Source organism: Fusarium phalaenopsidis, assembly GCF_050370095.1.
Source record: "Fusarium phalaenopsidis strain FUZ10S chromosome Unknown contig_32318, whole genome shotgun sequence".
NCBI classification, from domain to species: domain Eukaryota; kingdom Fungi; phylum Ascomycota; class Sordariomycetes; order Hypocreales; family Nectriaceae; genus Fusarium; species Fusarium phalaenopsidis.
In genome coordinates, this window is record NW_028145398.1 from 545,011 (window position 1) to 611,702 (window position 66,692).

The window sequence follows — 66,692 nt, forward strand, 5'->3', positions numbered from 1 at the left end:
ACTGACTTGACTATGCCAGGCTCCAGTACTTTCAGGCCGCCGAACAGCAGTTGAATTGCCAGACAGAATCTGCATCATTGACAAGTGTTCAAGCGCTTTTGGGATGCTGTTTCTTTGTCCTAACGTGTTCACGACTGAACCATTGTTGGAGCCTTTTCGGGACGACTTCGAGACTCATCCTGGCACTTGGCCTACATCGCAGAAAGACCCAAGGGGCGCAGCTGTTCCCGGTCGATCACATCGAGACAGAGTCTCGGAAACGACTTTTCTGGTGTGCATACAACCTAGACAAACACCTAAGCGCTATATTCGGTCGACCTTGCGCACTCCAGGATGACGATACAGACCAGGAACTGCCTGCTCTTGTGGACGATAGCGAATTGACCGTGAGCACCATGAGTGCTACGACGGGAAATAGTATGAACGTAATGTTGTGCCCCCTTCACAGTCAAAAACTTGGTCGGATCCTGAATAAGATCCTGAGGCGTCTTTATGGGATTCGAAACCTCGATCGGCCGATGAGGGGTCTGGCGATGGCAGAACTTGGCTCAGACGTGGATCAATGGAGGAACGATCTGCCTGCGTTTCTTAATCCGAATAAAGTGGACTCGCGTCTGCTCAGGCCTCTCTTCCAGCGGCAGAGCAACCTTTTAACCTTGGGAGCCAGCCATGCTGAGATTCTCATCTACCGCCCCTGCCTGCTGGACGACTACAAAGAATATGATGTATTCCAAGACAACCAAGAGACTATCTCTAATGTTCAGCGGTGCTTGAACGCCGCCCTAAGCATTGTCTCTGTTATTACCATCATGGCTGATGCTGATCAGTTATTTGCGGCATCATGGTTTACACACTACCAAGCCTTCTGTGCTGCTACTGTGCTGTACACGTTCACACTCAGGAACAGTTTTCAGGATCCGTCTGTGTGGTCCAAGTACTTCCAGGCCGCCGAGAAATGCCAGGGGACGATCGCAGCGATCAAGTCAGAGGACTCTTTTGCACGACGCTTTTTGCTCATCATGGAAGAATACCGTTCAGAAGTAGTTCAAAAGGTTCAGCGGGACTCGGATGGTCTGGCGCTCTCGTCAGAACTCCTGTCAATTGATGACAACGCAGTCGAAAACAATGGTCTAATGGAAGGTGGGAGAGCCATGGATAATGTCGCTTTCCTCATGGATCTTCCTAATTGGAAACAATTGGATTCCCTGGTAAGTTTCACCTTCTACAGCATTATCCACAGCTCGAAAGATTCAAGGCTGACGTTATGCTGCAGGCTCTAGATATAAGTGACCTTGTCCCTGGCATGGAAATGGCCATGGAACCAGTACAGTGAAGAGGAGAATCAGTGGCAAAGCCGGATCGCTCGTTCGACGGGCCCTTCAGTAGAAACAACTTATTGCTGGGAGTTCACGAGTCCCACGTGGTAACCATGACTATCATCGAAATTGAAAGCATCTAATCTATCAAGTTGTTATGCGATCATATGGAATAGCTTCACCACCGAACCTTCCTCCAACTCCTCAACCAGGGCCTTAATTTTCTGGGCCTTCTCTTTTCCTAAAACCGGAACGACGAGGCTAAAATACTTGGCCTCCGCCTGCTCTCTGTTGAAAGGGTGCTCTGGCTCGCCCAATGGGAAAGGTATGTCGACATCATGGCTCTCCCCGTCTGCGTACTCAATGTGCAGCTTACTACCCATTGCCTTCACCGTGTCGTCAATGATGCATTCTATGTTGTCTGACAAGATCCGAATGGACTCATCCTTGAGCCGTTTCGCAAACTCAACCCCGGTTTCAGGCCCATAGAGCCAAGCATGGGCCAGTTGAAAATATGCGGAGAACTGGGCATCGACGATATTGTCGGGATGCAGCTTGTTAGGAATTCGTGACCCCACCACAATATGATTGGGGGAGCTCAGAGAAATGATCATCTTCTTGACCTCGCGACCCTTGTTCTGGAGGCCAATGCTTCCTCCCACCTCGATCAGGCCGTGCGTCATTCGGCAAGCTGGATACGGCTTCAGGGCCGTCTCCAAAAAGTCCCAGCGCACTCCAAGGTCAGCCGTGAGGGACGGCAAATCGTGGCCAGTTCGCGGAGTGTAGCTGTGCAGGAATCCATACTTGCCCTCGATGCTTCTAGCCGCCCCCACGACGCCAGCTTCAGCAAGAGATACACAGACAAAAGCGTCGTGAACGGCGAATCCCGGATGAATCCGCTTGTTCCAGCTTCCATTCTCCAAATACTGCATTGACCCAGCGGCCTTTGACAGGGCCAGCCCAAAAGCAGTTTCGATAGTTGAGGCACTGAGTCGCTTCAGAACCGATATGGCAGCAACCGCACCGAATATGCCCGCGGTGGCCGTGTTGTGGAAGCCTCTCTCGTAGGCATCGTTCCGAAGTTTTCCTCCCAAGCGGCAAATGATCTCATAACCCACAGCGGCAGCCAGAAGAAACTGCTTGCTAGTAGCGCCCTCGCTACCAAGAAGTTCTGCCTGAGTGAGGGCTGCAGGCCAAGCACAGGTTCCAGCATGCAAGGTACCAAGTGCGTAGGTGTCGTCAAAGTCCATGGTGTGGCCAAAGGTGGCATTCAGCAATCCTGCGTACTGAGGCAGGAAGTTACTGCCTTTGAGTGGAACTGTGCTAGATCCATTCCGGGCACCCAGGGCAACGATGCCCTGGACGATCTGTTCCGTGGACTCCCACTCATGGGATGCAGCAATCGTAACCCCTAGGTAATCCAAGAAGTATTCCTTCAGTCGAGAAATGAGAGTAGGTGGGAGGATCGAAGGCTCAGCGTTAGCGATGAACTCAGCAAACAGCTTGGTCACTGGATGAAGTTCATTCGTCGAAAGGATAGTGCCACCGTTGGAGCTAAACTGAGCAGTCATTGTAGTGTTCTTTGGTGATTGATAACGACAGGCGTCCAAGATTGATGTTGAAACTAATTAACAGAGATTCAAGCGCTATCAGACTCCTTTTGGTAGTTTATTCTCAAGTATGACATCCGGTAAATATAGCATAAAATGGTAGGGATAAGAACTAGTAGAACCATCGTTCGGCTATTTCGGCAACATCGTGAAACACCCCGCAACGGGGAGATATCTTGTTGGCCTTTCCCGGCTAACACGTGAGAATCCCATTGGCCGGCTAATATAATTCCGCTCTTGCTTTCTCCAATGCTGCGCCACTTCCTTTCCGGGCATTAGCATAGCCTGGCTTCCGTACGAGGCATTAAGATTGCATTTCCAACAGGCACTGGGAGTGGTAGCTTGAGCATTGGGAGCTGACCATCTGGATATAGTCATGGTGAGGAACCATATGTCATAGAACCATGGCCACAAATACAGGACTTCTTCAGCACATGGCGCTCTTATTCAGAAACGTATTGCAGGTTTTCCTGTCCCCCAACACTCACAAGCGAGCCAAGCATATCTTGCTCTGAACGCCCAGCCCAGGTATTTCCACGGCTTGATCGTATTGATTGATAATATCTCGAGGCATCGACAGCAAGTAGAGTAGATCGTCACCCAATGTCTTAGGTAGGGTGGGGTAAGCCAATACCGAAACTCTCTGTCCTTGATTAGCAGGACACACGACAGACTGGCTCGCTTCGCCACGTTCAATCAGTCTACGGACGAATTAAACTGCAGCGTACTAGATGATTCTACCGCTATTTACGATCTCCTCGTTACCTATTCGTTGTTTTGTGAATCTCGGCGATTGATACGAGTGCGTTATGATGATATCAGTCCGGGCTCTCGACTAGATAGAAACTTCCTAAGACTTCGCTTACGGCAACTACGCATGAGTACCGCATTGCTTGCTTTTACTTCTTGGAGATTTTAACACTTGAACTCCTCTCGTTTGGCATCGCGATATACGTCCACAGAGTCGAATGTGATTATAGTTTACATGCATCAAACAATAGACCACTGGCAGGGAGATTGTAGCCCACTCCGCTCCTGTCGCCAGGAATATCCGACAATTTGTGTGCTACTTGATGTGATGCTTCTGCAAGTACAAAGGTTACTTGTTGTGTCATCAAATCTTGGGTATAGGCTTCAGTTGTGTTGCGGCTGTGTTGCGGCTGTGTCACATCCGTTGGGTCGCTCAGAAGTCCACCCCCCACCGCTTCTTCGAGTTCTTGACCAAGCAAGGAGGAAGGCAACATCGGTCAACAAGTAGCCACTAGCAGGTTAGATTCGCCAAAGGTCGCGGTCCATTTGCGAAAGAAGCCCTTTGTCTTTTACCTTTGACCAGGGGTCAAGGAAGACCCGATTCTCATTAGTCAATCCTGACCCTTCAACAACATTCATTCCGATTTCCCGCCTGAAAAAACCCTCCTCAAGGAAATTCAACCTCTCATCAAGCTCCGAGTTCTCAGTGAGCGATCATTCGCTCCTGACAACCCAACCCCACCGGGCCGTAACGTCTCGTTGTAACCCCGCACGGCTCCGAACACGTCATTGTTGATGCGCCGTGTGTACTCTTCTCCCCACGCTCGACGCTGGAACGTCTCGGTGAGATTCCTCGACTTGAGGTCGTAGTCGATAATGTCAGGTTTGACGAGGGTAAATGCCCCTAGCTATTGTGGCTGATTTGTCATCGGGGAAAGTTCAAGCTCCACTCAGCTTCCAGAGGGAGCCAATAGGCTCACAGCTGCATCGCCGGTCATCCCACAGCATGCCGAGGCAAGTTAAAGGTGATAACGTACTTGATAAGCATGCGGATCAGACAAGCATGCGGATCAAAAATCTCAACCTCTAAGATATAAATCACAATAAAAACATAATAAACTATTTAATTAATTAAAACTACTTACTATATTCTTCCCTAGATATCTTAATTACTACCTGATATATTCTTATATTATAACCGGGCTTACTATATATACCATAGCGCTAAACCCCCGGTCGCGCCGACCTTCCTTAATTACTACTTCTCGACGATTTAGCTACTACCTACGCATTAATATCTATCTAATTAATTACTTGCCTTCCTTTATCTAGAGTTATTTTCCCTCTTTTCTATAGGCAGGTCCTTTTTGCCCTCTGCCGCCGGCTTAATACCTTATTTACCTATTAAAGGTCTTAGATCTTAGCCCTCATTAATACTATCTCATATATAACCGCCTTTGTTCCCTTAGAAAGAGACTTTAATACTTTTAAAATTAATTTAAGAGAGCTACTTTTATGCCTTTTAATTCTTCTTTTAAGGTATTTAAACTAAGATTAGGCCTTAAGGATAGTCTTTAGGGTCTTTAAGACCTAAGGGTTAGAGGGGCTAGCCTCCTCCTCGGTAGGCGTTGGAGTCCGTAGCTATATATTAAGCTTCGAGACCATACTTTCTAGGTCAAAAGGAATAAGCCTAGCCCCTTTAAAGGCTACCTTGATATTTTTCTTTATTATAGTAGCTTAAAATGCGGCGTAGAAGGCTAGGAAGAATTCAGTCTTTAAAACGTAGGTTATAGAGCATCTGATTAGATGCTCTATTTCTCGACTATAAGCCTTCTTAAGTAGCCCAAAGTAACTAACGTTAAGGGGCTAGAGTAGATGAGATGAATGAGGCGGCATATAGAGCGTGATAATATTATTCTCCTCGCAATATATCTCAAAGTCGGCCGAGTGGTGACTTTCGTGGCCATTAAGGATCAGAAGACGATAGGGACCAGTTGATCGGTTGGTTATGTGCTGATTAAAGTGCTTTAGCCACTCGAGACCTATCTCGTTATCGGTCCAGCCATTTTGAGACGTCGCAATAGCCTAATCGCCCGGGAGGTTGCTTTCTTGGTACTAATTGGCGAGGTGATATTGGCCCGTAACCACGATGAACGGCTGGATAGCCTGGCCTTCCGCATTGATCGCCTGAATGACTATAACCTATTCCCGGTCTCTAGGCTGCACTAATTTCGGTCTTCCACGCCTTTCTGCGCCTATGACGACTATCCCGCTCTGAATTAGGCCTATTATAAAGCTAGTCTTATTAAAGTTATAAATATCTTCTAATTAGATGCTATACTTCGCGATTATATTCTTAATAAGCTTAAACTAATTACGAATAATAATTAGATCTTCGCATTTAGCCCTCTAATAGTTATATTTATAAAAAAAATACATCTTAAGCTCTAGGTATCACTTAATAAAGTTTCTAGCCTAGCGCTTGCTGATAGGTAGCGCGTTGCGGTTAGCGAGTAATTAGTTAGCTATTTCTTTAATACTACGTAGTCGCGGGGGAAATCCTCGTAAATCTAGGTCGAGAATAAATTAGATAATGATCTATTCCTCTAGATTAGATAGTTTGCGTGATTTAGGGATCTAATCGCAACGCGTAGATATGCTATATTATCGGCGATAGAGAGTAGTATAAGAGATTTCATAGACCTTTGCGGCGCATCAGAGACTTAATTTTAGGTTATTTTGATAGGCCTAGAGCGCAAGAAGGATATTAGCCTCTCTATTTGACTGTGGCATATTGGGTGGTTGAGAATTAATTGATTAAATGGAAATGTTGTAGGATAAGGGATTTTTGATCCGCATGCTTGTCTGATCCGCATGCTTATCAAGTACGTTATCACTTGATTACAATTCAAACCGGCATATCAAATCGTATATAATCCGTCAGCTACAAGTCCGCGTGTAAATTAGCTCTGTTGCATGTTTGAGTGACAGCATTGTGAGCCAACGACGAAGACATTTCCACTTCATTATATATATAATTGAGTTCCAGGCGCTTCAGAATTATCCCGCAATGCCCGCCCCTTCTATAGCCATTTTCGGCCCTCATGGCTTCATTGGCAAAGAGATTGTCCCTACGTTCGTGGAGGCGTTGCAAAGGAAGGAAATATCAGCTCTGAGACTCGCAACACAAAGCCCCAATTCATCTATCTATGATGATGCCCGTACCCGAGGAGCAAGCATTTGCCTTGCTACTTTTGACGACAGATCTGCACTGCGTCACTTGCTGGGAGGTGTTGATGTTGTTATATCCTGCATGGGAACCAAGGGAAATTACAAGGAAAACAGAAAGGTTTTGGTAGAAGCTTGTGAGTTCTATAGCGTTGGGCGCAGCTGAAGAGGCTTTCAAACTTACATAGCCCCTTAGGCGCCAAGGCCAAGGTCAAGGTCTATATCCCCTCTGAATGGGGTACCGACCATAACAACATCAAGTATGACCACCCAATGTTCATCAGCAAGCAAGAGCATCATGCCTATGCCGAACAGCTTGGTTTGAAGACTGTTGCTATTTATACGGGTCTAATTATGGAGACCTCATTCTGCAAATGGTTTGGTAAGGGCCGCTCTTCTCATAAATGCTCAAATCAATTGTAATCTAACGGAGATAAGGGTTTGACACAAAGAACCGCACATGGAATATTGTGGGCACTGGAGACAAGCCAGTTGCCATGACATCGCAAAGAGACTTGGGGCCCCTCACACTACAGACAGTATTGCTTGCCTTTTCAACCCCTGAAAAGTGCCCATCATACCTTAGGATCGTTTCTGACAACCGATTTATCAAGGACTATCAGAGGATTTTTGAGTCTGAGAGTAAGCAGAAACTCAAGGTGATCCGTACCTCCCTTGAGGATGCTGAGCGGGACTATGAGCATAATAAAGCGTCAATTCCCTCCAATATGCTAGGTAAGGACTCTTCACAAACATAGTGACGCATTGCTTATTCTTTTATTAGGGCCATTAATGAACTTATTGGTTGCTAATGGCTCTTTTGACCACACCGCCAATGCGCGTGAAATCATCAACCCAGGACAACAATATTTCCAATGGAAGACCGTGGATGATTATGCCAAGGAGGTTCACGGTTTGCCATGGGAGAATGCGTCGCCATGGTGAGGCACGAGCATGGGTGGGCCTTATCCTGTGTCTCTACATATATTAAGGGCAAGGATCACAACCATCATGAATAGCTTCACGGTCAGCGTGAACGCTACACCATAACTAGCATCAGGCATCAGCCTGGTACCTATGAGATCGGCAGACTGAACATAGGTATCAGAGACCGACTCTCGTCACTCCTTTAGATAGAAAATCAAGGGCTTATTTGATCCTCATGGCCCATCAGTACCTGCGGTAACATAAAGTCTCAAGGCAATTTACCAGCAGAGGCACCTGTCATCAAGAAGACCATCGAGCGCAGTAAATTCTCTCAGCCATACTATGTCCTTGATCACTCTAATTACACTAAGAGCAGTAATGCCATCCCCTCCCTACATGTGGTATAACTGTAACCTAGCCCAGTGCATACTCCAAGGCTTTTACGATGCCAATGTCAAGTGGGTTGAATCAGCTGAGTCAGCTCTTGGTGATCTACCTCGCCCTCGCTACTACGAATAAGTCCGACTCCGGTCTCATTAAAGTTCGAACCGGGCCGCACATAGACCAACCGACGAAATGCTTCTCCTATTAATGTCAAGTTGGTTGAATCAGCCGAGTTAGCTCTTGACGATCCACCTCGCGCTCGCCACCATGAATAAGTCCGACTCCCATCTAATTAAAACCCGGACCGAGGCCGTATATAGATCGACGAGAAACTTGCTATCCTCTTACTATATACCTCCCCTCTATGTATGATAAAACCATAACCTCCAAACTCCCCAAACGGCTTATATCCTATTTCCCAAAACATATTTCCCTGGCTTTTCCCAACCGTTCTTCAGCATAAAGGCATCACCATGTCTACGACTATCACAACGTATGTTCCATCCCGCGTCAAAGCCGGGCCTCGACTAACCCTATTTGCAAAACTCAAGCCGCGCAGGAGGTATGCAGAGAGGAGCTATTTTCCTGGAAGCATCGAAACAAGGCCTCCCAGAGACGCTTGATGAGAAATACATTCTACAGTTCCCCAAGCTTTCACGTGAACAGGCAGGCCACTTGAGGCACTTTTACAACTTGACAAAGCAGAAAGACGGCGAATGGCGCCATATGGGGAGTCAAGAGCCAGGCCAGGAATGGCTCGACGCCTACCGCTACCAACTAGCAATCATGACCTACGCCGCGGGAGCCGCTCATTATCACCACCTGCCTCTTTTGAGATCCACCTTCAAGTCCTTAATCGATATGCTAATCCATAAGATGCTGCTTCGGGACGTATGGGGCTATTGGTTTCTGACCAGTCACAGCGGCAAGCGCATGGACCCCGATCTTCAACAGCTGAGACAACCTTGGGCAGACCCGGTTGTTCGAGAAAACATCATGGTATTCTTCAGTCTCCGAGTTGAAGGTAATCTGACTGACTCTGGGCAAAGTACTCCGGGCATTTGCTCCTGATGATTTCGCTCTACACCATGCTCTTCAACGACGACAAGTACAACGTAGCCGGCGCACTCACATTTAACTGGAATCCCATTTTCTGGGGCATGGGCCCAGAAAAGTTCTCATACACTAGGCAATCTCTCCAGGCCGCCATTTTGAAGGAAATGGAGCTTGAGAACTGGATGGGAGTCTGCTGCGAGCCCAATGCCATCTTCGTCGTTTGCAACCAGTTCCCGGTTAGTCCTTTGGCCTCTGGTCTTGTCAATTGTGCTCTAACTGATGTTTTGGAACAGCTAATTGCACTACGTTATAACGATGTGAGAGATAACACGGACATCTCCTCAGATGTCCTGGCAAAGTATCAGGCAGCATGGAAAGCGAAGGGCATGGTCCAAGACAACGGGTTGTTTTTCGACAGCTTTAACCCAAATCAGGGCAGTAAGACTGCTGGTTATGAGGTTGCTTTTACGTCTTGGTGAGTTACTCCTGGCCGAATGTCTATGAATACGTAGCTGAGTTGACCGATGCTAGGGCTCTAGCATTCATGAATTCATGGAATCATGAAGCTGTCAGTAAGATCAGTGCGAATCTGGCTCCCGGCTTTCTTGCCAAGCCGTCGCTCGAAAACCATGTTGTCGTTCCACACCCCAGGGTATCACTCAAAATCAGGGAACTGGTATCGACACAGGGAATAGAAGCTATGGATCCTGCCACCTTTGCAAAGGCATCGGACATGGTGTCCGAAGACGAGCTGCTACTAGTACGTTCACCATTCGCAAAGCCCAACTTCGCATGCGCGATGATGTGGGTGTCTGAGCTTGGTGATCGTTCCCTATTGGACGGCATGCTGTCATACGCAGATGCAACTCTCGACCCGACCTGGGAGGAGGGAGGCTTATTCTATCCCACCCAGAGGTCGGCAACACCATTCGACTACAGGTCCCCAGATATTGACGCTGTTACTGGCAACGCCGGCATCGCATATGGACGCCTCAACGTCTTTGACGGACAACACAAGATGTACGAGAATCCTTGGACCGACGAGCATTTTACCGCTTTTCCTTTCGTTACCAACGTGGATTTTTCAAGTGGTGTGGACTTCTTGCGCGGCAATTGGGATGCTGATTTAAAGGCGCTCGCGGTTACTATGCGATCATGGGATGGGCAAACCAAACGATCAGTATACGCCTTCTTCGCGCCGGCCTCAGCCTCCGCTAACAAAAGACGGTTAGGATCCAGCTTCGTTTTTCTGGCCTTGGTGAAGGAAGTTATGGACTTTATCAGAACAACAAGCTCCGTGAGGTGTATGATGTTAGGGGAAGATATACAATGGTTCAGGTCGATCTGGAAATTTCTGGCGATGAGATGGATGTCATTCTTAAGCAGAAGCAGTAGTAAGCTATCTGATTGTTACTCAGGGCGGAGGGAACCTCGCACAAGGGATATCCGGTGGCTAATTGTTGAAAATGCATTCCCCTCCATATTGGCCCTGGGTTAGATTTCTCATAACCAAGATGATAGTGAAGTAACTTCACGAAGACCCGTGACTTTGGCTGCATATGCATGCTAATCCGAGCCCGAAATGGACTCCTGATCAGAGAGAGAAAAGTAGTATATACTATTCACCGCGGTTCGAATCAATCCTAGCCTTAATATAATTGTTTTCAACCCAGCCGCCCTGCTTATTACCCTTGGCAGAGCAGTCGCAGCTGTCAATGGGAACGCGCATGTAGCGCATACACTCATCATAGTCAACTTTCCAGCCGCATACTTCATAGACCTCAAAGGAGACTATGAAATGGTAACCGTGTCCTGGTGATTTTTTATCCTCCCGCCTGTAGTTGGATCGGACGGAGCCCTGCGTGTCGTCATCGATGACATTGTGGCAGAAGGAGTCGGCAGCAGCTTCAATGGACCCATAGTTTATCTTCTGGCCCGAGTCGTAGCAGTGCTTCCTATTCTTCGAGTGATCTGGAGTCTTGAGAGTCGGGGTAGGGCTCTCGGTGGTCGACGTCTCCTCACTCTCCTCAGTCGTGGTAGCAACCCATGACGCACAGCTTGTTCTCTCGATGCATACCTGCTGACCGCCTGGGCCCATGGCACACTGAGTGCGTGTGTCAGTCTCGGCGCAAGAGGAACCCTCGGGCGTGGAAATTGTTGGTTCCGGTAAGTCATGAGTGAGCGTTGGCATGTCGGTCACCATCTCAGAAGATAAGGACGATTCCTCGCTAGTTGAAGTGGTGCTTTCAACAGTAGAGGATGTAGACGACGGGGAGGATGTCGTCGTCCTATTTGGAGTCATGGTGCCAAAGACCTTCTCAAGTTCTGACTGAGCATGATCGGCGGCAGCGTCTAGATCTTCATCGCTCTCTGCGGTATCTGGCCACTTTTCCTTGCCAAAGACTGCTGTGCCTTCTGGAGACGAAGCGGTGCTTGTGACAGTCGCGGTCACGCTGTGATCAACGCCTTCGACCTTGCAGCCATAGACGGTTCCGCAAGTGGAAATGACATCGCTTGTCACCGTGCCGGTCGTTGTGGCATCGGCAGTGACGCGATAGGAAGTGCTGGTGACGCACAGTTCGGCTGATTCAGTCTCGCACTCTGTGGGCTCTTCAGAAACCGTTGGAGTCTGGTTGGGCCCAATACTGGAGGCAATGCGTTAGCGCTCAGTCCTGGTGTAGATCAATGGCAAGTGGCTTCATACGTGTACTCTGGCCAGCTAGGGAGAGGTCCTTTGGTGTTGATCTCGATACCACCTCCAGGTGGGAGCGAAATAGATGGTGGGGGGCCCCTGCATGTTGTTAGAGATACTGCCCAATCGAGGAGGCACGAAACAAATCAAAGAGGCTCATACGGGGGATGAATGCCCGGTGGACCGATCACCATCCACCCAAAAATCGGCCCAATGCAGACGTCGAAGAACCACAAGTTGCAAGGAATCATGAAGCCATCATCTGTCGGCTTCGGCTCAGTGACCGTTGTCGTCACTGGAGTGATAAAATAATTATCCGACGTAGACGTAGGGTCGCTCATCTTGGTCGAGGGAGGTTGATCGTCGTCGTCGTCACCGTCACGAGTTGTGACTTTGGCGTCTTCCGTGGTGGCTTTGTCAGCGGAATCTGTTGTTTCTGTCTTCGTTTCAGTTGTAGCGTCGTCTGAGCCAGTGCTAGTAATTTCTCCAGATTCAGTCAGCGAAGTGGCCGCCGTGGAAGCCATGGTATCCGTGGGGGGCGTAGTGTCTGTGGCTCCGGATTCGGTCCCAGTCGATACGGTTGTCTCTGATCCCGTTATCTCTTCGGAGGATACAGTATTGCTTTCCGTAGATTGAGAGGTGGAGAGGCTTTTCGTCTCAGTTTCGGTGGTCTCAGTAGCAGTAACGTCAGACTTAGTAGTATCGGCAGTAGTAGCATCGTCAGAGGTAACATCGGACTCGGTTGTCTCCGTTGTAGCAGTATCAGACTCAGTAGGCTCGGTGGTCGTAACATCAAGCTCGGTAGTCCCAGTCTCAGTGGTTCGGGTGTCGCTTCCAGTGGACCTGGAAGTGGTTAAGTCAATGATAGTCTCAGATCTCGTGGTTTCTGGTCCGCTGGCCTCCTGAGATGTGGCAGTAGTCTCAGAGCTGGATGTGGTTCCGGTTGCATCAGAGATACCGCTGGACACAAACGAGTTCCCACCCGTAGTCTGCGTCTCGGCAGCCTCGGTAGCTTCATTAGTCTCGGTACCAGTAGTCTCAGGCTGGGTAGCCCCAGTTGTAATAGTCTCCTCCTCACCGGTCTGGGTTGCAGTGGTTTCCTGTGCCGAGGTCGGGGTTTGGGTGGCCTCTGAGCTGTCGATCAAGGTGGAAGAGTTCTCGTCAGATGTAGCAGTTTCAGTCTGGATTATCGTTGATACTTGGCCATCCGAGTTGGTGGTAACGATCCCAGACAAGGTCTCTGAGCCAGTTCCAACTGTAGATATATGGTCATCCGAGCCCGTGATGACGTTTGGGCCAGTCGGGCTAGTCTCTATCGCGGAAGGGACGATAGTGGTCACTTGCCCGTCCGGCTCTGTAATCACCGTGGGGATGGCAGTATCTGATTTGATTCCAGTCTGGGAGCCAATTGTTGTTTCCTAACCATCAGGCCCAGTAACAATGGTTGGGTCAGTTGAGTCTGGGTTGTCACTAGTTGTCGGAAGGATAGTCGAAATGTGGCTATCTGAGTCGGTAATCACATTGGGAACAGCAGAGCTGATGCCAGTGATGGGCAACACAGTCGAGAGTTCACCATCCGATCCAGTAATAACGTCAGATGCAGCAGGGCTTGACTCAATGCCGTTGGGGGAGGAATGAGTGGATTTTTGGCCGTCTGGGTTGGTGATGACGGTAGAAAACTCTGTTTCGGTGCCTGCAGAAGGAAAGACGGTTCACACTGCACCGCTCAAGTCGGCAACCGTGGTAGGGACAGGTATCTCAGTGTTCTCTGGTGGAAGGATTGTCGATTCTTGGCTATTTGGGTTGGTAATGATGGTTGGAGTAGCTAAACCAGTATCTTTGTCGGTATTACTCGAGGCAGTTGCGTCAGCTAGGGCAGTGGAGTCCATGTTACTGGTCCTTGTGTCCTTGGACGGTAGCTCGGATGATCCCCCGGCAGTGCGAGAGGTTCGATCGGAGGAATCGCCTTCTGGGGTTGGAGGGAGGGTTCCGGTGGATCCTTCTGGTGCCTGAGAGCTAGTCTGAGAGCTGGAGGCATGGTTGGTACTGTCTGGACCCAGCCCGGTTGTTTCCCCTTGGGTCTTGGAGGAATGACCAGGCCTACATCTGGGGAAGGTCGTGATTTCGCTGCTCAAGGGTTCACCAGGGGGCGTAGCGGAGACGGTAGGCCCATAAGTCAGAGTGCCAGATATTTCCATATCAGTAGTGGGATGCTCGGGTTCGGGTCTAACTATCGTAACGATAGTAGTGGACCAGTCAGGCCGCAGAGAAGAAGTGCGAGTGATCAGCGGAAAACACAATTCGTTGTCACCACACCCCCATCCTTCGCGACAGCAGCCCGCACCACAGCACGCCCTACCTAAGGATAAGGGTTAGCAATAGTTCAAGTGCAACGTGACAGATAAGAAGGCGAAATACCGGGGCCACAAATATGCTCAGCATATCCATCCTTTTTTGGGCAGCAGGATTGATCCCGCCCAATGGCGCGGCATTCCGTACCGCAAAGGCAGAAGCCGGCCTGGCATTCCGGTTCAACGCCGTATTCTGCTGCCAAGGCCAGGTGATTTCTGATGAGCAACAGAACCGGGCTGAAGATGAAAGCCCTCATGATGGCAAAGGGATTGCTCTCAGCCAGGCAAGGTGCTTGATGAAGGAGTGACAATGATGTGAAAGAAGGGATGCTCCGAATTTGATATTCGAGTGTACTTGTCAAGAAGACGTCTCATTGGTATATGTATGTATGATAGATTGATGGTAACTTGTCGAGAGGAAGACGCAACTATCCAAGTGTGCAGAGCCATTCATCTCATCATCCTTCTGCCGATCACTCCGGCCTGTCAGCCCAGGTAGAGGCCATAGCCTGGACCTGGTAATGCTAATCCTATCACTCAACACCGTACCAACACCCTCGGGGCCGTGCATGCAATTAAGGTTGAAACAGGAGCTGCATATCGGCGGTTTCAACTGCAACCTCGACCGAAGGACTCTTGTTCCCGCCCCGTTTTGCCCCACCTTATCCAAAAGGCACATCTTAGGGTTCCGGGGACGAGTTGAGACATTTTGCGAGCGTTGTTGGTTGGCAATTTGTGTCAGGTAAGACCCTTCATGATGAATACGAGAATCTAGCACGGACATAACTCAATCTGTCACTTATGCACTACGAGTGGATGCTAGCCCCAATCTCTTTTTCCCGAACAGCTCATGTGGTTTTGTTGGTTGTTATCGTGTTCTTTGACAATATGGCCGCATCCCATAGCAGATGCGTTCTCTGGATAGTTTGTTGGTTGCGGTTTACTAGTCCCTGCAAAGTGAGTTATTATCTTCTTCAGCTGAACTCGCAGCCCGGCAAATGCAGGAAGAATTTTATGACCAGATGATCAGACGGTGGGCCAATAGGCCGTGTCGTCACCCAGTTCTATCTCTTATTGCGGTTTCACGTTGAATATCTAATTACGTGGGCTAATCGGCCAGTTGTGCTGACCCTCGGCTTTATACCTTGGTTGTGCCAGATGGCACATCACACCGTGGCCATCAAGTTCTTTATATCATCGTCATTTGCAAGGCATCCAATTCGTCTCTTTGCTCGATACCTACATTCCTTCACCTTGTTCTCCCATCTTCTCAATCGTTCAGCTTCGTGTTTCGTTTCGGCTTACAGCATCCGTCAAGATGTTGCTGAAGCTCTTCTCCTCATTCCTCGGCTCGTATTTAGCGACGTTCACCATCGTGTTGGGTTTCTTCTCGCAGATAACGCAAGCTCTGGACAGGAAACATGTCACCCAGGTCTTCAAAGTCAAGGAAGGCACTGAAAATGGTGGCTGTGACAACTATCCCGTCGATGAGTGGTTCGCCGAAGCGTTTGATCTCGCCAACCATGTGGGCGGGTGTTTCGAGGCCGCTCAAAATGCTCTGGCGAAACGAGATCTGAAGCACGACAGTTTTCAATGATTATGTGAGCATGGCACCTGGAGGAGCAACTACTGGCATATAGCACAGTGATCGTAGGCTCGTTCATTGCTTGGGTCTAGCATCGTATGGGAGTTGAAGCATAAACCTGCGTCATGAAGTGTCGGTCATTTAAGAGCCGTGCAAGGGCCAGAAGGTTTGGCGTTGGCGAGCAGTCGAAGAAGCAAAAACTTAATTGATGCTTTTACGAACTGGCGAATTGGCTGGCAACTTGATAAAAGGGGCGTCTATACCACAATTTGCAGCGGTGAAAATGATGACGGCTTTACTGTCAAAGCTTCCAAGAATGTAGTTCTAGCCAAAAAGAACTGCCTGCTCGTATGCGCTAATAATGCCCTCATCTTTTGCCATCCAACTAGCAACAAGATACCCCCTCACATCGCTAAAATGCTTCATGCTAAACCGTTTCTCTAATGATTCGACCCTATTCAAGGCGAACTGACGTTCGATCTCATCTGTGAGTTCCTTTGCAATGATAGAGATAGGCCATAAAAGCGTATTATCATAGGGCGAGACGGGTGACAACAAACGAAGTAGCTCAATCCCCCACGACGGAAGATTTCCCATCTCCAAATCATTTTCGTCTAGCTCTCGGTGGTCATAGCCGAATGAGAACCACCGGTCTACAAGTTTTTGCTTTCGGTAGACTGAGGCTGCTACGCGGTAGAGCTCCGAGACGATGTCTTGCTCGTTCCAGGTCTCTGGTCGGGCCAAGTGTTCAAGTCGCCGGAAGTACGGATTTAGAACAAAGGCTGGTTCTGCAACTGGAAGCCTCCCACAGAATTCGCTTCTGTCAGGCGTATCGAGCGCGAAACTTGGAAACCAATCCAACCGTCCATCCCAAACTGCGATCTCTTTATCTGTTACTGATAGGTCGCCGGCACTTAGCCTGGCGATGATCCTGGGGAATTCGAAGCGCGATCCGGGGTCACCGTGTCTAATATAAAAGTCTGAAAGCGTCGAAGTGCGGAGCGAGGTTGACCTGACGAGATCGTTATAGAGGAAAAGGCTAGAGAGAAAGGCCATGGCCTCGTTCCACTGCCACCTGGAGTTGTCGACAGGATTTCCATTTGCAATGGCTAGAAACAGCCGATCCGGGAAGAGCCGTGCAAAGAATCGTAGATGTGCAGTCACGTTTTCTTGCCGTTCCCCACTGAGCTTCTCGTAAAGAATCATAAGGACACATGTGGCGAGGAGATGCATTATATCGCCATCATCGATAGTTGCTGCCTGAGATGCCACAACTTGGATGACATCCATAGTTGAGGCTGACTGGACCTCCTTCTGGACCCCAGATTTGTTTATAACCGATTCGATAAGCTCCCGACAACCACGGAGAGCCTTGTATCGGAAGAACAGCATGGGTCTTTCCATGGCGAAGCTTCCGTGCTCCCAGCTCTGAACGCAGCTGAGAGTTAGAACGGCATCCAGAACTACCCGACTTTGCATTGAGAGAGGAAGGAAGATTCGTAAGAATGGGTTAGTAGGGCCAGCGCAGGTTGGGTATGTCCTGGAGAAGCGTTGGATGTAGTGGTCGAGAGCGTGTGACTCTATAGGATCGAGTTCGAAGGGCCATTCTGAGATTTGGCAGAGGCGCTGTAGGCCCATTTCCTGGTCAGACTGGCTGGAAAATGACAAGACTCTGACTGATTTGGGACTCGAAGCAGATGGGCTGTGATCTCCTCTTTGCGAACTAGGCTGGCCGGCCATAGGTTCGGGGTTATTGGTACGGTTGGGGAATTTGGATGGACCTCTCCTCTTCATCCCCGCTCTGCGAGAATCATCTTCCCAGACAAGCTTGGTCTCGGTATTGCAATCCAAGCCCAGCCGTCGGCAATTACCACATGGGAATGTGGTACTGTCGCATTTCTTTCTCCTGTGATAGATGAGTCAAGATTCGCTGACGCAGACTGGCGATAGCGTACCTATTCCTGCATGTCCAGCACCCTGTCCGAGACCGGCGTTGGCACTGCTTTGTTTCCATCTTTAACGTTGTCAAATGAGAGGGGCTTGAGACATAAAGAAGATGACTTTCTGCAGATCCAGAGGCTTCCTAATTGATTCCAAAGACGTGATGTGAGGGGAGAGTTGAGGTTGAGTGATGAGGCTACCAAGCCCCCTAGATTATCAGTGGAGTCATCGATTAGCGCCCCTGCTACCCCGCAAAGCCGGAAGATAAGGGAGCAGGGTACGGTGGCAAGGCATCAAAGGAGGAAATGTGTGACAACCTTCGGCTTGCCCGTAGGTGAGACATGACACAAGCAAGTTTTCACTGGTTAGGCCATTTGTAGGAGTTGAAAGACAAAGCCATGTGATATCTCATCTCACGCACCTTTTGGGGCGATTTCTGTACCGATAGCAAGTGCTGAGTAGCTGACTTGAGCAGAATCAACGGTGCACCTTTTTTTCTCTACAGTTACATGGGAGCATGATGACCGCCGAGTTTCCCAGGATAGGTACCTATCACAACCTCAGAAGGATATAGATTCAACGCAAATGTTGCTTTTACTTCTTACAGCTTAGAATTGCCATCTAGTTCCATTGTCGTCAAAGCTCTAAGTGAGGCTAGTTTAAAAATCGCAAAAACGAGCGCTCAAAGAGATGGGGGGGGGGGAAATGAGGGTAGCGGCGATTTCCCTTTGCCAACTTTCACTCTCCATGACAAATGCCACTGTTGCCAATGCTTCATGATACGTTCGTAAGCTGAATAGTTAACAAAGGAGTGCAAAGAATGCGAAGACCCTTCGGGGCTACTGTAGAGGTAGCCCCATCTCCTCAGTCGTGTCCCGGATGTACTGGATCATCTCCTCTGACCACTTCTTTATCTCTTCCGGACTGACAGTCTCGACTCTACACAAGCCAGCCTTGCCCTCAGCATCTGACTCTGCGACATTCTTTGCGTATCGTTCCTTGAGGGCATCTGCAGCGATACGAGCCCGCTGAGCAATCACATCCAGACGATATGTCGTCCATTGGTAGTACAGCTCGGTGAGGTGAGACTTGTTCCTGACGTTCTTGTTGGTGGTGTCATCCACGAGCAGGGGGTTCTTTGGCCGGAAAGATGTGACAATGGTGACTCGTTCCGGCATGTTGGTCACAGGTGCTGCTGTATGCGTGATGTAGCGGCCCTGGAGGAGAACAGCGCAGCCCTACACACCGTTTAATACCGCATCGTGCATGAGCAAGATGTTTCACTTACCATTTGTGGCGCCTTCACCTTGAGGGTTGTCCCGTCACCCTTCATAAGCTCCGTCTCGCCACCAGACATGTGTCTAGCATCTGAAAGCATCACGACGCAGACCCAGGGGTGGGAGTCCTTGTGCCACTCGATGATTGGCTTTGTCTGGTCCGTGACCTCTTGTTTCTTGGGCTTGTCCTGCTCGAACTTTTTGATGGCTTCTGCGGTGGCCTCGGGGGGTTCGACTGTGGTGTTTCTGACAGCGTCAAGCCCACCCGGACCAAGTTGGACGTTGGTATGGCTGATTTCATAGTCCATAGCTGGAACGAGCTCGACGCCAGCAATGTCACTGACAATCTTCAAAACTTCGGGGGAATGCCAGAACTGATGAATGAACGGAGCATAGCGAGGAGCCATGCCGCGAATCTGGACGGAACCGGGGCGGGTGTGGTGGAGGCAGTTGTCAAGACCATCCTTGCTGAAGAGATCTCGTCGATGCTGCAGAACAGCCTCATGGGAGAGCAACGGGAACGGCTCTGTTGTTGCAACTGGCGACAGTGCAGTAGGCTCAAGGGCAAGGTCCTTCATGGTCAAGATAAACGAAGGAGGAGAGTAGGTCAGGTGCTTGGCTGGACTGAACTGCACACCGGATCCCTGCTTCGAGGAAGCAAACTGCTGGGCGCTCTGGGCAAGGGGAGTTTCGATAAGAGCTGAAGGAGCCATGGTGGTTGTGTCTTGGACTGCAGAGTCAATGACTCGAAAAAGGCAGGGGTACTGATACTAGAATTGGAAGCTGGCGTTGATGGTGAACAGATAAGATGCTGAACAAGCCAAACTTACCTTCTTATATAGATAGCTGTTCTGGGGGACTATTTTCCCAAAAGAGGTTATTCTAGACGCGCTGTGTCACTGCTTCACTTTCGTAATTCGTCGTGATGATAACGAAGGCGAGAGCATAGTAACTTACACGATCACCTCTCCCCCGCAAAATCCCATCTCTCGGTCAGTGCACCCCAGAGAATATCTCCATGATGCTGGATAGGCGAGTAGCGCTATACCGTATCTGGGGGATTCGAGACGCGCTCGGCTTCTCGGAGTCGACAACCTGTGGAGACGGCCAAGAGCTTCCGATGATGTTGAGTGCAAGATTCAGCAATGTCCCCGGCGAGATGGTGCGCGCTATCGCTTCGAGGGTACGCTACGTATCTGAAGCGCTGACATAGCTGCTCGTTGTCAAGGGGCCAAATTGAGACACAGACTTTCCATCCCCCTAAAATGCGTTGTACAGTATACCACGGTCGCCAGTCACTTATCTGGGGGCGAGCACGCTATACCGTATCTGGGGGATTCGAAGCGCCCACTGGCCTAGCCGCTATCTTAGGCTGAGCTTTTCGGTAAGAAAAAGCGGAGCTGACTCGGGATGGAGACGACTCTCGGTTTGGCTAGGCACTCCCCGCAAACCCCAGCTTCAGCCATGATAACTTAGGGCCTTGTTGGTGTTGATAACCAGTATAGATATGAGGGCGCAAGGAGCTCTTGTTTCGAACGATTCTTCCCATCAGCAACATACACACCCATCCTCATCTTCTCACATCTCGCTTCTCAACACTGCCTCTGACCCGTAACCATGCAGAATTTTGACATGAACAAAGACGTCAAGATTCCAGAAGTCATGTCCCCCAATGAGAGGACTTTGACCAACGAGTCTCGAGCTATTGGCAAGATCGACGTCGCTGAAGACCGAGACTATCATGACATCGACACTCGTGCTATTCCGTCCGGAGCGGATGCGGTATACGAGAGGAAAGTTGCCGTTATGAATCAGGCTCTCATCGATATGGGAATGGGATCTTTCCAATGGAAGGTCTTTGCAATGACAGGCTTTGGCTGGTTTGTGGATAATGTGAGAGTCCCTTGTCCTACCAATGCTCCTTCACTGACTGAGTAGTTCTGGATGCAAGCCATCACCATCATCAGTGCCCCAGTCCGGAACGAGTTCGCAGTCAAGAGAATCGCCTTTCTCACGGTGGCGAAATACGCCGGCCTTGTCGTCGGCTCTTCGATGTGGCCAATGACGGCCGACTTCATCGGCCGCCGTCTCGCCTTCAACATCACCCTGCTCCTGTCTTCCGTCGCCGGACTGGTCGACGCTGGGAGCCCCAACTTTGTCGCCATCGCCACATTCTGCGCCATCATCGGTGTTGGCACGGGAGGCAACCAGCCCGTCGATAGTGCCATCTTCCTCGAGTTCATCCCGGCCACGCATCAGTACCTCCTCACCATGCAGTCCGCCTTTTGGTCCGTTGGCCAAGCTGTTGCGGCATTGATTGCATGGCCTCTGATTGCGAACTACTCGTGCCCATCTGGTCTTCCTGCTGGAGAGTGTCGGTTCGAGGATAACCTCGGCTGGAGATACACGTATTGGACATTCGGCGGTCTTACACTGGTCTTGTTCTTGATGCGTCTTCTCTTCCGCGTTCATGAAACGCCTAAGTATCTCTTAGGCAAGGGCCTAGATCAGCAGGCTGTGGATGTCGTTCAGAAGGTTGCTGCCAGGAACAAGACCACAACCTGGCTTACTATCTCGCACTTTGAAGCCATCGACGCCGAGTTGAACAACCACAACAACAACAGCACGGTAGCTGAAGACCAAGCACCCAACGTCAATCACCGGAACATAATCAAGCGAAACATGGAAAAATTCAGGCCCGACAAGATCCGCTCCCTCTTTGCCAGCCCTCAAATTGCCATATCTACTTCCCTTATGCTTTTCTTGTGGTGTTCTATTGGCATGGCCTATCCTCTCTACAACTCCTTCATTCCTATCTACCTTGAGAACAAGGGCGTCAACCAAGGCAGCTCCTCTCTGGAGAAGACATATCGCAACTACGCCATCCAGGCTGTGTGCGGCATACCAGCTTCCCTCCTCGGTGGGTTCACCGTCGATCTGAAGAAGATCGGGCGCAAAGGCACGGGAACCTTTGCCTGCATCGGAACTGGTGTCTTCCTTTTTCTTTTCACCAGAGCAAATTCAGAAGCTGGTATCATTGGATTCACTTGCGCGATTGCATTCTTTCAGAATCTCGTTTATGGTCTCCTATATTCGTACACCCCTGAGCTGTTCCCTGCGCCCATCCGAGGCACGGCGAATGGACTTGTTGCTATGTTTAATCGGCTCAGTGGGCTTATGGCACCTATTATTGCTGCCTACGTGGGAATCGAGACGGACTTGCCGGTGTGGATATCGGCTGCTTTGTTTGTTATTGCTGGTGTGGTCTTTCTTATCTTGCCGTTTGAGACCAGGGGAAGGGCGGCTGCTTAGGCTATACATGTAAATTTGTTTTGCAGCGCCGTACTCATTCCTAGTAAGATCCTGATCTTTGAGGTGTTGTCAATCGCCCTGCCAACTTGATCCTAGCCTGGTCTGGAATGTCACCCCATCAAGGATCGTGGTGATGTGTGTGGCCATATTCAATCCTCCAAAGCCAGGCATTTCAACCCTCAGTCAAACCTTGGGGGTCTTCTGTTTTAGTTATTCCATCTTGTTGCATCTTGAGGCATTTAATGGTATGTATCTTATCTTCAGGGAGGGGATGTTAGGCGGTTTAAGGTGTTGACGCCGTTTTCAAATGGGACGAATACCATGATGCCTGCTTCAATAATACCAAGTTTGTACATCATGCTAGTTCTCATCCTCTTGTGGGGACTCCATTCGAGTCTGGGCTTCGTCGGTGCCATAGTTGTTGAGTTACTGTAACCACGCAGCAAACTGGCAAAACTTGGTGGGTCTCTAGACGCTGATTATGGCATCTTAATTAGTCTTTAGACTTGTAATTCAACCCACTACGTCGAGCAAGCAGCTAGCAAGAGCCTCTGTTACGGGATAGTAAATGATAATAGTTAAAAGGAAAAGCTGGCAAGGGCGAGAGACCTATCAAGTTCGTCTACACATAGCGGGGCCGTGTTGGAAGCCAGCCAGCCGAGTAGCAGGCAGGCAAGTCAACGCGGACAAATCTCCTAGGTCGGTTAAGCGTAATTGGTCGCAACAAGGGTCCTACTCCGGAAGTGAGTTAGCCGCCTCTTCCTCGGGGCATCTATGTCCGAGACTCAAGATGGGTCTACTATTTCAGCAGCCAGAGCCCGCACAAGTCTTTTTAACGCGATGTCATCCTCTACGGCCTTTATCCTATCTCGTCTACGACAAGCTTTCAAAATGAAGCTGTTTGGGTTACTTGCTCTTACTGGCGTGCTGCCATGTGCTACAGCAGCACCGCCTTTCGAGCGAATAGCTCATCGAGGTTTCAACTTCGAGAACATCAGAAATATCGTTACTTTGTGAGTCAACTGTTGGCCAGGTTTATGTCGTTTTCCTTCTCACCTTTCCTTCAGCGGTGATTCATGGACGGATACTCGATTCAATACCTCAGGCATTCAGCCCTCAATCTCTAACCCTCTCGGAAATACCGGCAAGACGAGTTCTAACGGTAAAATGTGGCCTATTTACTTAACCACACAGTACAACCAATCATCTGTGTTGCTTTACAACATGGCCGTGGGCGGTGCTGTCACGGATAAGGACATTGTGACGACCGGACCGAATGACGTAGATACTCAAGTTCATGAGAAGTTCGAGGTCTACTCCAGCCAGCAGCCCGGCTTCTTTCCGCCGAAGGATACACTCTATGCCATCTTCATTGGCATCAACGATATCTACCGGACTATCAACGACGTCGACCAGGAGGAGAAGATAATTGCTATCATTGCACGCATCCGTGAACTCACCCTCGACATGTACAAGACCGGTGCTCGGCAGTTCCTTTTCATTTCCACGCCACCGCAGTCTCTATTCCCCAACAACAGGCCCAAAGATATTGTTCCGCAACTGGAGGCGGCATCTCAGAGCTGGAATAAGAAGCTTTACAAGCTCGTGCGACAGCTGGATCGCAAGCTGGCTCACAGCACCTTTTTCTTTTTTGATATCGTTCCGTTAATCACTGCCGTCACCGAAGACCCCTCCCAATTCCCCGACACCGCCATTTACAAGAGTAACAGCTTCTGCGCTGACTACAAGTCGTAAGTCAACTATTCATCGTCTGTTTCTTGTTGTAATTTCGGGCTAATGATGTGATGTCTAGGGGTACATCTGTGCCTGAGTTCAAATCAGATGCTTGCGAGTACAACGCGCTGGAGTACATGTATATCGATGGCGCTCATCCTACACAAGGATTCCACCAAATACTGGCCAAGAAGATCTCTGAGCAGTTGGCTGCGGGAAAATCGGTCAGCTGAGCACAGAGATAGCTGTAACAGGAGCGCATAACATAGACTATCATGGGTGGGTGGAGGAATTTGATTCCAGAGTTCCGGACGTCGCACCATCTTTGGCCGTTTCCAATAAAAACGTTACCATTTTAGCATCAGCCGAGGTCTCTCTAATGACCACGCCCCGCACTACCCCGGAACTTAGACCAACTGCCCCCGCATGATCCCTTGTTTGTCTGGGGCACAACGAAGGCCATCGGGGTATTGAGGCCCGAACACGCCGTGACCGCTGGTCTTTCCGTCCTCCGTCGACAGGGGTACACAAATCATGACTGCCGGCATACCCTATCGGATCTATCCTGAGAGCGGCCCATCCTTTGGTGGAACCCAGCCTGTTGCTATGCACAATGGTGCTTATGTGGCCGTAGAGCGATGAGTCAGCTTGGCTTGCGAGATATAGCTAGGAGGCTGCTTCAACCTTGAATTCTATGAAAGTGGCATTCAGGGCATTTCCGAAGACTGCGCTGATGCGGTGTGAAGGGACATCGGAAGGCAACGGCAACGACGAGTCGGCCAAAGCCTTCACGGGAGACGAAGAAGAAGATGGCTCGAAACTTTCACTCAGCATCGCCATTTGCCGAGAAAGCGACTCTGTATACCGGTTCATGACGTTGGTGTCTACTGGAGTTATTATGCCCGTCTTTGACCCTACAGAGGCACTCTTGTCTCTCTTCAACTCCCGTTCCTCCTTCTGTTTTTATACTTGTAACCCAAATCCGGAAAATATGGCGGAGACGGCTGCTAGAGTATACGGATTTGAGAATATGTTGGAGGACTGGAGCTTGATATTGCCCCGAACTGACATCCAGGTCACACGCATGCTTTCTGATCGTGTCAAGGTAAACGTTGCTCTGGATCTCTCTGGTGCGGGAGTTGTCATGACCGACGCCGGATCATATTGCTTTGAATGCGCATTGCATAAGCTTGAGAGGGGCTCAGAATGAATGTGCACCTATGACACCCGCCAGGTTGGGACCGGTTACCGAGCCGGGCGGATTAGAGAGCATGGGGGTTATCGCTCAACCAGAGTCAACTTGGAGCTTATCTAACCAGCGGCCTCCATCATGTCTTTCCATTTCCAACCTCGGTCGTTCATTGTTATCCGTCTGCCGCTCGAAATTTGAGAAGCCGACCTACGGCAACGCATTATCGTTTGTTGAAAGAGTCTTCTGATGCACGCAATAGAAAGACTAAAAAGAGGCCACTGTGCTAGCATTAGGTTATAATGCTATAAAGTGTTGATATTTTGTTCTCTGTTATGGTTGAAGCCCGGCCCTCGATGGGATAACTGAGCCAGAAGACCGGGATATCTCAATCTTTGATATGAAGTGCTGCATCGCAACTAACCTCACACACTCAAGCTTAATAGCAACTGGCTCAGAGCAGCCAAGGCCTACAGATACACCAAGCTAGAGATAACAAACCACCAGATCCGCCTCCTCAAGTTGATGACGGGCGCCTTCACTCAGCAATATTCCACGTAGAACATGATTTCGATGGCCTTGTGAGGTGCACTATGAGGGCTTACCCCTCTAACTTAAAGCACTTCTGACCAATCTTCCTTCTTGATGAACTCCTCAAGAGTGGTGAATGGAACGTCCACTCCCAGCTATTTGTTTACATTGTTAATTTGATGGCTCGCCTGGGGGACTGGGGTACTCACGTCGGCGGGGAAAATAACACTCGGATCGCCACCGTGATATCCAAAGTCTCCGATGTATTCGTACATGTCGGCCAGTTCCTCCCCAACGCCTCCGGGAATCGCGTTTTCGAGAACGGCCCTGTCCAGACGCTGGAAGCGGCATTGCACACCATGGACTTTGCTCCACAGAGCGGTGAACTCATTCCAACTTAAAAAGCCTGAAGCACCCAGAAGGTGTTTCCCGGGCTCAACTTGGGTGAGAGCCTTGACGAATAGGCCTATGGAGCCCTTTCAGCTATGTATTCTCCCAACGCGTTGAGATACTTACCAGTGTCGTGGCGCGCATCAACTTGCGCTACTGGGGCGTCAGGGTCTCCTGGGAGACTCCAGACGAATGTATTATCGGGTTGCTGCCGCCTGGTTAGTGTCCACTCGTAACATCTCACGCCAACACCAACTATGCGCGGGAGGGTGGTAGACTTACTTTGGTGGGCCTCCCAAGCGGAGAAAATTTCCAGTTTGAAAGATACAAGGCTACCTGCAAATACGACGTTTTCTTATCCAGGGCCGGGTATGTAGCCTTCAGGTACTCGACAGCTTCCCATTTGGCATCAAAGTGAAAGTTGTGTGTATACTTTCCCTTACTCAACTTCTTGGTGGGGGAGAGCGTCGAGAGCACGAATCTGTCGATGGTCTCCAAAGTCGCAAAGGCTGCGTCAACAATGTTGCGACCTTGCTGCACTTCGAGGTCGTAGGCTAGCACATTGACTGGACGGCCAGCTTCTTGGGCTCGCTTTTGGACCTCTGGATCGCCGACGATCCCCCAGAAGTCAGTGACTCCAAATACCACAGTTGATCCTGCAAATGCGGCTTTGAGGGAGGCAGCGTCGTTCAAGTTCGCCTTGACGAGTTCAACACCTTTAGCAGCCCATTTTTGGCTCTCCGGCTTGGCCGGATCGCGTGTAACGCCACGGACGTGCCAACCTCCCTCTTGAAGGAACACATCGGCAACAGAGGCACCCTTTTACATCAAGGTGAGCAAGACTTATCGCCACCAGTTCAAATTAGGATCGTGGCATTCTTACCTGCTTTCCGGTAATACCGACCACCGTGATAATCTTGTTGTTCGCCATATTGAATTGGTTGAAAGAAGAGTCTGAAATGATTGCTACATGAAATATCAGAACAAGGAAACAACAAAAATATATTTATGCTATTTCTATATTGTCGTATCGGACGAAGAATCGTTTTTGTCCAGTAGCTCGGAGGAACTGGTGTCGCCGTCCCGCCTTGGCTGTAGTTCTCCTCATGGGTGCAGCAAGATTAGTGATCCCTTCAGAAAGCTTAGTGATAAGGGATAGATCGATGATATCAGGAAGCGGCCCGATTAATACGCCGGCAATGGAGAACTCGGGGCAATTGAATAAAAGCTCGGTTAACAGCACGGCCTTTACGGACGAAGCACACGGAACTCTTTTTAGTGGGGTTATGTCGTGATAGTTGTGGCTGTGCATTACCAATGAGTGATGCTGAGTTGACACTGTTGGGCCCCCTTCCACCTAGGCGCTTTGCAAATTATTCGTGGATCTTAGGAGAATGCGGCCATCTCTTCACCTAGCTGCGCGTGATTGGAGCCAACTCACTTCGAAGGCGGCAAGGATTGTTCGTTGTGATGGCGGTCAAGCTGCTAGAGGACGTGTCTGGCTTCTTTGGGATCAAAGTTGAGCAGATGTGTCTCTCACCAAATCAAGGCCCTAGTGCTAAATATGAATGTCACTCTTGGCTTAAATATCACATGTGGTAAACCACTGGCTAGCCCTTCACACCTCAGTCTTGTTTACCATCCCCATTGATAACTCCATCCGTGTGATCATCATCATTTGACCAATCTCCCTCAGCATCGTCATCCTGTACCTGTTCAATCTCGGGGGAACTCTCCGGAGACTCCCTTTCCTCCTCATTTTCTTCAGTTTCCTCAAACTCCGTCCCTTGCAGTACCCAATTGTTGTGATGCGGGTGAAGCTCTTCCTTCCAGCGAGAGCACTTGAAACAAAAGGCGAGCTTTTTGTCACAACTCATACACACGTTTACGATCCCACGTATACCCTAAGGTTGATTCCAGGTCAGTATCAGTCAGGAGGGGCCCAATGGTGAAAACTCACAAAGAGACACATGTCGCAAAACGCAGTGAGACGACGCACTCCCTTCTTGGAGGCGTGAAACTCTTCTTTCTCCCCCTTCTCCCTTCCATACCTGCTGGCTTTCTTCAGCAGGTGTACCACCTCGTCCGTCGCCCCAAGGTATCTCGCCATCTTGAGCGGTGACCACTGTTTGTCATCCCAAGTTCGCCCTCGCACCAATGGGTCCGCACCCCTGTCAAGGAGGAGCTTCACTATGGCGTGTTGAGCTTGAGCAGGTGTGCCCCATTTGTCACACGGCCGGCACGCCCACAGTAGCGGGGTCCAACCGTCCTCGTCCGGCTCGTTGATGGATGTCTTGCCTCGGGTGCGAGAGAGAACAAGTTCGACAAGGTCAGTACTTCCGCTTGCAACCGCAAAGTGCAGTAGCGTGTGGCCAAGGTTTGTCTTGGTGGCAATACCGAGGCTGTCATCGTCCATGTCTGACACCGAGTCAAGCAACAACTGGAAGTGACCTGGCGTCCGCAAGGCTGCGAAGTGGACTGGTCGCCGACCCCAGGCGTCCTTCCAGCCGACGTCGGCGCCCCTTTCGATGAGAAACTTGGCCGCTTTAACAGTACCATATAGGAGCGCAGCGTCCAGTGCTGAGCCATGGACTCCACCATGGGCGTTCACATCAGCATCTGCCTCGTCGACCAAGAATCGAGCTACAGCATCCCTGCCCTCTTCAGTGCCAGTTCTAGACATGTATGCCTTTTGCAACGCTGTGCTGTACATCCAAGGGTGGGTAAGGTTCACATCAGCCCCTTTCCGAACGAGTAGCTTGACCATACCAAGATCGCCAGCACCGGCTCCAACGATCAGAGCGGCACCACTTGAGCTGGCTGCCGCGTTGATGTCGACCTTCTTATCCAAGAGAAACTCCACGAGTGGAACATCCTTGCTAGTGATAGTTAGGTCAAGAACAGACTTGCATGCATTGTTCCGAAGCTCCAGATTGGCTCCTCGATTGACCAGTAACTTTGCAATAGACAATCGTGCAGGGGACGGAAGACAATGGAGGGCTGTGTATCCTAGTACATCCTTTGCGTCTATGTCCGTGTCGTACTCTAACAAAGCCCTCGTGCAACCATCCGAATTGTTAGCCACGGCCAGAATCAGAGGCGTCCCGCCCATCGGGGTTGTCGACTTCAAATCAGCGCCTGCCTCTATAAGTAGTCGTAGCATCTCGATAAATCCGTAACTCGCTGCCACATGGAGCGCAGTGTATCCCGAATCCCAAGACTTCTCTGACGGCCACTTGACTTCCAGGTCAGGGCGATATGAGAGGATCAACTCTGCCACATCTAGCGCGTTGTAGTAAACGGCGAGATGCAACGCCGTACCATCGGGTTCGGCCCAGTTCAAATCGGCTCCAGCTTCGAGGAGGGCCTTCATACAATCCGCTTTTGCGTAACATTTGTGGAGGGCCGACCACTCTCCACTCTGGGTTTGTCCGGTGTTGGCCCCTGAGTCGACAAGGAACTTGACCATCTCGAGATTATCTCCACCAATGGCATAATGCAGCGCGGTACTCCCCTCCCAAACATCAGTGTCAACGCCGGCTTCTCTTTCAATGAGAAGTTTGACCAAATCTTGGTAGTCCCGCTGAGCAGCTATGATAAGTGGTGTGGCCTGGAAGTCACCATACTCTAGCTTCGCATCGACCTTGGCCCCCTTTTCAAGCAGCATTTCCACTATCTCTCGTTTGCCGGAATTAACAGCGTGGATGAGAGGAGGGTCATCATCGGTATCATGATGAGCACCGGCTTCGAGAAGCACACGGAAACCATCAAGAAGACCCCATCTCGCTGCAATGCTGAGAGCACTCGAAGGATGTTCTTCATTTAGCAATTTGTTGTTGGGGTCCGCGCCGAACTCGAGTGCCAACTTGAGGCACTTGAGAAAGGGGACAGATGCAAGTGAGACTATGGGCGGCCTCGCTGACCCCTCCCTAGGAACCTCCAGGGCCTGGAGGACCAAATGCTGGCCTGTCACCGCGGCTAACCATAGAGCGCACCTTCCTCTGTTATCGTACACATCCACTGATGCGCCAGCTTCGGTCAACCTCTTCGCCATGTCCACCCGCCCGTGCTTGGCCGCCACAAGAATTGCAGGCGTATTCTTCCAGTTGGAATTGGTGACTGCAGGATCAGCACCGTGCCCTATAAGGGTATCAAAAGCTACAGTGTTGTTTCTCATGATAGCGCAATGAAGAGGTGGCGAATAGTCTGCATCTATCGAGTTCGCGTCCCCTGTGGCTTGGAGGATAGTCTTCAACTGGTAGATGGGCCCGAGGTATGCAAGTCGTGAAGTGAGAAAACCAGGCCATTGTACGATATTGAAGTTCCCCGTCGCGTATTTCAGCAATATGTCCAATACTCCAAACTCCCCTGATCGTGCTGCGGCCATGATGGCGTCCAGACACCTGGGTTCATCCACACTGGAGTCCTCCAGCAGCAACTTGACAAAATCCAGTTTCCCATGTCTAGATGCCTCAGTGAGTGCCATTGAAATGTAGGCCTTGTCTTCTAGCCCCTGGGACTTAATGAGAGTAGCCAAAGGCTGTGAGGGCAGCGATAACCCAGAAAGTAGATATAATCTCCATGTCCTGGACGGTCAAGGATACCGAGGACAACCATAAGGGCATCAATGGCCTGCGTGAGGCAGTCAAGGACGCTCTTAGATACTCTTCTTCTGCGCTGCCGCTGACACAGGCGCCGTCACCGAGGTCGAGTACCCTTGGTTCTTTGACCAGTGCCGCATCTTCCGGATCGGGGCGGCGACGGCTGATGGCCGAGTATGGGGCCCGACGGGGAGCCCACGAGACCTGAGCTTCATCGTGCCCGGTCATAAGGTCGTGTCGCGGAATCCATACCGGGAGGGAGCGCTGCCGGATGGCTTTGAGGACAGTCCGGCTCGTCCGTGGCTACGGCGTTGGCAGCCGGCCTAGCAGCACTGATCCTTCACTGTGTCCGTCTCGGGGCTATCCACACGGAACGAGAGGCCTTGCGTGGTGTCCGATCGCCCACGGCGGTCAGTGACACCGATGTCGAGAGCCTCAGGAAGCACCACAACATGCACGGTGTTCTCCATGCCATCGGTCTTGACGAAGGTCATCAACGTTTTATTGAGGTGTGGCGGCGTTTCGATGGTCCGGCCCAGGAGCTCAAATCACCCGGCATCAACTCGTCAGGCGAGGCCCTGGATATTGTGGCCAAGTTGGCTCGAGATCTCGTTTCGGGCATTGCAGGTTGAAGTAGCTAGGCTTCCATTTAGTGGCAGATGGCACGGTGAATTTCACCAACGGATACATCAGGCCTGCACCATTGAAATTGGCAACACAGTTGAAGCAGTAAACATTGGGGAGGGCCATGGAGATGTCTATCACTTCTGGCGACAAAATCTCTTTCAACCAAACTAGCAATGAATAGTTCCAGAGGAACTGGATAAATTTGAGAAAGGCCAATCTGGCGCCGTAAAACCTATCACCCCGATTTCCACATCGATCAAGACCAGTGGTGGGACAGTTGACATACAGAATTCATCTAATGGCATTAGTAGACGCCGTCTTGGCTCAGTTCTTCTTCCGATGACGCTAACAGAGCCCTGGAGAAAGTTGCATTTATTGCTGAGGTTTCTTCGGCTTTGGGAGCCGAGTATCCCGCAAACACATCGCAAATGCGAGCATTGGAATCACAAGACACATTCCCGCAATCATCAAAAGGCGTTGAGCATATCGATAGCTCTCGATGATAGCAGTTCGTCCGGGGGTTCCAACGGGATATTCAGGCACGACGTATAATGGCGCGGCATAGACTTGCTGGGCAAGTTCAAAATTCGGAGCCAGATCCCTTTGAAGTCGGTTATATAAGGTCTGTGTCCAAATGGCGCCTGATACCGCGTTGCCAAGAGCCACTCCAACATTGTTCATCGTCAACATAATGCTAGTAATAACTGCAATGTCCTCGTGTTTGGTGAGAGCCTGGGCAGCCGCCATGTTGGGATACGAGAAGAAGCCGCCAGTTAATCCTAGCAAGACTTGGCCTGCGATCACACCTGCCTTGGCGCTTGTATCAGTGCCTCCACGGTAGTGGAACAGCAGACCATATGCAATAAGCCAAAGGCTAATGCCGCCGACAATGAAGGGCTTGAGTCGTCGGACCTTTTTGATGATCAGGCCGAGGGACAGTCCTCCAACGATAGCACAGAAGCTATATATGGAGGCGATACGGGTTGAATTGGCAATACTGAAATCGAATCCCACGATCAAAACTGTGTATAGAAAGTCGGACTGTGTGCATCAAGAAAAGGACATGAAGATGGCGACACAAAGCGCTGCCTAGATACCCCTTTCCCGGAGGAGGTATTTGGGCATCATCGGATGGGCGGTAGTTCTTTCCCAGACAGCAAAGACAGGAATCATGAGAATGCCTAGGATCAAAGGGGTGATGATGCCGGCGGTCTGCCACTTCTTCGATTCTCCTCCCGCCAGGGTGAGGGGGATGAGAGTGAGGGACAGAGTAGCTATAAGCAGAAAAACTCCTATGACGTCGAATTTCTGGAAGACATCTGTGAACATCTGTAGTCTGCTATTTCCATTCGATGGCGTGTATTTTATCTCATGAGGGATGGCTTTCGAAGCTCGCCGTCCGACGATGGCCATGATCGTAACAAAAGGGATCAAGCAGACAGGGTATATGATGCACCACATGCCAATACCCCATTTCCAGGTGGTAACCCCAAGCACAGCTGAAGTAACGTTGCCACTGATCCAAGTGTTGATGATATAAGGCGTATTGGGAAGCAACACGAAAATGACACGGCTTCGAATTGAGGTGATATCGGCAATGATGATCTCCAGCACTAACAGCGTGCATGTGTACCCGATCTGGTACAAGAGAGCTCCGGCAGCAAAGCGTTGTACTTGCGTAGCGCAGGTTTCGACAATGGTACCAACAACGTAGAACAAGGCTACGATCAGGAACAGTGGCAAGCGGCCAATCAGGTCGGATAGCTTGGCAGCCAGGGGTTGAGCTGCAGCGGCGACAACTCCACGGATGACGTTGATTGTCGAAAGCAGTGAATGCTGGGAATAGCTCGAGGTTGCGTATCCTTGGTAAGTAGAGCGGACAAGCGCGTCGAGGCCGAAGGCGAATCCGACCACGAACATGCTTGAGAACAGCATGTATCGTTCCGCAATGGTGATCTGGTCCTTGAAGGCCTCCATGTGGACAACGCCGGGGAGCTTTTCTTCTTGTGGCTCTGAGTTCTCATTGGTTGCCATTGCGGAAATGTTGATCTTTTGGCCCGAGTCAGGGCCGACGCCCTCGTCGCTTGGATTTAGGACCATGTTGAAACGCCGGATGAGGAGAAATGAACTTCTGCCGGAGAGGTGATTGGGTTTCGGAGTACTGCGAGGTTGCAGGTTAAGTAGTGACCTCAACTAGCAAGGCTTATGATACTTTAATGATCGTTGCCGGTTTAGCCCTTCTCCGACGCCGGTAGCCCACCCGTCGTAGAGGAGCTTTCACGCGGACCGTTGTGAACCTTTTGCTTGGAGGCTAAGATTGGAGGGGAAATGCCGATCTTCCGGAAATCTTGGCTCGCTTTCGCGATTGAACGGACGAGTATACGAAAGCTGTTCAAGCCTCTTGCAACTGACCCATCTAGTGACAAGGGTGAGGCGGATATGTCATTAAACCGACACTCCGTTCCTCCAACTGTGGCCATCAGGGTTGACACAGGTGAGACTAAACTCCTTCTCTCTAGCTTTAAATCGTGACTTGACAGAATACCACTGTGTGGTGGATAAGGAAGAATGGCAATCTCTAACAAATGCTTCCCTTTGCACCCCCACGCATAAACGCAATAACGTGCTCAACCTTCGGAAAGTTTAATTGATACTGTTCCGACATCGGGAGATGGGTATATTTTGAAACGTATCTTAATAACGCATGAGTGGCACCTTAATGTCCTTACCCAGCAAATAACATACGTAACACGGATTCCCAGGTTCTCTTGATGACTAGTCACTCGCTCAACCAGACGTCAAGAAAGCGGGCCATGTTTAGGAAGTTTCAATCTGTCAATTTATCACTCCCACTCAAGCTAACTTGGCTCAGTCTGACTTTGAAGATCCATAAAACAATTCAACGTAACTTTCAATAACGCAAAGTGCGACCAGAGCGGCAGAATGAGTCAACTCCTTGTCGGTCTTGAGACTCTCCTTCGGGTCTTGGGTCAGTTCCTTGTCGAGGTCCACTCCAATCTGGCGATCAGGCATCTCTTCAGGCAGGGGGTAGAAAGGCTTGCCCTTGGGCATGTCGCCCGGCTTTGGGTGTTGCGGGTAGTCGTTAGGATCATAGGTTGAGTCCCCTTGCTTGGGCACATGGCTCAGCCAATACATGGCGTCTTTGTAGACCTGGCATTCAGGGTCATTCCTACTAAGTCCTTCAAACATGACGTAAACTGCGCGAATGACACTCTCGAGGGCTCCGACAATCCAGGCGTGATGAGATGATGCCGCTTCGCCAACCATGTAGAGTTGGCCAAACGCGTTTGGCTTGATGATTTCCTGCCACATGTTGGAGAACTGTCCTGGCCCAAAGTAGGCAAACGCTCCAGACATATTCTGGTCTCTGTACCAGTCATATGCGTGGTGATCCATGTATTGACCCTTGAGTTTCTGCAAAAGACCCTCATATTTGGACTTTTCTGGGGCGTGCATCAGGGCAAGATCGTGGAGCAGAACTTTGATGAGCTGTTCCTCGTTTTCAGGGGTGTTGTTGGAGATCAGCGAGCCGATGCGTTGGGCATCCTGTCCCCAGGTGTATGAACACAACAGCACGGCGGGCTTGTTGGGGTCCCAATCCTTGCCCTCCAGCGATTCAATGTTGTAGGAAGGATAGACGCAGACTCGAAGAGGGAGATCGGTTCGAGCAATGCCACCCTTCTTGATGTTGAGATCGCCTTGCTGCCACCAAGCAGTCTTGAACTTGATGGCGACCTTGCAGGAGGCGCCGTAGCCAAGAGATCGAATGGCTTGCTTTGTACCCCAAAGAAGCCCGGCATCCTTGAGGTCCATGCGCTGGAGGGCACCAAGGGTGGTGCTGTTGAACACGGCGAAATAGTCCTTCTTTGTCTTCTTCCCCTTGTTGTTGATGGCAAGTGTCATCGGGACGTAGTCCTTGGGGTTTTCTCGCTTCGCGACATTGGCATTGATGGCCTCGACCTGGCTGTTGAATTGAACCGGTTGCTTGATCTTCTCTGCCATCAGTTTGGCCACTCTCTGGGCACCTCCCTCGATGCACCACCACCACTGGACCCCTGGGGCCTTCTCTTGTGCAGGAGTTCCGAAGTCGAGTTCTTCGAGGACGCACTCGCTTAGCGCTTGATCATACCACCCAGTTCCACTATTAGGGTCAGTGAATGGTTCTCGGCCTGCACTTTGGATGAACTTACTAGGTTGCTGTCTCCAGCCATTCAATCGTGTTGTAGTTGAACTTTCTGCCCTCCTGGTTCTCTGGGTTTTGATCGCTGGACACGCCTTAGAAATGTACTTGAAACAGTGGTGATGTGGAGTATACTCACGAAGCCAGATACTGCCGAGTGCTTAGGTGGTCTGCCGCCATGAGCCGCTTCCAGAGCTCCTTGGAAGCCTCTCCCTCGATAGTTCCCCCTTTGACCTCCTTCAAGGCCTCATCGAACTGCTTTTGGATATCTTCGATGAAGGGGGCAAGTGCCTTGGATACGAGCTTCGACGGGTCCTGTGCCAAGAATCTAGAAGCCAGTTAGCTGTGTATCTTGAGGTTGGGAACTCAAGTTTCATGTACTCCTCAGGGATCTTTCCACCTTCTGGGAGCCCACTGTTGATCCGGAAGGGATCTGCGATACCCTTGCTCCAGGCATTGCCCACGTATCGCACGTCGTTGAAGTAGGAAGGGCAAACACCATCTTCATCATCAAGATAGTAAGGGATGATACCACCCTTGCCCTGATGCAGCCCAATGAAGTTGAAGAGCTGAAACGTTCTACAAGGCGGTTGAAGTTAGTTCAGTGAAATTAGAGAATCGGATTGGTCGTCATACCTTTTCATGATGTCATTGTTGGGGAAGCGCATCGCACCGACATCGTAATAATCGTGCGTTTTCGCCGGGTCTCCCTCGGAGAACTTGTGCGTGTAAAGACGACCACCCAGCCTTTCCTCCCCTGCAGCCTCTAGGATGTCGTAGTTGATTTTGAGCTTGCCTTTCAACTCGGGATGCTCGTTCAACCAATCAAAGACCATGGCAGAGAAAAGTCCAGCGACGCCAGCACCAACAATGCCAATGTCGAGCTTGCCCCGCTCCTTGGGCACGAAACCGACCCCTGTCACTTTGGCTGTTGCCTTCTGCAGTTCGGCAACAGATTCATTTCCGGTGATATCGATAGGGAGGTTGGAATCAATGGCGGCAGCCTTGGTAACCTTCAAGTCATAGTTCAGTGTGAGCTTTTGAACATAGCGAGACCACATGTACTTGAATGACTTGGACTCGAGATGCTCTCCTACCACCGTGACGTCTGTGGAGGAAGCCATTGTGTAAAGCAAGAGATGAGAAGTTGTGTGCACTGGCAAAAGACGATGAGAGGAGAAGTTGGAAGTACTAGATAGTCTTGTCTTGTTGTGGTTATTTCATATCAACGGCCAGGGCAAGACTATATAGTTGCCTCCTCAATAGTCGCTATCCAAGCTACCCGCAAGATAACCTCAACGTGATGAACTAACTTGTTGACCGTTGTTGACCGAAGTGAACATTCCGACAGAGAGATGTCAGTGAGGAGACCTGAAAGGCTTGTGATCACATACCGGTACCTTCTCAGCTGCCATGAAGCAACGCCTCATTGCCTTTTGCATCCAGATGCCGATGAACCATCTATCCATGACAGGATTGAAGGCTGGCTGGGCTGATGGGGACATGCGGTATGTGGCTAGTTTCGCGGGCTCTGGCCTTACGCTCCATGCCTAATATAGCCAAGCGTCCTGCATGCTGATTGGCACAAGACCTTTGATATTATGGACCAGAGACACTATCGAACCTTGCTAGGCTCATTCAATCATAGACCAGACATCCATTATCTACGCGGCAACGCGATCGCCAATGGGACTTCAACCCCTCTCGATATGGTACATAATGCAAAACTAATATCTTGTCCTAGTCTAACGTGAACAATGGCCATGAGGCCCAGAACGAACGCGGGGAACGGCACGTCTCAGCACATGCCTGAGACATGCAGGCATCTCGATGCGTCTCTGCGGCTGAGGTTGTCTTGGCCCACAGGTGGCCAAGACAGGCCAAAAGCCACAAAAGTATCGATGGAACCATGGGAGGTATGAGAAGTTGAATGCCAGAACTGGACTACTTTTCGATACATGAAGTTGGGAAAAGACCCAGTCGCCATCCCGAAACGCGGAGAGGCAAAGCCAAGTCTGGCACGCAACAAGCAAACATAGACAGTTGTTGATGCTAACAATCCATGGCATGGATTTTTCAGATAAGAATGAATGTGAAATGCCTCACAATCTCATGGGCTTCTTTCGACTTTATGTATGCAGGGTTTGCGGTTGGACTGAGTCCATGATTCATAACATCTGCCACTCCTCTCTGTCAGTTGGTATCTGCCCCCCTAGTATACTGAACGGTGATAAAGTAAGAGAAGGAAGCGAAAACCCTTCCAATTTGACCAAATCCAATATTTAGCCATAGAGGCTCCATAGAATGTTTAGAACAATTTTAGTCCCATAGGCGTCGTGAGATGTGAGGTAAGTAGGAATGAGGCCCTACCCTAGATACCTAGGGATGTTCATATGCTGTCCGCGAAAAGTAAACCTACCAAATGCCAACGCAGGATATCTTAAAACTCTTGATACATAGAGCACCGAAGCCAAAATGTCTCCAAGAGTTTCCCAGACTTTGGAAGTCGTATATCTCGATAGGGAAGGGTGCTCTCTCGTGTTGTTGAGTGGCTTCACCGACTGCAAGCATATTTCTTGTTGTCGTTCACTCGATATTATGGGATTGCAAGATATTTTCCCTGGAAGCTAATGTCCAGGGCTGATTAAAATACCAATGAACATCTAGTTTCCCTTTGGGCAACCCCTGATCCCTCATCCTACCTAGGTATGTGCAGCAGCGCCGGAAGACTCAAGGGATATGTTGACGTCATTTACGGCGTACATAGTTTAGCCACATTCTTACCCAGCCACAGCAACCACCAGAGGTGCAAGCGGGTACAGTTAAACTTAGAGAAAACAAGCCTCATTATGCCCACCAAAAACCACTTGCTTTTCAGGTTAGCAACCTCTATCTGCCCAATGAGCCGAGTTCTCGTGAATTAGTAACGCACGGTAGTATGGGCTGGACACTTTTAGTCTGATGTCCCACAGGCTGTCACTCTTCAACTGCCGACCTTTTTTACGGTTGGAGTACTTTTGGTTGCGCAGCGCCGATCTAACTCGCGCCATCTCCAGCCGACGCTTTCGTATGCCGCGAATTGATGTCGTCTTTGCTGTGTACCGAAAATAAAGGAGGGAACCGAGGGTTATTGTTGATACATTTCGTGGTGCCATGTTGAACATGGCTCGGTCTATCTTTGCGGAGCTACATGGGCTCTGACTAGGGCTGTTTGGTGATCACGGCAACGCAACACGGCAAATCTTGTCGCCCGATAGCCCATGTGATTTATCCAAGACCTCGAGATATCACATCCGAATTACTTTGGCATAAGACCCAAGCGAAACACGGGCTATGAATACAGCATTCATCGCCACCGGGACACCTGCACGGGAGCCACTCTGTGTTTGACAAACAGGTTGGCGGATGATATGCTTATAGCGAGCCCCCTTGTGGGCAAAGTTTTGAGATAAAGTTAGGGTTTTAAGATAGTCCATCTCCATAGCACTCTATTCATTCGCGGATGGACTGTACCTGACCCTTCCTGTACGCTGTCTAGATGTGTCTCCGCCCCGCCTTGACATGCTTAATACGCCCCCGCAAGACGGAGCGTTCGTGAACCTGGGGTCTCCGCACTTTGCACGCGGGGTAGTGATGTAACCGTTCCCATTGATGTTGATCATTCCGGTGGAAGGTTACTTCCAGTTCAAAGACTCTCGCTGTCTCGGGCTAATGCTATGTCGAGAGAGCCCTTAACGTCACGGTGAAGTTGTGGCCGAGCAGAACGCAACCTCTGTCAATGTCCAGATGGACTACTGTATATAAATTGGGTGTTGGAGTAGTGCGAACCTGGCGTATCATCATCATCTCTTGGGTGTGACACTCACCTGCTGAGATCTGGTAGTCATCATGGCATTGGAAATATCCCGTGTCTCTTTTGAGAATCATCGTCCCGCCCTCGGCATTGCGGAGGCGCAGCCGCGTGTTTCATGGCGATTTGGAGGCGTTGTTTCTGACTGGAAGCAAAGCGCATATGACATTGAAATCAACCGCTACGGGAAGTCGGAAGTCTACAGCACTGTCTCAGCTCAGTCTCTTTATGTGCCTTGGCCTGGCCCTCCCCTTAACGAAACCGAACCCGCTTCAGTGCGCGTCCGCGCGCATGGAAATGAAACTTCTACTCCCTGGTCTGACTGGGTTTGCGTTGAAACAGGCATCTCCAATAAGACCTGGTCTCGCGCTAAGCCCATTACCTCAACCCACGAGTTCGACAAAGACAAACCCAAAGTACCACTGTTTTTTCGAAAGAATTTTGATCTCTCAGACGATCTGATCTCTGCAAGGCTTTACATCACAGCTTTGGGACTTTACGAGGCAGAGATCAACGGGCAACGCGTCGGGGATCATGTTCTCGCTCCTGGCTGGCAATCCTACCGTCACCGTCATGTCTATGACACGTACAATGTGACGGAGCTACTACAGCCTGGTCACAATGCCATTGGTGCTCTTGTTGGCGAGGGTTGGTACGCAGGACGACTAGGATTTAATGGAGGCAAGCGTAATATCTATGGCGATGCGATCGGACCTTTGGCATTGCTCAAAATCACTTTGAAGAACGGCAGCACACAATGGGTCCCAACCGACGACACTTGGAAGTCGACTACCGGGCCTCTTGTTTCGGCGGAAATATACGATGGTGAAGAGTACGACGATCGTTTAGTCTCAGCCTTGAAAGGTTGGTCCACGGCCAGTTTTGACTTTGACGGGTGGGAGGGAACTCGAGAGCTTCCGCCTTTGAAAGGAAAACTCACCGCACCCGATCAGCCACCAGTCCGTGTCATCCAGACCATCAAACCGAAGAGTTTCTTCAAGTCGGCCTCGGGAAAAACGCTTGTTGACTTTGGCCAAAACCTGGTTGGGCATCTGCGCGTCAACGTGACGGGCCCCAGGGGTACCAACATCACGTTTCACCACGCAGAGGTGCTTGAGAACGACGAACTGGCTCTCAGACCCCTACGACAGGCTGCGGCCCGCGATGTGCTTATCCTCAGCGGCGATGGTCCGATCCAGTGGGAGCCTAAATTTACATTCCATGGTTTCCGTTACGCCCAAGTCGACGGCTGGCCCGAGGAGACACCCCTTGACGAAAACTCGATCGTGGGCGTGGTTGTTCACACGGATCTGGAAGAAACAGGCTTTTTCGAGTGTTCCAACCCCCTCCTGAATCAGTTCCATTCTAATGTCCGTTGGTCAATGAAGGGAAATTTCCTATCGATTCCGACCGACTGCCCTCAACGGGATGAACGGCTCGGATGGACGGGAGATGCCCATGCTTTTGGCCCGACTGCCAACTATCTCTTTGATACGGCGGGTTTCTGGAAGGGCTGGCACAAAGACATTTGGTCTGAAATGAAGGGAAACCGGATGACACCTCCCGTCTATGTGCCTTCCGTCCCCATCGATTTTGGAGGCTACTTACCAACCGCAATCTGGGGAGATGTGGTCGTGGGGAATCCTTGGAACACCTTCACAGCCTTCGGTGATGAGGCTCTACTGGCGGAAAACCTGCCACAGGCACAGGCGTGGATCGATGTTGGCATTCCTCGCAACCAAGACGGCCTTTGGGACCCAAAGCCGTTCCAGTTTGGAGACTGGCTGGACCCGCTGTCACCAGCAGACAACCCCGGGAATGCTACTACTCACCGTGGACTTGTGGCCGATGCGTATTTGGTCAAGATGACGGAAATTATGTCATACATATCTCGTGCTTTGGGGAATCAGGACTTGGCGAAGAACTATACTCGTCAACATGGGGACCTCAGGGAAGCATTCGAAGCCACTTGGGTACCGGATGGAGAACTTGCGAATCAAACACAGACTGCTTATACCCTTGCTCTTGATTTCGACCTCCTCAAAGACAACTAAGTGCGCACAAATGCCGCCCAGTCACTCATCCGAAAGATCAAGGACAACAACTATCTCGTGGGCACTGGCTTTGCCGCCACAGCTAGGCTCGGGTTCGCACTCAAGAGCATTGACTCAATTCCCGACTTTTATCGGATGCTCCTACAGGAAAAGGTCCCTTCCTGGCTGTATCAGGTTGTTCAAGGCGGCACGACCACGTGGGAGCGATGGGACAGCCTCCTAGCCAACGGCAGTGTGAACTCAGGGACCATGACGAGCTTTAACCATTACGCGTTTGGCTCTGTCGCTGATTGGATCCATCAAGTGGTGGGAGGCATTGCCCCAGCTGAACCAGGCTACAAGAAGATTACTATCGCGCCAGTACCAGGTGGCGGTATTGACAAGGCCAAGGCCAGGCTGATTTCTCCATATGGAGAGATCGTTACGGATTGGAGGGTCAAGAATGATCATTTTGATTTGAAGGTTATCGTTCCACCGAATACGCAGGCTGAGATAGTCCTCCCTGGCGTGGAAAAAAAACTCAAGGGTTGTTGGCTCAGGGTACCACAAGTTTCATATTGAGAACTTCACCCTGCCGCAGTAAAACCAGCAGTTTAGCGGAAGGGCGAGATCAGGAGTGTATCTGTTAGTCAGTTTTCCTGTTCTCAATGTGATTTCTTTATTTCTGCAATGTTTCTCAGCAATTGATCCTTGTGCTATGTTCTTGTTCTTGTTCTTGTCATCAATGATATTTCCAAAAGAGGCCATCAGCCAATTTCTGGATATCACTACATAATGGCATGAACCCTGATAAGTAAAAGACCGCAACTTAGTTATAAAACTATTCATATATAACTACACAGGTAATATCATCATGTTTGTTTTTGAATCAAAGTGTAAACAAGTTGACGTTGTCTCCAGTCTCCTTCAGCTTCCGATTCGCCTTCTTCAGCATCGTTTTCATCACCACACAAGTCACCACTGACAGTAGGGAGAAGGCCATCATCAAGATATTAGCCTTGATATAACGCGGCCCGTCGCTCGATGGAAAGAAATAAGGACTCCAGATATTACCGAGCTGGCTCAAGAGATTGATAATGGCTGTTGCGCAAGCTCGCTTCTCGGGTGTTTGGTTAAGAGTCGAGCTCGCCCAGCTGAAGACCATTGCGTTAGAAGAAAAGCACCCGCATATGTATAGAAAAGCGGCTGTGTATCGAGCAGCGTTGTTGAGGGTAGAGACTGAGATGATGAAACCAATGCAGGCAACAAACTGGGGCACCGCAATGTGGTAGCCTCGATCCTTGCGACGATCACTAGACCAAGCTGTAGCAAAGGCCGTGATGGTAGCCACAAGGTATGGAGGAGCTGTCAAGACAAGCGTCAGGGTGTTGTCGCCGAGTTTGAATCCTTTGACGATGGTAGGGAAGAAGCTGTTAAAGCCGTAGGCGCTGTGGTTGGCCGTGAGCATGATGACCTATTAAAAACCATTAGTTGTCATAAACACAATAACGGACACAAAAGAACTTACAAAGACCCAAGTTCGGATATCCTTAGCAGCCATTGCCAGACCGCTCCAGACACTGTTATCAGCCTGGGGCAGGGAGACACGATCTCTCTGGATTCGCTCAACTGCGACCTTTTGCTCGTCATCCGTGAGGAGCCACTTGACCGCCCCAGACTTTTGTCCAGGGAAGTCAGGCAAGAAGATGAAGGCGATCAAAGCAGCACCAAAACTGCCAGCGCCCTCGATAATGAAGAGCCATTGCCATCCAGCAATTCCCCTAACGCCTTCGAGGTTTGACAAGACGCCAGCAGCAATGAGACCTGAGAATGCTGTTGCCAGGAGAACACCTGAATATAAAATCGCTGTGCGGAGCGCAAGTTCCTTACGAGGATACCAGCAGCTGAGGAGATACATGGCGCCGGGGAAGAACGGGGCTTCTGCGATACCTAGGAAGAATCGTATGACGATGAGGTGCGTGTAGTTGCCGGCGCCTGCGGTAGCAGCAGAGACGATAGACCACAGGGCTGTCCAGAATGGTATATAGATCGAAGGCCGGGTACGTGTGAGGAGCATATTACTGACCTGGCGTTAGTTGAAATCTCGGCAAGGTCTGTCCTGTTGAGCATACCTTGGCAGCTGCATGAGCATGTAGCCCACGTTCAGAATCGATACGGCCACATTGAACTGATTCCCCTTGAGACCGAGATCTTGCTCAAAGCTGCTGAGTCTTGCCTGACTAGAGAAGAGGTCAGTATTGGTAAAGAGGAGACTGTTTTTCTGCAAACCACGTACGCAATGTTGTTTCGATCAAGGTAGTTGAACAGATAAAGCAGCCAGACCATAGGCACAAGAGTATAGTCCAGTTTCCTAACGAGGCTCTTCTCGGCTGCGTTGTACTCCTCCTCAGTCATACCCAATTCGTTGCTCTTTATTTCAGTCATTGTCTCCTTGTCCACAGGTGGCAAAGCATCGTCGATGTGATCCGACGAGCCATGGAGATCGTTGAGCTTGACGTCGGTCTTGGTGTTTGCCATTGTGATAAGAATAACTGAAAAGTCTGCAACGATAGTGATGTGTCAGGCTTGGATGGAGGAGACACTGTCAAGGGTGGTAGATGGCCTCAAGGAAGAAAGCGAAGAGCCTTTAATATGTTCCTGGCTCCGTTGTACGAACGCCATCGCCCGCCCAATGTAATGAAGAGACAACTCTGTGTTCAACGCGACCATGATCCGATGAGTTGAGAAGTTGGAGGCACATCGTAGGGGCAACGGATTGTTCCGCCAGCAGAGCCCAGACAGCCAATCGGCTGGGGCGTATTTGACGCTGGACTCTAGCCCCGGACTAGAACCCCATGGGGTTATGGGGCCAATGCGGAACGCGGGGAATGGTAGATTGGCCACAGACGCTGCGGAGCAGTCCGTGGTTGGGGAAAAGGCGGGACGGAGCTGTCCTTTGCCTTGGGAGAGACCCGAAGGGGGTACCGGGATGTCCTCGCTACTGCTCCACGAAGATGCTACGGCAAAAAGCAAGTGATAGATGCATGGCCCCTAGTCACATCTCATCGACACGCCATCTTCTGTTTGTCACTCTGTACCAAATCTTGCAGTAGCTCGCTATGCCCCCCTCTAAAGCACTCGACCTCTTGCGCAGGTTTACAACTTGCGATGTAAGCCCCTGCTCCAGTGATCCCAACCTCTTGGTGTGACAGCAGAAAAGGCTTACATTTCTCAGATTGGCGATGCCTTGGTCAGATTGAAATATCCCTATGGGGGTTTCTTGGATGGCATCCGCATCTTCTCTCCGGACTCTCAAACTCGCATCATTGGCCCGGCTGTTACTGTCAAGATGGTCGAGTCAAGCGATAAATCTGTTCCAGCATTGGACAAGCACTTTGTTGACCATAATGAAGACGGCGGGGTCATGTACATCCAACAGCCAAATGGCCTTCCGTCGGCTTGCTGGGGTGGGTTGATGTCGACCAGAGCAAAGTTCCTGGGGGCCAAGGGTGTAGTGATTGATGGCCGAATGAGAGACATCAATGAACACAAGGAGATGAAGTTTCCGGTATGTGTGCCACTTATGATTCATCCATAACTAGGACTAATTGCTTGGAGGTGTTCGCACGGGGCCATTCCATCCTGGGCTCCAACACTTTTACCAGAGCCTCTCTTGTCAATGTTCCTCTCCAATTCAAAGGCGAACTCTGGGTCAACCCAGGAGATATCCTTGTTGGGGACGCTGATGGTGTCGTCGTAGTGCCTCCGTCACTGGCCGAACGCGTTGCTGAACTGTGCCAGGCGAGAGCTGAGGTAGACGAAAAGATGTTTACTGAACTCAGGAAAGGGGCTGCTATGGGAGAGCTCATCAAGACAATCCGAAAGGACAAGTGACAAGGGTATTAATTCCTGTGATGTATTCTAATTACTCCATAGTGATACATGCTAGTTTACGCAGTGTGCCATGCCTGAAGCAAAGTTGATTGTAAGCATGTTAAGCGGGTTAGGTAGTCTGATACAACTCAACCATTGCTAGTTACACATATAATCTATGAAGAAAAGATGTTTCGTGGATTCTGAACCATCAACAAGTCCCATTCCTCGTCCGACAGCCACCCCCTCAGGCTCCGAAGCCATGCCTCATCATCCACCTCCAAGAAGGGAGTCTCTTTCATGGCTTCCTCATGACTACGCACCCTCATCCTTGGGGTATGAGGCCAATCGCTTCCCCAGAGGACTTGGTGCTTGTTTGCATCTACAAAGGCTCGCACAAGGAACTTGAGATCATCGTACCGTGGGCTCAGCTCACTTACGCGGTACGGTGCGCTCAGTTTGACAAAAAGGAGCCCATCTCCGACCAACCGCATGATCGCTGCAAAGCCAGGTTGCTTCGTAGGATCGTTCCGATGTTCTGGGGGAAGCATGCTGGGTGCCTTCAGAAGACCAAAATGATCCGTGATAAGCGGCCTGCCCGTTGGCCCAACTTCACTGCGAACAAATGGCTCCAATTCATCCCAGAATTCGGTCCGAATCGTTGTCATTGTCAAACTCCAATTGAGGGACAAGTTGGTTATCCTCTGGAGATATGCACGCAATGTTTCTTTCTGAAGCTCTACATCTTCCATGGCCCCATTTGGGTATAGGTTGACACGGAGACCACGGATGCCGGCCTTTTGTAGATCTCGAATCTCATCGTCGGTGGTCTCGTCGGGTTCAATCACCCCTACACCGGAAGTTGAGTGTCTTCCTAGTTTGGTGACGAAAGCTTTCAATGAGGCACAGTCGTCACCATAAGACAGGCCATGGGTGAGGACCGAGTTTGTAATCCCCAGTCTTGCTCGGAAATTCTCGAAGGCTTTGATGGTCGCTGCAGGTGGTGTGAGGTGGCGCGTGGGACTGTACGGAAATAGCTGGGCTGCTGGAGGTTAGATCTACTCATCGAATGACTGACAAGGAGTTGCTACATACGCTCAAATATGTGATGGTGAGTGTCCCATCCTCCTCTGGGAAAGAGGTCCGCGTTGTTGGTCTCGATGAGGGCTTCTGGCGCCATGGTGTACTGCTCGGTGTCGTCGTAACTCTTTCGTACTGGGAAGGCTTCAAAGTGAAGACCAGATTTAATCCAATTATATCCCCGCAGGTTCTCTCCACTGCTGTCGTTACTCGTGGGTGAACGCGGCGCATCCCCCAAGTCCCCTCCATCCGTGGGGTGGATATGCTGGATTGTTCCGCAGACAAGGGTGCAGGCGGAGTAGCCCAGTCGCCTCCCTGCCATCGTCCCGAAAGGTGGATAAGCCGCGTTCGGACTTAGGACGCGGAGGGATTCCGATGGCGGATGAGAACGGTGGGTTTTTTTCTGTCTCGGGGTTCGAGTCTCGGAGCGGGACGTCTCCAGCGCCCAGGTGCTATGATACAAGATGATTAGAGATTTAATGGGCAATACATACACTAGAGGGGACCTTGTTAAGTGCCAACCCAAGAAGTATCGCAGGACAAGACAATATGACACAGAAATCTGTGAACGCACCGAGCCCCTTGCAGTCAATAGTAGCCGGAGCCGCTGCAGGTGGCATCGAGTCTCTGACAACTGTAAGTCTCAATCGACGACATTCCACAGTGACAGGCTCAGCTCACAGAAGCTTCAATCAGTATCCGACCGAATACGTCAAGACACGGAAGCAACTTCTGGGAGCATCCTCACCATCTCCCCTTCGACTACTCATCACCGCTGTCAGAGATCATGGCGTTGGTGTTCTGTATACTGGGGCTGGGGCTTTTTGCGTTTCCAACGCCTCGAAATCAGGCATCAGATTCCTAACATTTGATGTGATTCGAAACAAGCTACCCCGGGATCAGAAGACAGGCAAGCCTACAAGTTCATCGAATATGCTGGCTGGGGTTGCGGCCGGAGTGGCAGAAAGCATCACCGTCGTGACTCCAGGCGAAAGTATCAAGACAAAGATTGTTGAGGACAGAGCAGGCTCTCGCACATTTAAGTCAACTGGCGATGCCATGCGGTGGATGGCTTCCAATCAGGGCATACCTGGTTTCTACCGCGGAGTGGTACCGGTGACAATGAAGCAAGCGTCCAACGCCCTTGTCAGGTTTACATCTTATCACGCAATATTTGACCTGATAGAACCTCGCTTGAAAGATGCAGGCAAGGGGAGTCTCGCAGTTTCAATAGCTGGAGCGTCAGCTGGTGTTGTCACTGTATATGCCACAATGCCCTTTGATACCATCAAGACCAAGATGCAGAGTGTCTCAACAGGGATTGGGAAACAAGGAACTCTGCACATCCTCACTTCCATCATCAGAGAATCCGGCGTCGCAGGCTTATGGAAGGGTACGACGCCTCGGTTGGTCAGACTTAGCGTGAGTGCATTCGACAATGGCACAACATTTTAACGGAAGAGAGTACTAAACATCAATGACTTTAGGTATCAGGAGCAATCAGCTTCTCAATCTATCAAAACGTGCTGGATCTGATGAGAAAGTCTACAGATATTCAACCAAAGCTGGCGACTCTTTGAGTGGCTGCGGTAGATTGTAGCGAATAATTGCTGTAATAATATCAAGTTATTTAGACCACGTAGGTTGGCGGCTCTGGGGTTTTTAGGTACTTGGGTACAGGGTGTTTGCGGGCTAAATAAAATCCTCGACCCCGCCGCGTCATCTTCACTCCATTCGCACCCATGACATTTTGATCTGTCCCATGAATTGGGCCAATTATCACGACAACCAGCGCCTCTTCGAAGGCCTATCAGCACAGTAGGGACAGAAAGTTGATGAGGCATACAGTGCTCCTTCTTTTAGAGCTTAGATCGCGTTTCCAGATGGCCTCCAGGACCAGCGCTCCCAAAAAGGTCCGGCTGGCCTGCCGCCGTTGTCGATCGCGACGCATAAAGGTGAAGTAAACTGCTTTTTGCTATGCCTGAAGAACATGTACTGAATCTAAAACAGTGCGACGGTCAGATTCCTGCATGCACAAACTGCGCAAAGGCAGGCCAGGTATGCCTTGATGTGGATAGCCAGAACTCCAACATTGTCATCCCTCGGAAGTAAGTACCCTGCGCTCCATGAATGGATTCTCACTAATCCGTCTTGAAGTTTTGTCGGGGCTGCTCGTGCAAGGATACAATGGCTCGAGAACATCATCAGAGAACGTGCACCCGATGTAGATCTGCAGTCTGGCCCTCAAATCGAACAGGCACCAGATATAGGTAGCCGATCAGTGGACGAGGGAGGAAACGAAGAAGGGGATACATCGACGACACCAGCAGCTACGATTCCAAGTCCTGCCCTGCAAACCATATCACGAAAAAGATCAGCAGAGGCGTCTGAACAGCCCGATCACGATGGCTCGTTCCCTGAACGCGCCCACTCCGTTGCTGTCAACCTGGGCATGCTGTCCCTCAATTCGGACTCCCCCCAAAAGCATTACCTCGGTTCGAGCTCCGGACTTCTCTTTGCGAATCTGATAGGAGCCTCGCCATCAAGTACCGGATCCACGCCGCAGGGTATGGGTGATAATGTCAACGCGGGTGACTTGGAGTGGCAAGACTCCGCAGTGAGCGCAGGCCACAACAAGGCCTACCATCAAGCTATGCATGCCTTTCTCAAAAGTGTGAGTAATTCTCTAATTGCCCTGCGGATCTCTTGGTCTAATCAAGCCGATAGGAACTACCTACTAAGCAAGAGGCTCTGATCCTCGCCCACACATACATTCGCTGGGTTCACCCCGATTTTCCAGTTCTAGAACCTTCATCATTGTTCAGTGCCATTGATGCCATCTACTCCTGTGTTTTTGAATCCGGGCAAGTAGATGGCTCAACGCACGGTTGGCCCAGCACCATGCCCCCGTTCCGCTGGAATGGACGTCGAGTAACTCCTGGAGTCCCGGAAGATCACGGCGCAACCCTACCTGTGATTGCCTTTATCATTTTCATGGTGTTCAATATTGCAGCTATTGTCAAGGTTCGGACTCGTGTCTACGAATTCCCACCGCAGAGGTTCTATAGCGCCGCTGTGCATTTCTCCAAGGATGCCTTTTCACAGATTTCACTTCCTACGATCCAGGCTATGGTTATGCTTATCAACCATAGCATGCTGATGCCAGCAGAGATAAACCTGTGGACTTTGGTTCATCTTGCATCGGCTCACTGTGTCGAGCTTGGCATCCATCGGGAACACCACAGTGAACGGCCTGAGGACTTTGCCATGAAACAGATCAGGCGTTTCACCTTTTTTACGATATATTCTCTTGACAGGTATGTCCCTTTGTTCATGTGTCATCCGCGCCCAACCAGTACTCATTCATCAGGTCTATTTCTTCCATTCAGGGCCGCCCTCTTGGATTTAGAGACGAAACATTTGATATTGGACTACCCGAGTCCCCGCCACCTGAGGATGATGACATGAACGGGGCTATTCCACACTCCTTTATGGCCGCTGTCACTCGATATGCATCTTACACGTACAAGCTTGACCGGATTGTCTCCGACATCAAACTTCACCTCTATCATCTACCAGGGGACTCCAGCTGGTTTCCTTGGCCGGAGAACCCAGTAGAACATCAACAAAGGATCAAACAAACCCTCGATACCTGGTGGCAAGAGGCTTATCAAGACGAATTCGACTTTCCGAGCCTTGACAATCGGCAAAGAGAAGTGTGGAGGCTGAAACTCAGGATCAAGTATCACACTGCCACAGTATTGCTTTTTCAGCCCTCTCAGGTGGTCAGGAACCCGTCCGCACAAGCACTACAACTTTGTTTTGACAGTTCGTCAAGAATCCTAGAAGGCTATGAGCGGTTGCATGATCTCCACAGTCTTCATCACGGATGGAGAGCAGTGCAGAACATTTTTGCAGCTGGAGCTACGCTGATCTACTCCTTCTGGACCTCACTGCAAGTTCGCAAAAAGGCGTCTACCGCCTCAATGTCCAAGAATCTTCGGACCTGTTCCAGCCTCCTTACCATCGGCGGTGAGTGGTGGCCATCCGCAAAGAGCGGCCAACGCAGCTTTGGCCCTGTGGCCGATCTTACGATGAGGAAATTGTATATGGACGACTCTCCATTCAAAGCCCCGCGTCTATCTCAACACTCGACTGCAGCAGGGCACTTTACTCGCAGGGTCGAAGGACCAGAAACAGAGGATGAATGCATCACTGTGCTGAGAGATTCACAAGCTTTGGAGGGTATCAACCAACTTCCACTCGAAGAACCGGACGGAGCATGGCAGGGGGTGACTGTGGCTTCTGGCCATGATCAGGACATGTGGCACGGCATCGAGATAGGAAGACCGGACTTTGTGCCAGAGATTGAAATGTTTTTGGCCGATTTTGATCGGTCCGAGTTCACATGGAGTTTTCCTCTGGACTCCAACAAGGATCTTGACCCATTCGGAACGCACCCGAATACTGGTTTCTAAGTGTTCCGCTCCCGCGGAGTAGCCCGCGTATGGAGATGGGCGGTATGCGGACTACTCCGCGCCTCCCAAGGTGGGACGGATCCACGCTGTACATTGCCTCGGCGGCTCGGACATTAGCAAATAGGGTATTACTGCATTCTCATCACGCTGAATAAATGCCAGGGCGAGTTCTCCAGGGTCCCTCAGTTTTAGGGCATCATCATGGGTTTTAGATCCAAGCAAACATGACACTAACAACACTGCGGTCTGCTGTGGCCCGGGGCTCCTTTACCAAGAGAGAGCTCCGATTGCTTCAAACTCGTTCCCTAGCGACGCATTCGTCGCATGTTGCCATGAGTCCACTGGAGCCGGTAAGCTATGGCGCACCACATGGGCAGTCGATACACTAACTTGTCTCTTAGTACAACCCTCTCAATTACGGTTCACAACTCCAATCCCTGCGGCGCGTTCGAGGCATTGACAAAAGGCCACTCACATTGACCGAGAAGATAATCTACAGCCATCTTATACATGACCAAGATGGTTGGGCTTTTGACGAGATTGAACGAGGCAAGACGATTCTACGCCTACGACCCGATCGCGTTGCGTGCCACGATGCGACTGCAACAATGGCAATCCTACAATTCATCAGCGCCGGTCTTCCGCGAGTCCGAGTCCCGACATCCGTACACAGTGATCATCTGATCGTGGCCGAGTACGGCGCCGAGCAAGATCTTGCCCGTGCCTCTAGCGACCATGGCGAAGTCTATGCGTTCCTCAGCAGTGCTGCAAAAAAGTATGGCATTGGGTACTGGAAGGCTGGTGCTGGCATCATCCACACAACAATCTTGGAGAATTATGCCATTCCTGGCGGCTTAATGATAGGCACTGACTCGCATACACCAAATGCTGGTGGCATGGGCATGCTTGGAATCGGAGTCGGTGGCTCAGATGCCGTTGATGCCATGGCTGGAATGCCCTGGGAGCTGGTCTGCCCCAAGGTCGTGGGCGTGCGATTGACGGGCGAGCTTTCTGGATGGAGTTCCTCCAAGGATATCATCTGCAAGCTTGCCGGTATTCTGTCTGTCTCTGGAGGAAAGGGAAAGGTTATCGAGTTCTTTGGACCCGGCACTCAGACCTTGGGAGCCACAGCTATGGCAACTCCTTGCAACATGTCGGCCGAGGTTGGGTCAACATCTTGCATCTTCCCCTACTCTGAAGCCATGGCCCGCTACCTTTCAGCAACGAAGAGAGGAGATATTGCGCAATACGCCGACACTTTCAAGAAATTATTGCTCAATGCGGACCCCGGAAGCGAGGAGTTCTATGATGAGGTTATCGAGATCGACCTCTCTACGCTGGAACCTCATATCAACGGCCCATTCACACCCGATCTATCACACCCTCTCTCTGAGCTCAAGAATCATGTCGAAGAAAGTTCATGGCCTTCAAAGATCAGCTACAGCATGGTGGGGAGCTGCACGAATAGTTCATACGAGGACCTAGAAAAGGTTTACACTCTCGTGACACAGGCCAAGGAAGCGGGCATGCATCAGACCAAGACACCTTTCATGGTCAGCCCAGGTAGTGAGCAGATCCGTGCCACAGCAGAGGAGAGTGGGATCCTCGGGGCCCTTCAAGATGCTGGAGCTGTTGTTCTAAGCAACTCGTGTGGTCCATGTGTTGGGCAATGGGATCGAAAGGACGTCGACATTGCCGGAGCCGAGAGCAACTCGGTCATCTCGAGTTTCAACCGAAACTTTACTGGTCGTCATGACGGAAACCCAGCAACTCATTCTTTTGTCACCTCTCCTGAGATTGCCACGGCTTTTGCCTACACAGGAGACCTGAAGTTCAACCCTGCCACGGACTCCGTGTCCTTCATTGACGAATCTGGCGCCCCATCTGCATTCCGCTTCACACCGCCAGCAGCCAACGAACTTCCTCAAAATTTCTCTCCCGGGAACGACCTGTATCAAGCCCCAGTTCTGACAGACACATCTGGATACAAGGTCGACATCGACGAGGACAGCGACAGGCTACAACTTCTGACGCCTTTTCAACCATGGCAAGATGGAAATTCGAAGGATATGCACGTCCTCATCAAGGTCGCTGGCAAATGCACGACGGATCACATATCTCCAGCAGGGCCGTGGTACAAATACCGAGGCCATCTCGAAAATATTAGCAACAATATGCTGCTTGGGGCTACCAATAGCTTCCTCGCTGATGCGTCGTCTCTCAGCATGATTGGCAAGGCCAAGAATCCAGCAAATGGCCAAATTCAGCCTGTGCCCCAGGTTGCGAGGGATTTGAAGCAGGCTGACATCAGGTGGTGCATCATTGGCGACAACAACTACGGAGAGGGCAGTTCGCGAGAACATGCCGCATTGGAGCCTCGACACCTGGGTGGTGTGGCTGTCATTGCCAAGAGCTTTGCCAGGATTCACGAGACGAATCTCAAAAAGCAAGGCATGTTTCCCTTGACATTTGTGGATCCGAGAGACTACGACAAGATTGCCGAAGGTGATGTTATTAGTCTGCTAGATGTGGATGGGAGCCACCTACAACCGGGCAAACAGGTCACGATGGAGGTTAGAAGGAAAGATGGCACTCGATGGACTACGCAACTACACCACTCTTATCATGTCCATCAGATAGAATGGTTAAGGGCTGGAAGTGCATTGAACTATATTAAACGGTCGACTCTTGCAGATAAGGTATAGTTTGATGGAAAGGGCTGGAAGATGTTTGGCGTTAATTGCATTAATATCTACCGCTAGGCATGAACTCAGGAGGATATCATAGAGCCTTGAACATGCGTTACCTACAAGTTGACTCGGGCTACGGAGGTGGGGTTTCGAGGGTGTCTTAATCCCTAAGCACGTCGACAATGTCAAGCGCTCAGGTACTTGGCTCTAACCGTTACAAATGAAAGTTGAACACTCTTATCTAATGACTGGATAGGAGAAAGCAAATGATGTAATGAAAAAAAAAAAAGTAAAAGAATGAACAAGCAAAAATGTGGTTTGTTGAATAACCTGAAGCTACCTGCATGAAGGTGTTAAGACCTCGGCACAAACGCGATACTCTTTAAAGACAGTGAAGACACTCGGCAGAACAAACAAGAGATCATCACAATGAGCAAGAGAAGAAAAAGCAATCCCCTGGATTTCGCCACCTCACCGTAGCGAAATCATCTCACGCCTTCAAAGCCATGTACCAAAAATCCGAATGTAAAGCATCTTTACCAACTGAACCTCGATGGCGTAAGCCAGAAGCTCAGCCGCAAGGAAGCCGACAAAAGACGGCGCTGGCTGTGCAAAGCTAAAGGCAGGCCGGAATGCTGGAACCCAGGGCAGGATAAAGCCGATGATCATGATGGATGCAGTCGAGACGACGAGGATCGGGGCAGCGCGGCTCTGGACAAATGGGATCTTTGCCGTGCGGAGGAGGTGCACGATGAGAGTCTGGGTGAGGAGGCTTTCGGCCGATTGTTAGTCAAGAAGCCCGCCAAAAAGGACTGTTTGCTTACCCCTGTAGAAACCAGTGTGTCTGGAACAGCTTAACAGCTTGCTTGTCGTCAGTGGACTTGACGCCGTAGTAAAACCAGCCAAGAAGATACGTGCAAATGTCGATGACAGAGCTGGTTGGGCCGAGAACGACGACAAATCTGAAAATGTCTAGGCGTTCATTGTTAGTTGAGATCGAACTTTTCTCGGGTAGGCGGAATTACCTATGGCGTTCCATCTTCTTGGCTCTCGCAGATACTCATCATCAACCCTGTCCCAAGGAATGGCGATCTGGCTAATATCGTACAGAAGATTCTGAGCGAGAAGCTGGATGCTCATCATCTGCACCCGAGGTTAGCATCTGCGTCCCTAGTATGACATGAAGAACCACCCACCGGTGTGAAGGGCAGCCAGGCGCTCGCCGCCACAATGCTGAAGACGTTGCCAAAATTAGAGGATGCGACCATCTTGTAGAGCTAATGTCAGCTTTGGGGGTAGACACCAGTTGAAATCAGAGGGAGCAGCTCACCTTAAGGTATTTGATCGTGTTGCCATGTGTAATTCGCCCCAGGGTGACACTTTGGACTACAATCGAGAGACCCTTCTCAGTCAAGATCAAATCGGCACAGTCCTTGGCCACGCCGGCTCCCGAGTCGACCGAGATGCCAACGTCGGCATCTCGAAGGGCGATGCAGTCGTTGATACCATCACCAAGCATGCCCACGCAATGACCTGCTTTCTGGAGGCTGGTCACAATCATGCTCTTCTGCTTGGGTGTCACCTTGGCAAATACGGTGCACCTCTCCACGGCAAGGTCGAACTCGTCGGACCCTTCCAGAGCCGCGAGATCGGGTCCAGTGATAGCCTCTGCATCCTCCTCTATGGCGTCTCCACGCTGGATCAGTTCGAGAGAGCTGCAAACGTTGAGAGCTACAGGTAGAGAGTCGCCTGTGAGGACCTTGACACGGACTCCCAGCCCCGTCAGCCTGGCGACAGCGTCCTTCGCGTCGTCTTTAGGCGGATCGACAAAGCTGATCATCCCTTCCACAGTCATGCCTATCTCTAGTGTGCCGAGCTCAAGATCGTCGACCAGCCGAGGCTTACCAAGATTTCTAGTGGCCACTAGAATCACCCGGTGCCCCTGTTTGTTCATGCGCGTGACCCGCTGGCTGAGTTGCCGTCGTACTTCATGATCGAGGTGTTCGCTCTTCCCGCGACATCGCATGGATGAGCACAGAGAGAGAACCTCATCGAATGCACCCTTAATGATGAGGAGATTGTTCCCGGTAATGCCACGTACGATGCATCCCGATCGACGACGCTCAAAGTCAAACGGGACGGCTTGGACTTTGTCGTAATGGGCCACGGGGATCTCGCCTCCGTCCGGCAGTTGACAGTTGAGAATGGCCCTGTCCATGTTATTGCCGCTGTCTCCTTGGATTGAAGAATCCACTTTAGCAAGCTCAATGACGTCCAGGCTGTCTTCTCCCATAACGTCTGTGTACTGATGCACCGAGAGCTCGTCCTTGGTCAAAGTTCCTGTCTGTTCAACCGTCAGTGCCTGTTGCAAGATGGTGGCTGTCAAAAACAAACATCCATCTTCATACCTTGTCACTACATAGAACCGTCATAGCCCCGAGATTCTGGACGCAGTCGAGACGCTTTACAATCGCCCGTTTCTTAGACAGCTGGTGGGCACCCCGGGCGAGATTCGCATTGACGATAGCAGGCAGCATTTCTGGGACAAGACCGACGGCAACGCTGATGCTAAAGAGTGCGGCATTCGCCCAATCACCCGTAGTTTTGCCTGAAATGCACAAGACCTGGATATTCCGGTCAGCGGAACTGGGTTGATTACCTCTATATAGGTACCTGGGTAGGAGATACTTACAATAGGGACCATGACCACCATGAACCCAATGAGCATCCACGTAACATTGCGGATTCCCTTTTGGAATGAATTAGGCTGCCGCTTCTTTTCGATCTCCTTGGCCATGGTTGCTATCAGTACGTCTATAAAAGTCAGTCAAGTCTTCCACGCGTGAATGAAACGTTGATTCTTTCACCTACCGTCGCCCGTTCGAAGCACAAGTCCTGCTCCATGACCAGACACGATGCTGGTGCCCATCAGGGCCAGATTGCCAAGATCAAAAAGAGAAAACTCGTCTTTCAAGTCATTGGAACCTTTAACCTTGAGCACGGGCTCGCTTTCGCCCGTCCAGGTGGACTGGCTGATTCGCAGAAAGGACGATTCCAGGATAAGGCAGTCAGCGGGAACCACGGCACCTGGCACAAGTATGAACACATCTCCAGGAACAAGATCACCGCCGGCGACAGTTATCTCATTTAATGAATGTTGTTGTTTGTCGGTCGAGGTCGAGTTGCATGGGGGTCGACGGACTCTGAACTTGCTTGTGATGGATGACTGAAGTCGAAAGACGGCCATGCCGCTCTGGTATTCTTGCCAGAACCGTACGACGCATGAGATCAAGACCATGATCATTAGAACGGCGAATCCTTTCTATTTCTGCGTGTTAGTTAATACTGCCAGGTAATCATCTTGTCCAGACAATGCACTCACCCAGTTTGGAGGTGGCATTGCAGCATTGATGATGGCCAGGAAAACCAGCAAAAGGTTAAACGGGTTTGGAATGATCGACAGAAAAAGTATGAAGCATGACGGAGGCCTTTGAGAGGATACAGCATTGCGGCCGTGGATGCGTCGCCGGGCGAGCGCCTCAGTGTCCGAGATGCCATGTTCGCCAGAGGCGAGATGATCAAAAACCAACTCTACTGGCATGGAGGCGAAAGCTCGGAGTATTCCTTCCTGTGTCTCGTCCTGAGCTGATTCCGGGCTTGCCTGCCATGACTGCAATCGCGACCTGGAACGTGAGCTGGCCCGGACGAGCTGGCGAAGCCAGGTAGGCCAAGTCTTGATTCTGCGGTGAATCATGGTCTCGGCGATTCGCTGTTCGTGGGTTGGTCTGTTCATGTTCTGCGATGTGACTATTAGTCGTCAGCTCAGACCCGTGCCTACAAGCTGCTGGATACAGACCTCTCGATAAGATCGGGTCCTGGAGTCTGGACAGTTATGGTGGCTCAAAGTCCGTCGCATAAGACCTTGCAGCTCCTTCGGCAAGGGCTGCTTTCCTGAGCTTGCGTGAAGTCTCCAGATTGGCGATGGCCAGACTGACCAAGAATGAGGGATGATTGTGTGAATCGACAAGAGGGATCATTGGTTTGTTGGGGTTGGTGATTCTACACGAAAAGAAGGGGTTTTTAGGAATGCTTTATAGCAGACGTTTGATATTAGAGCGGCAGTTAGTCTAACCAAGGAAAAGAGAAAATCTTTTCTATGCGCCAAGGAAGGGCTCAAGGCTATCCACCCTGCCGGTTGAGAGCGATGAGTCAAGTCAAAAGGACCGTCGTTCCAGGGCGCTGCACCAAAGATGTGGATACTGACCGAGAAGAAAGTTTCCTGCAGTGCGAGCTAAAGGCATGGACATCAGGCAGCCGCCCAGGAAGGCTGTGCATCGGAACCCCGGCACCTTTGACGGTTGGTCTGGAAGTCAAAGACTTGTCAAGCACATGCGCCGAGGAGAAGATTGACTGATAGACTGGAGATGGGCCGAGACTAACAGGCGTCTCGCAGGCACTGCCACCATCCGCGTGTCTCATCTCTCTCAAATGAAAGCCCGAATTAAGCGGCCTTTCGGTGAAGGGAGGGCCTAAAACGGATATCAGCGTGCCTTTGGGCTTTGGCATTAATTAAAAATCCCGGTCTCTCTGTCATGAAGTTGTGTTCATTCATTGCGCGCTACGAAGCACCGCCCCCAGCACTGCCCCCTTAACCCACCAACTCCTCGCCCGTCGCTTCAGGGGCTCCAAGGGACAGTTGAGATGCGCTCATGTTAATGAAAGTGCCTCGCGATATGACTTGTTCAGTGATGGCACTGCAGTTTCGTTTTCTGGCCCTTTTGGATTGCTCAGTAGATGCTCTGGCTTTGCCGGTTTTCGACTCCTGCTGGCGGCACTTTCACACTTCCGACTTTCTCGTTTCAATGTGTTTTTCGGCATAGACAAGCATCATCTAACCGGAAGAGCATGAATCAGGTCCGACAGAGTTTCTGTAAGTGGGAGTAGAACGCATGGTCTCGATACCCAGACAAACAATGTTGACCCTGATGCAGAGTCCAGCGACCGTCGAGCGCCCTACCATGAACATCGCGGTTCTGGATGTCAGAAGTGAAGGACTCGAGACTCGCAAAGTACATTCCAACGCCATCGTTGATCTTTTAGAAGAATCTTTACCACCAGACCATCGCTGCTGCCGATGGATCAACATCAAGCAACCTTCTCCGGATGCCATCTCCATTCTTCGAGAGCACACCGGATTAGAGAGACTTGGGACTTACAAAGAAGTATCCAAGACCCTGTTACGATGGGACTCGTACGTTATCGCATCCACCATTGTTTACATACTGACGAAGCTCTTGTCTTGCACTTAGAAGTAGTAACGGATACGTCGGTGTTCCTTTCCCCATGCTACACCTCGATCCCTTTACGAATGTCCCGAACGAGCCTCGAGCTGTCTCCTCTCTACAGAAGGAGATGATACAAGAATTTGTCTATGTTCTCAGCAACTCTGACAACAAAGTCGTCACCATTTCTGACATTGCAGACTGTGACATGGACGCTTCTGTCAAGGCTATTCTTAGCAGAAGTTGTTCTTCCCGTCAGATGCTTCATGCTTCCTCAATGCTCAGCGCTGTCATATGCAGCGTCGTTGGTAGAAGTGTGGCTATGGCAATCACTTGTTTAGAGCGGGTCAAGACCCTAGAACTGCACGTTCTTACGCAGCCAGAAGAACAACATATCCAGGACATCTATCTTATTCTGGTATCTATCCGCAGAGTACAAAGGTCACTAAGAACGTCAGTACGGTTGGTCGAGGCCTTGCTTACTCAAGAATCAGTCAAGGGCACCGTTAGAGAGTGTGTAGGAAGGGTCGGTGCCTCTCAGGATCTTCAACCTACTATTTCCCAAGATCCATGTTTAAAAGTCATTAGTCTTCGCTGTTCTACAGCTATAAGTAGCTTGGATGCATCGATAGAAGTACTGGAGAGATGTGTCGGCATTTCGTTACAGTCAGTCTCGTTGAGGGGGCAGAGAACAAGGACTCAGACCATTTGGGTCATGGTGTGGCTTCTACTTGTTGCTGCTCTTGCGGCCACCATGCTCAAACTGATACTTGTGAAATAGGGAGGAATCGACTTGGTGTCAGCGTCGATTTGAGAGGTCAAGCCTGACTCTCGACTGTTTGCCTCGTGTCTTGATGTCAAGTACAATTGATCTCCAGGGCAAAATTCAAGAGCCTTTCATCCAGTTGCAAGGTAATTCGCCAGTTCGTAAAAGCATGGGGCTGTTTTTAACTTCGTACTAACATAGGTACTGAGCCAGTCAGTAACCACTTAGTTACGGGGTGGGGCCAGCCCCAAAAACGGCAGCAACAGTCGGTTGGGTTTTATGGGAATTATTTTAGATGCCTCTGGTTAGAGAGCAAACAAAGCGGCGGCTTGATACTTACGCCCATTACCAACTAAAAGACGACATTCCTGTTCCTACTCCTGGCGATGGCGAGCTGCTCATGCGCGTCAAAGCCTCCCGCTTCTGTCATGCCGACTATCAAGTCTACCAGGGCGTCTATAGCGCGAGGCTCTCTTTCACCGGGTCACACGAGCCAGTAGGAGTCATCGCTGCCTTGGGCCCCAATTTTAGCGGAGACTGGGCGGTTGGAGATCGTGTTGGAGTACTTAACTTCCCGAATCCTTGCGGATTCTGTGCGGGTTGTCGGTGGCGTCTGACCAAGTTTGTGTCGCTTGATGCCAGGTTCTGCGAGAACAAGATCGTGGGCGGCCTTTGCGGATACATGATTGCGGTAGACTATGCTCTGGTGATGTTGCCGGACAGCCTGTCGTTTGAGCAGGCTACATCTCTTATGTGTGCTGGTGTGAGTATCTCACCTTATCTATAATTGAGCGCTACTAATTGTAGGCCACGTCATGGAATGCCATAAGACAATGCCAAGTGAAACCGGGCGAGACTTTGGCTGTTTTCGGCATCGGAGGGTTGGGTGTTCTAGAATTCAGTTCGCAAAGGCTCTTGGCTTGCGAGTCGCAGCCGTTGATGGCAGTGATGTTGGAACCAGAATTGCAGCCAACGTACCAAGTCATCTTAAGCCCGACATCCTCTGCAAGCTACACGACTCTGATACTATCGAGAAACTTGATAATTTTTGAGACGACATGGGAGTTGAAGCTGTTATCAGCTGCACCGAGAATATATCAGCAACCGATTGGGCGCTCCACCGTCTCCGGTACGGAGGCGTGGGTGTCGTTCTGGGACTTCCGAATGATGGATTCGAATTCGATCCTTTCAACATCGTATTTCGTGAGCTCATCATTGGTGGCTCGCCACACAGCAGTGTGCAAGAGGTAGAGAAGATGGTGCATGTCATGGCACAGCAGGGGATTTGCAATAAGATCAACAAAGTCCCACTGCAGCAGGGTGCGAGTATACCAGAGAGAACTGCAGCTAGCGAGTTTCAGGTACGCGTGGTAGTGACTTGTAGCATAGGTGCACAAGAGACCGTCGGCCACAAAAGATACAGTTATCAATACATAGCCAACACCGTATATCAACGCAAGTCGTGGTGCACCTCACCCCAACCCTTTGCCCTTTCTCTCACAGTTCCCAGGTCATCCATACTTAAGAGCCCAATCTTTTTATTAACCAAGACTCTCCACGCAATCTCTCGAACGTTTGGAGGGTCGGAAGGCGTATCCCAGTATCGGGCCAGTAAACCGCGGGATTCTGCTTGTTCAATCTGCGTTGATGCCATGTCTTTTTCCCGCGCCGTCTCCCCGTGTAGTGCAGAATCATTTGCAGGTCTGAATAGTTTGGCGTTTCGGAATCTCGTCGATGCCAAATATGAATTCGAGACGTTGTATTTGTACTTGGGCGGATCTGTCGTAAAGTCATCCTCAACAGCCACGAGTTGCTCAAGCTTGGCGTCCCAAAAGATGTCTCTGTGTGTTGCATTCGTGGCAAGGACAGAGCTGAACGGTGCATTTCCGCTCGCCACAACTGTCAGGGGTCGCATGACTCTCTCTTTACCATTCCAGTAGGTAAGGTAGTCGAGATCTCTCAATGGCTGCAATTGCGCATCTACCTCGTCAAATGTCTCTTTCCCTGAAGTCTTGAGGTCAATGAGGAGGATCAACGTCTGTTCTGGGGCGTGGCTAAAGACGCCGCGCCAAGCCCCGTCAGTCAGTTGAGCGTGCTGTGCCTCCTCCAAGATGCGTTGTAGGGGCTTGAGGTATAGGGACTGAAGGGTTTTATCATCACTGAGGCTTGCTTTTGAATGTCCGACAAGAAGATTGGACCCGCGTAAATGAACATCGGCTTCAACACTGATGCATCCAGAGCCAAGTGCTTCAAAAAGAGGAATTCGGCGCTTGTAGTCATTGTGCGAGTGGATTGGCACAGGACGAGCATGACGGAGAAAGGACTGACGGTCAGCATCCCAGATGTCTGGGCTATTGTGGCCGATGTCTTTTCCAAACCACAGGTCGTACAGATCGTTGGGTATGCGGGTCAATCCCATATCGAGGCGGTAGATGTAGACGGATTCGCCGACGAGACTTGGTACCAGATCGATATTAGATATTGACGCAAGTGGGTGCTCAAGGCAAACTTACCCCAAAACCAAGAGGCCAGCAATGTATTTCAAAAAATTCTTTTGAAGATGGCACCCAAATGCCTTTCCCCAAGACCAACGTTCATCGCCGCATTTCCGGTTGTTCCCGCCTGGGAGAATGGAGTCGTTGCTAGAAGTCATGGTGGTTGATCTTGTTATTTTGGCACTTTGAGAAATCACTGCTGCCAAGAGCATAAGTAGAAGCTTCAAGTGGCTGCCTAGTCGTTATCATTGGGTGGATTCGGCTGACGCGGTTCATGTCGCGGACAGAGCTGCGCCTCGATAGCACGTTTAGCGTGTGCAAAGCACTAGTTGTAGTTAGTATGCGCCCAGAAGGGATCGCTTATATCTGTTCTGCCTGGGAAGGATCCTAAAATAGAGCATCACCTTGTTTTTAATAATGCCGCGGACGATACATCCCCATCGACGACGTTTAACGAACGCTAAACAGGACGGCATAAACTTTGCCGTAATGGCCCAGGGGGATCTCGCTTTGATTAGGCAGTCAAGAATTAAACATAGCCCTGTCAATATCACTGCTACTGTCTCCTTGGATGGAAGAATCCACTTTCACGAGCTCAAGCACGTCTAAGTTCTCCTCTCCCATAGCGTCTGTGAACTGATGCACCGAGAGCTCGTCCCTGGATATAATATCATATCAATCATAATAGACTACTATGCCAAAGGCAAAAGTAAAAAGAACCTTTCCACAGGTACCGAGGCGAGTAGGCCATTTATGCCGCTCGACACATTAATATATTACTCTGTCAAGCAAATCTATTACGCAGCTCTTGTAGTCTCCTTTCAAGTACCAGCATGCTTTCTCTCTCCTTTTTGCGTGATTTTAGTTCATCTTGAACCATTGTAATATTCCGCAAACAGCCCTCCTTCTTGAGAATCGTCTCTTTCGGGAGTGTTATCGCGCTCGTTCTAACGCTGAATACTTGCTTCGGAGGATTTTGATTAACGGATGGCTCTCCGGGATCCGAGGTTGGAGCCTGAGGCGGAGATATGTTGACTGTCGTCACCCTGGCAGATGAAGGCGTTAACCTTCTGGCCGATGGCGTCGTCTTGGTGGGAACTGCTCGCCTTTTGCTAGTGACCAACGTCTGAGGGACTTCCGGAGTTTGAGCTGGATCCATCTGCTCTCGGGATTCTTCTGTTGGTACCCCCTCTTGTGGAGCATCCACCGGCGCAGAGGTCAACGCAGCACCGGGAGCAGGAGGCGTCGGTGTCGACACGCTTCGTGCTGCTTGCTGTTCTCGCGTTATCTCTACATCCGGACTTCTCGCCTCTACAAACCCTGTCCCAGAGCCGCTGTTATCGGCGGGAGGACCAACGCTGCTGTTTCCAGCAAGAGGAGATCCCCACTTGTCCTGAATCATGACCTCCAGTTGCTTTTGCATAACCGCAACACCGTTCTCGGCCGCCCGGGCACTCTTTGTCGCCGCTCGTGCTGACTCTTCAGCCGCCGCGGCACTTTTCCTGCTGGAGAGAGCCGAACTCTCGCCAGCAACAGCACTTCTCGTGCCCGCGTCAGCAGTCTTTTGCGTGGCACGCATGGTCCCTACGCCAACCCCGGCCATGATTGTGCCGAAGATCCATGTGGCTACTGTAGTTGCCGTTTCAGTAGCTGAGCTTGACGTCGTCACGGCGTGGTCGGAGGTCGAAGCGACAGAGACGGCAGGCACACCGGAAAATGAGGCCAACGCGGACTTGTCTGAGGTCATGGCGGAGGAAGTTCGGTAGTGTCGGCCTGTGAACTTATGATGACGTGCAATGTGGCGGTGCTTCGGTTTGCGCTTAGATAGAGCAGCCGTTGATTCTTCGGAATACCTCTCGTCAAGCTCAGCTTCCATACCACTTCGCTCGACGCCCATTGTCTGCTGTCCCATTTCATCCGGATTGAACACGATCAAGTCATCGGGTTCATCAATGATTGTCGAGCGTGGGTCCCTGGTCTTCCTCATATCCGGTTCAGAACAGCTATGCCACGGTTCAGCAGCGCTGGTTCGCCCTGCATCACAATCCTGCGACGTGGCGCTGACCGGGTTGCGGTCATTCCAGTGAAACTGGAACTCCTCTTTGGCTGTCTCGATATGCGTTCCATTTGACTCCGGGTTGAACCTGAAGTGTTGGTTGTAGCTTCGATTCAGATACCACTTTCCCCAGTGACCATTCATGCCTGGAACCCTCGGCCTTCGCCGCATCCAGCCACCGCGTACGGGTGTCCAGTCACTCCATCCGGGTTTACGGGCGATGGTATCAGATTCAGGGGAGTCGGCCCAGATTTCGACGGGATCGACAACAACTGAGTGAGTGGCCATACTAGCAAGTCGTAATCGATTGGCTCAGGTCTGCGTGTTTGTTTTTCGTGCGAGGTTTGCAGTAAGGCAATGGGGGTTTCAGCGGTGAGATGATGCGGGGAGGTAGAACGCACTGCGGCCTGAAAGTCACAGCCTGATTCTCTGAACAGCCACAATCAGGCTCGGCTGGACTTCACAGTATGGGGGTAGTTTTGTGAGGCTTGCCTCACGTGACGACCACACTGCATAATAAGGCTTCCCGGCTTCACAGCGCTTACATGTTCAAGCTTATAAACCGCTGGCAAAAGGAAGACATCCATTGCTTCGATGTCAAGAAGGCGGCAGTTGGCATCTCCTACAATGGCCGGAGGTTGTGAAATGAATTCTCTTAAACCGAGATGAGAGAATGAGAACGATCGTAACATTCGCAACTACGACGATGACAGCTCAGTTTATGGAGCCCTCATGAGCAATGTCAATGTCAACAGCGAGATTTGTGTGCAGGTTGGGGCAGGCTGAGAATCTTTTGATAACAATAAGAGACTAGCCTTGTCTTTACTAGGCAGTTTAACCTTAATCTAACATGGGAAAGTTACCTAAACAACAAATATGTATCCTGTGAATAGTAATAGAAAAAACACCTTTGCCCTGATGAATAAAGGAACAGCGTCTGTCGCTCAAGTGTTCAGATTAGCACGTCATTAATATGTGGAGATCTTAGCCAAGTTTGGCTAGGACCCGATGCTAACATGACATTGCACATGCTAACATGACTCTGGCCAAGATTGATGCATGATAGGCAAATGATTGCGTCTTTCCAACAGCCCTTCATGTGAGCGGGGTTTCAAGTATAGGCGGGTGTTTTGCAGAATGCCGCGATTCAACTCAACCATGGTGTGATTTGGAGATTCTCGGTCCATCGGCCCCCTCGGCCTATAAAGAGACAGCTGATATCCTTCATATTGCCCTCAATCCTGAACATATCCTTCCAAGTTCCAGCAATTCATTCAAACATGTCGACAACTACAACCCAATCCGAGACGGTTCTGAGAACCAGGCTCGAGACGAGCCAACATCCCAAGCCGCTGTCTCTCTCTGGAGCGCTTGATCGCTTCGAGTCTGAGGAGCTGACGCCCGTAATTGGCCGTGAATATCCCAGTGTCAATCTGGTCGACGATATTCTCAATGCCTCTAACTCTGATGAGCTTGTTCGTGACCTTGCCATCACCAGTGAGTTTGACCAACTTCGTTGCATCTCATTGGGATCTTCTGACATCCGATGACTAGTTTCCCAGAGGGGTGTCGTCTTCTTCCGTGCTCAGGACAACTTGACCGATGACCTACAAAAGGTACTGGCTCAGCGCCTTGGTGAGCTCGTCAACAAACCAAAGGAGTCGACCCTGCACATCCACCCACTTCTCAATGGGACTGATGAGTTTGGCGTCGCCGACAACGAAATCAGCACCATCTCATCTCAAGGTTTCAAGGCCCTGGCTGTCGGCCAGAAGGATCGAGATGATCGCAAAGGCGGCGCTGCTTCATGGCATAGTGACATCCAGTTCGAGGAGTTCCCGGCTGACTACACGAGCCTGCGCTTGACCCAGCTCCCATCAACAGGTGGCGACACCCTGTGGGCATCAGGCTACGAGATCTACGACCGCTTCAGTGACCCCTGGCAGAAGTTCTTGGAGGGTCTGACAGCAACCTTCAAGGGCGAGGGATTCATCAGGGCTGCTGACGCTCGCCCGGACAAGTTCAAGATCTACGAAGAGCCACGCGGCAACCCCGCCAACGTCGGTCGCGGGCTGACGGCAGTTCATCCAGTTGTGCGAACCAATCCAGTTACTGGTTGGAAATCCGTCTTCGCGATTGGCAATTTCCCTCAGCGAATCAACGAGCTGAGTGTACGTGAGAGCAAGGAGCTGCTGGAGCTTCTATACAAGAGGATTGAGGAGAACCACGACCTACAGGTCAGGTTCAAGTGGAGAAACAAGAATGACATCGGTTCGTACTCACCAGTTCTGCAATACTGCGAAAAGCTAAAGACTAATTACCTTTCAAGCAATCTGGGATAACCGCAGTGTGTTCCACAGCGCGACCAACGACTACGATACTCTGGG

The 66,692-nt window shown here is 50.5% G+C and overlaps 21 protein-coding genes across 21 annotated transcripts in view; 9 read left to right on the forward strand and 12 right to left on the reverse strand.

The window, feature by feature from the left end:
• Positions 1-809: 809 nt before the first annotated feature.
• Positions 810-1,333, forward strand: LRP88_12533 (uncharacterized protein; the record flags this gene model as incomplete). The annotated part of the gene is made up of 2 exons (XM_083248926.1): positions 810-1,208; positions 1,274-1,333. The coding sequence occupies 2 exons, from the start codon at positions 810-812 to the stop codon at positions 1,331-1,333; spliced, it is 459 nt and encodes a 152-aa protein (XP_083095381.1).
• Positions 1,334-1,471: 138 nt separating this feature from the next.
• Positions 1,472-2,887, reverse strand: LRP88_12534 (MmgE/PrpD family protein; the record flags this gene model as incomplete). The annotated part of the gene is made up of 1 exon (XM_083248927.1): positions 1,472-2,887. One exon carries the CDS (start codon positions 2,885-2,887, stop codon positions 1,472-1,474), a length of 1,416 nt encoding a protein of 471 aa, XP_083095382.1.
• A 3,859-nt stretch (positions 2,888-6,746) lies between these two features.
• Positions 6,747-7,849, forward strand: LRP88_12535 (uncharacterized protein; the record flags this gene model as incomplete). The annotated part of the gene is made up of 5 exons (XM_083248928.1): positions 6,747-6,811; positions 6,941-7,041; positions 7,101-7,286; positions 7,343-7,639; positions 7,689-7,849. The coding sequence occupies 5 exons, from the start codon at positions 6,747-6,749 to the stop codon at positions 7,847-7,849; spliced, it is 810 nt and encodes a 269-aa protein (XP_083095383.1).
• Positions 7,850-9,001: 1,152 nt separating this feature from the next.
• LRP88_12536 (uncharacterized protein) lies at positions 9,002-10,666 on the forward strand (the record flags this gene model as incomplete). The annotated part of the gene is made up of 5 exons (XM_083248929.1): positions 9,002-9,214; positions 9,265-9,507; positions 9,565-9,746; positions 9,803-10,291; positions 10,504-10,666. 5 exons carry the CDS (start codon positions 9,002-9,004, stop codon positions 10,664-10,666), a joined length of 1,290 nt encoding a protein of 429 aa, XP_083095384.1.
• Positions 10,667-10,889: 223 nt separating this feature from the next.
• Positions 10,890-13,108, reverse strand: LRP88_12537 (uncharacterized protein; the record flags this gene model as incomplete). Its single annotated transcript, XM_083248930.1, has 3 exons — positions 10,890-11,916; positions 11,976-12,062; positions 12,126-13,108. The coding sequence occupies 3 exons, from the start codon at positions 13,106-13,108 to the stop codon at positions 10,890-10,892; spliced, it is 2,097 nt and encodes a 698-aa protein (XP_083095385.1).
• A 5,848-nt stretch (positions 13,109-18,956) lies between these two features.
• On the reverse strand, positions 18,957-19,830 carry LRP88_12538 (uncharacterized protein; the record flags this gene model as incomplete). Its single annotated transcript, XM_083248931.1, has 3 exons — positions 18,957-19,032; positions 19,097-19,299; positions 19,369-19,830. The coding sequence occupies 3 exons, from the start codon at positions 19,828-19,830 to the stop codon at positions 18,957-18,959; spliced, it is 741 nt and encodes a 246-aa protein (XP_083095386.1).
• Positions 19,831-20,734: 904 nt separating this feature from the next.
• Positions 20,735-22,429, forward strand: LRP88_12539 (MFS transporter; the record flags this gene model as incomplete). The annotated part of the gene is made up of 2 exons (XM_083248932.1): positions 20,735-20,971; positions 21,056-22,429. The coding sequence occupies 2 exons, from the start codon at positions 20,735-20,737 to the stop codon at positions 22,427-22,429; spliced, it is 1,611 nt and encodes a 536-aa protein (XP_083095387.1).
• Positions 22,430-23,653: 1,224 nt separating this feature from the next.
• Positions 23,654-24,396, forward strand: LRP88_12540 (GDSL lipase/esterase; the record flags this gene model as incomplete). The annotated part of the gene is made up of 2 exons (XM_083248933.1): positions 23,654-24,180; positions 24,243-24,396. The coding sequence occupies 2 exons, from the start codon at positions 23,654-23,656 to the stop codon at positions 24,394-24,396; spliced, it is 681 nt and encodes a 226-aa protein (XP_083095388.1).
• Positions 24,397-25,966: 1,570 nt separating this feature from the next.
• Positions 25,967-27,204, reverse strand: LRP88_12541 (NmrA/HSCARG family protein; the record flags this gene model as incomplete). Its single annotated transcript, XM_083248934.1, has 5 exons — positions 25,967-26,038; positions 26,093-26,349; positions 26,400-26,481; positions 26,556-27,092; positions 27,157-27,204. 5 exons carry the CDS (start codon positions 27,202-27,204, stop codon positions 25,967-25,969), a joined length of 996 nt encoding a protein of 331 aa, XP_083095389.1.
• A 1,243-nt stretch (positions 27,205-28,447) lies between these two features.
• Positions 28,448-31,368, reverse strand: LRP88_12542 (ankyrin repeat-containing domain protein; the record flags this gene model as incomplete). The annotated part of the gene is made up of 5 exons (XM_083248935.1): positions 28,448-28,463; positions 28,517-29,152; positions 29,318-30,736; positions 30,939-31,078; positions 31,219-31,368. 5 exons carry the CDS (start codon positions 31,366-31,368, stop codon positions 28,448-28,450), a joined length of 2,361 nt encoding a protein of 786 aa, XP_083095390.1.
• Positions 31,369-32,590: 1,222 nt separating this feature from the next.
• LRP88_12543 (uncharacterized protein) lies at positions 32,591-33,601 on the reverse strand (the record flags this gene model as incomplete). Its single annotated transcript, XM_083248936.1, has 1 exon — positions 32,591-33,601. One exon carries the CDS (start codon positions 33,599-33,601, stop codon positions 32,591-32,593), a length of 1,011 nt encoding a protein of 336 aa, XP_083095391.1.
• A 768-nt stretch (positions 33,602-34,369) lies between these two features.
• LRP88_12544 (flavin monoamine oxidase family protein) lies at positions 34,370-36,826 on the reverse strand (the record flags this gene model as incomplete). The annotated part of the gene is made up of 5 exons (XM_083248937.1): positions 34,370-35,663; positions 35,713-35,787; positions 35,842-36,030; positions 36,084-36,281; positions 36,339-36,826. The coding sequence occupies 5 exons, from the start codon at positions 36,824-36,826 to the stop codon at positions 34,370-34,372; spliced, it is 2,244 nt and encodes a 747-aa protein (XP_083095392.1).
• Positions 36,827-39,590: 2,764 nt separating this feature from the next.
• On the forward strand, positions 39,591-42,167 carry LRP88_12545 (bacterial alpha-L-rhamnosidase; the record flags this gene model as incomplete). Its single annotated transcript, XM_083248938.1, has 2 exons — positions 39,591-41,484; positions 41,608-42,167. 2 exons carry the CDS (start codon positions 39,591-39,593, stop codon positions 42,165-42,167), a joined length of 2,454 nt encoding a protein of 817 aa, XP_083095393.1.
• Positions 42,168-42,474: 307 nt separating this feature from the next.
• Positions 42,475-44,123, reverse strand: LRP88_12546 (major facilitator superfamily domain-containing protein; the record flags this gene model as incomplete). The annotated part of the gene is made up of 4 exons (XM_083248939.1): positions 42,475-43,059; positions 43,114-43,666; positions 43,718-43,825; positions 43,882-44,123. The coding sequence occupies 4 exons, from the start codon at positions 44,121-44,123 to the stop codon at positions 42,475-42,477; spliced, it is 1,488 nt and encodes a 495-aa protein (XP_083095394.1).
• Positions 44,124-45,634: 1,511 nt separating this feature from the next.
• LRP88_12547 (uncharacterized protein) lies at positions 45,635-46,638 on the reverse strand (the record flags this gene model as incomplete). Its single annotated transcript, XM_083248940.1, has 2 exons — positions 45,635-46,500; positions 46,554-46,638. The coding sequence occupies 2 exons, from the start codon at positions 46,636-46,638 to the stop codon at positions 45,635-45,637; spliced, it is 951 nt and encodes a 316-aa protein (XP_083095395.1).
• A 1,199-nt stretch (positions 46,639-47,837) lies between these two features.
• LRP88_12548 (uncharacterized protein) lies at positions 47,838-51,016 on the forward strand (the record flags this gene model as incomplete). Its single annotated transcript, XM_083248941.1, has 5 exons — positions 47,838-47,960; positions 48,549-48,646; positions 48,696-49,212; positions 49,266-49,855; positions 49,909-51,016. The coding sequence occupies 5 exons, from the start codon at positions 47,838-47,840 to the stop codon at positions 51,014-51,016; spliced, it is 2,436 nt and encodes an 811-aa protein (XP_083095396.1).
• Positions 51,017-51,348: 332 nt separating this feature from the next.
• Positions 51,349-53,656, forward strand: LRP88_12549 (aconitase family-domain-containing protein; the record flags this gene model as incomplete). Its single annotated transcript, XM_083248942.1, has 3 exons — positions 51,349-51,366; positions 51,418-53,521; positions 53,595-53,656. The coding sequence occupies 3 exons, from the start codon at positions 51,349-51,351 to the stop codon at positions 53,654-53,656; spliced, it is 2,184 nt and encodes a 727-aa protein (XP_083095397.1).
• Positions 53,657-54,204: 548 nt separating this feature from the next.
• Positions 54,205-57,307, reverse strand: LRP88_12550 (uncharacterized protein; the record flags this gene model as incomplete). Its single annotated transcript, XM_083248943.1, has 9 exons — positions 54,205-54,478; positions 54,531-54,678; positions 54,732-54,849; positions 54,903-54,974; positions 55,037-56,050; positions 56,115-56,330; positions 56,399-56,520; positions 56,578-57,024; positions 57,085-57,307. 9 exons carry the CDS (start codon positions 57,305-57,307, stop codon positions 54,205-54,207), a joined length of 2,634 nt encoding a protein of 877 aa, XP_083095398.1.
• A 3,897-nt stretch (positions 57,308-61,204) lies between these two features.
• On the reverse strand, positions 61,205-62,173 carry LRP88_12551 (uncharacterized protein; the record flags this gene model as incomplete). The annotated part of the gene is made up of 1 exon (XM_083248944.1): positions 61,205-62,173. The coding sequence occupies one exon, from the start codon at positions 62,171-62,173 to the stop codon at positions 61,205-61,207; it is 969 nt and encodes a 322-aa protein (XP_083095399.1).
• A 1,056-nt stretch (positions 62,174-63,229) lies between these two features.
• LRP88_12552 (uncharacterized protein) lies at positions 63,230-64,593 on the reverse strand (the record flags this gene model as incomplete). Its single annotated transcript, XM_083248945.1, has 2 exons — positions 63,230-63,361; positions 63,457-64,593. The coding sequence occupies 2 exons, from the start codon at positions 64,591-64,593 to the stop codon at positions 63,230-63,232; spliced, it is 1,269 nt and encodes a 422-aa protein (XP_083095400.1).
• A 992-nt stretch (positions 64,594-65,585) lies between these two features.
• Positions 65,586-66,692, forward strand: part of LRP88_12553 (TauD/TfdA dioxygenase family protein) — a gene marked incomplete at both ends in the record, with an annotated part of 1,201 nt that continues 94 nt past the window's right edge. The window contains 3 exons of the mRNA XM_083248946.1: positions 65,586-65,802; positions 65,860-66,576; positions 66,635-66,692. The exon at positions 66,635-66,692 is cut by the window's right edge and continues 94 nt beyond it. Of these exons, the coding sequence (XP_083095401.1) occupies positions 65,586-65,802; positions 65,860-66,576; positions 66,635-66,692 (992 nt within the window). The remainder of the gene's footprint in view (positions 65,803-65,859; positions 66,577-66,634) is intronic.